This window comes from Hibiscus syriacus, unplaced genomic scaffold (assembly GCF_006381635.1).
Source record: "Hibiscus syriacus cultivar Baekdansim isolate YM2019G1 unplaced genomic scaffold, ASM638163v2 tig00116944_pilon, whole genome shotgun sequence".
Lineage (NCBI taxonomy): Eukaryota > Viridiplantae > Streptophyta > Magnoliopsida > Malvales > Malvaceae > Hibiscus > Hibiscus syriacus.
This window is the reverse complement of record NW_024063479.1, coordinates 1,222,699-1,294,787: the sequence shown is the minus strand read 5'-3', so window position 1 is coordinate 1,294,787 and position 72,089 is coordinate 1,222,699. Positions and strand designations below refer to the sequence as shown.

The window sequence follows — 72,089 nt, the reverse complement described above, 5'->3', positions numbered from 1 at the left end:
TAACGAAAAAATATTGGTTTGGAATAAATGAATAGTCAGGTGATCATTTTCTAGCTTATGATAGTAGAAGACTCAACAAAATACCGCCCTATTGTCAGAAGATTATTTTATAACTTTTAATAGTAAGGAGATTTAATAAAGTAGTACCTTATAGTCGATGTACCACTTGTGTATTTTACCCAATGTTATTAAAATCGGACCGGACCGGCCGGTTCGACCAGTTGAACCGTGAACCGGTGGCCTGTCCGGTCCGGTTAACTCCCAAAACCGGATTAGCACAGAACCGGTAAAGAACCGGAAGAACCGATTGAAAACTGTGAAAACCGGGGTGAATCGGCTAAAAACTGGCAAAACTGGTTTGAACCGTCGGTTCACTTTTTTTCTTTAAAAAAAAATTAAACCAAACGACGTCGTTTGTTCAACGAGCCGAGTCAAATTCGAGTATTGCTGAGCTCGACTCGAACTCGAAAACTTTAAAAGTAAGCTCAACTCGACTCAAAAACTCACGAGCTAAAAATTATCAACTCGAAATATAATATTAAAACTTGAAGTCGAAAAGGCTCGAACTCAAAAAAAAATTTAGAAGTTCGATTGAAGCCTAAAATTTGAGCTCAATTGAAGCCTAAAATTTGAGCTCAATTGAAGCGAAAGAATAGTTCGCTTTGTGCTCACCAAAAGGCTCCATGATTTTGAATGTCAAATTACCTCTATTATTTATAGAAGTAAGTTTGGATGCTCTTCTATATTTCTTAGCCATGTGGGATTGTTTTGTTCTCATATTTTTACTATTTAAACTTTTGGGATACTCTTCTATGTTTCTTAGACATGTATGATTGTTTTTTTTTAAACAATTAAACCAAATGACATCATTTGTTATGATTTTTTAAACCCCAATTTTTTTTTTTAATTATAGTTAGATAATTATATTTATTATTTAATATGGTTTACCTTAAATATTATGTTGTAGTTGATTTGAATCATTTTGTTTCACTTAATTTTATGAATTTTCATTTATACATGTTATGACTTGTGATATTTTTATACCTTTTAATATTGTAAACTTTAAAAAAGTGTTACATATATATTAATATTGCTTTGAATATTATGTAAAATTTAAAAAATATATTATTTTATATAAAATTCAGTTCAATCACGGTTGAACTCGATTGAACCAGTGAACCAATATATTCACCGGTTCAATGTCCGGTCCGATTTTAAAAACATTATTTTTACCCAAAAATTAAATAAATTAGTTTAATTATTTTAATTACAGAGCTTCTTCTTCAAATATGGTTGGTTGTCCCTTTTTTCCCATATGTATGGGGTAAGGGGAGGTAAGATAGTAGGCTGCCCCCAACACCAGGTTGAGAGCAGCTTCCGTAGGAGACCTCCAAATTATGAAATGCCCTCCGTGGGACTTGATCCCACGACCTCAAGGTTTAGAACCTTCTTCTTCAAATATGCAAAACAAAAAAAAAATGCATTTTGCAAGAGTTTGACCAAAATAGCCTTAAGCTGAGACAAGCCGTTTATCCAGTAAACTCGTAATCCGCGTGAGCATCACGTGGACATGCACTAGTGTCAGTACAAACTTCCGTCGTGGTCGTTTCCCCCAACAGAGAAAAGTCAACCCTATTGTACTCGCGTATATATGTTTTCTTATAGGCGATTTTCCAAAAAAAAAAAAAAAAACATCGATGATCGGTATATTTATCGATCTAACATCGGTCAGATTATATTTTTTGATCTAACACTCGTAGCAGTAAAGTGCGCCCCCTGAACCGCGTTATACGTTGATTTGGCGCCACGTGGGTATAACGTGCGCCCTGCCCCGCGATATACGATGATCTGACACCACGTGGGTATAGCGCGCCCCCTGATCTGCGCTATACGCCACATAGGGGTATAGCGCAGATCAGGGGCCGCGCTATACGCCGTACCAAAATTATATTTAACGCGGTCTCTGATCTGCGCTATATAATAATTACATATAACGCGGTGCAGGTACCGCGCCTTATATGTTTATAAATACCCCGCATCTCTCCTTACATCTCCTCGCATCTCTCATCTCTTATAAATTAATACAACAATTCCGTCAACGAGTAATAATTCTGGTAATCTTCTTATATTTGATTTAGAAGTTCGTGCGGTTTTTCGTTATAAGGTAATTATACTTTTTTAATTATACTTATGGTTTATTATCATTATTTGAAAAAATATTATATTTATTATTTTTAATTAATTTTTATGTTTGTAAAATTGAAAAGCGGGAGCATACGTCGAAATAGTTTTGCGATGCAGGTAATAATATAAAATTATATTATTTAAATTATTTACGTTGATGTGTAAAAAAAAAATTTTGTTATATTTTCGTTCTTATATAATTTATTTAATCAGGTTTGTTTAAGTTATTTTTTTGCAGATATAATATTGCCGTACTTTAAACTCAAAGAATGGCGCGACTTTCAGCTATTGTTTATTATGATGGTGAAATTCGAGAAGATGAAACCGGCGTTGTTTTCGTATCAAATGAGCGTGTTAAAATATCATTCAAGAGAAACATAACTCTTGAGGAGCTGATAACGAAGATTTCGAGGAAGATTCATGTTGGAAGTAACAGAAGAATGTCGTCGTTGCAGTACAGATTTCCAACATCATTGTTGCCATTAACTTATACAGCGTTCGAACTTTCGAACAATGATGATGTTCAAATGATGGTTGAAGCTCAAAGTAATTATTCAAACGCCGCTATTGAGATGTATGCACATTTTGTTCAAGTGTGTGCTGTTCGGGGTCAATCTTTAAGCTCACACTATGGGCTGGCTGAACAAGTTGATCAAGTTGACAGTCCGACTACAGTAATGCGTAATGATTTTAATGCCATAATGGGGAGACATTCATCCGCAACTCCTTACGATATGTACCGAGGTGGGTCTACGAACAATCCGTATGGCAACACCAAGTCCAATTCAAGGGGAAGGCATTCATCTGCAAATTTCTTTGACCATATGGAGATGCCATCGATACAACTATCTGTGCAGTTTCCATTTGACACGATGACTTCAAGCTCCAGGGGGAGGCATTCGACTGCGAGTTTTTTCTATCTCAATGTCGATATGCCTTACAGTTCAAGGGGAAGGTGTGCAAGTAGTAGGTTATTCGACCTAAATGTGGAGAGCATGGAGGAACCATCATCTCCACCAGAAAAACCGCTTCGTGAGCCTGGTGCGGATGGTGCTGAGACTGGACTATTCATTCACCCAGAATCACCGCAATTCAACTCCGATGATGATAAAGTTCCAGGAAATGTGGCACAAATTGACCTTCCTGCACACATGTATGAAGCTGATTATGGTGCAATGTACGGGCCATAATTTGCGGATATGCCTCATCTCGGTGACTATGGATATTACTCATCAATAAATAATGGTGAGTTATCTTTAGGCATGGAGTTTTCAAGCAAAGAAGAAGCGATGATGGCTATCAAAAATTACAATATCCGTAATTCTGTTCAGTTCAGAGTCAACCGATCGACGACCGAAAAATATGTATGCTACTATGCCCGACGCGAAAACGGATGCAATTGGATGGTTCGCGTATCGAAAATGAAGAGGAAAAACAACATATGGGAACTAACAGTATACAACGGTCCTCACACATGTTGTGCTGGAGGGGTCAACCAAGATCATCCCAACTTGGACTCTGAAGTGATATGCCAAGCCATCATGCCCATGGTAAAAGCAAGCTCTCATATAGCTGTTGCAGTGTTGATTTCAGCTATACAATCGCAGTATGGTACACCGTCTCCTATAAAAAAGCTTGGTTGGCAAAACAAAATGCCATTGTCAAACTTCATGGCGAATGTGATGCATCTTACAACGAACTTCCAGGTTGGTTTAGGCTGGTGCAGACGTTGAATCCTGGGATAATTGTGGACTTCGAAACCTCCTATGCATACCATATTGATCGAGTTATTCGCGATCGATGCCAATTCTACTGGGTTTTTTGGAGTTACACACAGTGCGTTAATGCTGCCAAATACTGTAAGCTTGTGGTCCAGATCGACGAGACTTTCTTGTATGGAAAATACAAGCAAGTTTTATTATTGGCAGTTGTCCAAGATGACAATCATAACATTCTTCCAGTTGCTTTTTCTCTCGTCGAAGGAGAAGATACAGATTCTTGGGCTTTTTTCCTTCGAAATTTACGTGCACATGGTATCACGAGGGAAAAAATCTGTGTCATTTCAGATCGCGGAGCTGGGATCAAAATAGCAATGGAGTCTTTGGGTCCAATGTGGCAACCACCCTTTGTCCAACATAGGTATTGTCTCCGACACATTGCTGCGAACTATTATGGAAGGTACAAGAAGAATGATGAGCGTCAATTAATTGTGCGCATGGGTAAGTGAAAGCAAGTTAGTAAGTTATACATTTTTTGATCATTTTAATTTTGCAAAGAAAGCAAGTTAGTAAGTTATACATTTTTTGATCAGGTTACGAACTACTTCCTCGAACGTTTGAATCAATGCTTCAAGATTTGCGGGCGAAAAACGAGGAAGGATACGATTACATCAGCCTCATCGATAAAGAAATGTGGACGAACGCATATGATGGTGGATATCGATATGGACACATGACGACCAACTTGGCTGAGGCAATCAATTTAACCTTAAAGGGTGCACGTCACTTACCCGTAGCGACTTTGGTAAAAACTACATATTTTCGTTTGGGGGCGCTTTTTGCGAATCTCGGGGGACAAGCTCAAACCTGGATGCAAGGCGGTCATGTTTATCACCATAGATTAGTTGCAGATCTACAGAAAAAAATAGTTGCATCAAATGGAATGTCTGTAACAAGCTTCTCAAGAAGGCATGAAATGTTTCGTGTCACAGAGTTGCCGTGACCTCTTCAAGGGATTGAAGCTGTGTCGTTAAGAGTAAATCTAAGGGACAGAATGTGCGACTGCGGGTTTTTTTCAAGCTCTGAAGTATCCATGCTCTCATGTGATAGCAGCTTGCTCACATACACGTCAAGACTATAACCAGTTTGTGGATCTCGTATACCTATTATCTGAAGTTTTTAAGGTATACGAATTTGAGTTTCCCCCCATAGGTAATGACAAAGACCCTGATGAGGTTCAAGATTGGCTTCCGATTGTACCAAATCCGAGTTTATTGAGGGAGCGTGGTCATCCAAAATCCAATCGAATTCATTGCGATATGGATATTCGAGAAAGATCTAGACAAGACAGAAGATGTGGCCATTGTAGAAACCCAAGACACACTAGAAAAACATGTCCACTTCAAGTTAATGTCATTCGATAATCGCTGATGAAGATTAAAAAAACGAACACAATCATTAAATTTTATCAAACTAATAACAATTTGGTATTTAAATACAACAAACTTACAATAAGAATTAAATGGTAAATGATAACCAAATTACAATAACTAATGTTAAATGGTAATAAACAAAATTAACTTAAATATATTAAAAAAAGTCCAACAAATTTAACAAAATAAAGTAAGTATTAAATGAGAAATAATAAAAAATTACAATTAAACAAAATAAAGTAAATACAAATATAATAAAAAAAATCTATCGATGCCTGCGTCGCGAATGTGTTCCGCAGGGCGGTGGCTGTCGGTCTCGAGGAGGATTTCTTCGTATCACTGGTTCTGACTTCTCACTGTCATCATTATCGTCGTCATCGTCGTCACCATCGTCATCGTCGTCCTGAGCAGGTACATTAGGTTGATGAGGAGCTGATGACGATGAAGCACCTCCATAGAATAAGGACCCTGGAGGTGTATGACTGACTATCCCACCGACCTGCGAAAATTGGGAAAACCCAGACATCGCTGAGTGTGAAAACTGTACAGGAGGTGTCTGTGCTGTGGCCATGGGTGATGAGGCTGAACCCGCCAAATATCCAGCATATAAACCCCAAGTCAGATCTACAAACATAGACCCATAATAGCCTCCAGGATGGGTCATCTGTGACGGTGGAGGTGGCGGGGGTCATAAAACCAGGTGAAGGCGGCGGCATCTGGTAATGGAAAAGTGATGGCGACATCATATATGGCTGCGACATCATATATGGTTACGGTGGCTACTGAGAAGGTCCTACTGGTGCAGCTGAGGATGAACCGGAAGCACCTGTTCTCCGTCTACGAGTCGGGGGACGATGGTGCTGTGTCGGTGAACGTCTCTGTCGACGTCGTAGAAAGGTCTGCCCTAGTACATCCTCGGGAAGTAGAAACGGTTTCCCGTTACTGTTGAACCATTCATAATAATCCTCAGCATACATCAAGAAGTCAGTAAAAATGGGCTTTCTACGTGGAAGGCGCCGATGTCGATCCTCCCTCAACACGACCCACTCATGATGCCTCACCAACCAATCTGTATCTGTCTTGCCGCGTCTATCTAAGCTATGCAACTCGTCCATATTGCGAGGTGTTCCGGAATTGGTTAAAAACAACCAAACTGCCGGAGCACTCGATTAGTGGAGTGCCACTCGACGGTCGCATAACAGATCAGAGGGACCATCGCCATCCAAACATCTAATGGACCCCTCAACTCAGGTGGGATCACCGCCCTCACATCATCAGTAGAATATGTCACCCATTCAAACTAAAACAAATAATATATAATTTTTATCAAAATAATAATCTAATTATATAACTATAATCTAAAATCGATTTTTATACATTAAAATTCATACCTGTGTGCCAACTTTCTGATCGATTAGCACCCTAATTTTTTCTAAATCATCATGTAGCTCCTGATGATTTTTCTTATCAGTAGACCACCTATTCAAGAAAACAAATTTGTTATACGCTGTATAAAATTATTAATATATAAAATCAGTTTTATAATTACCTCAGAAGTAGTGGAAATACGAATGGGTTCTTCACAACAGGACATAAAAAGTGCAATCGATACAATGCCCAAGACTGCAGCAGCAGGAGACATCCACCGATAGCATTACGTCTGTAGTCAGTGACTCCATACATCTCCCTGTACAGCAAAGCCAAAACTGCCGAGCCCCAACTGAATGATCCGGCGAGACGAAAGTCGCTAAGATGTCGCAACCACATGCAGTGAACTAGGTTGCACGATTTGTCCAGCATCAGCAACCCTCCTATCAACTGCAGTATGCATGCCCGTGCATACATCTTAACCTTATCCTCAGAGGCGTCTGCGCTCAACTCCCGAAAATTGGCATCTAACCAATTTAACGGTATCCTACCTCCGATAAAATTTTCCGGGACACGTCCTAGACTATCCCAACACAAAGTAGTCCAAGAACCGGAAACTATCCCTGATATCACATCTCCATCCACCGGAAGCCCCAGGTGCATAGAAACATCCTCAAGAGTGATCGTGCACTCTCTGCACGGAATATGGAATGTGTGGGTCTTCGGCCTCCACCGCTCTACTAAGGCAGTGCCCCTAATATCTACCTATGTAACCGAATCCAACCTCTACTAAATACGATAAGACACGGCTGGGTATCACTAACTTAAGATTCCTAATAAAAGGATCTAATACACGGTCATTCTCCTAAAAATAAATAATTACAAAAATTAATTCTTACTCTAATAATCATGCATTAAATAAACCAACTAATTATTACTAATAATTTAAATTAAATTAAAACGTTAAAATATTACCGTATCAGCAAAGTGTCGAGATATTTAATTCTTAATCTAATAATCATGCATTAAATAAATCAACTAATTATTACTAATAATTTAAATTAAATTAAAACGTTAAAATGTTACCGTATCAGCAAAGTGTCGAGATATTTAATTCTTAATCTAATAATCATGCATTAAATAAATCAACTAAATATTACTAATAATTTAAATTAAATTAAAACGTTAAAATGTTACCGTATCAGCAAAGTGTAGAGATATATGATTTTTATCCGAGCGAAGTAGACTGTCTTCCATTATATATCTGCAAAAGAATTATATTAGTAAAATATTAAATAAAGTAAATACATAATAGTAAACATATTATAAAGCGTACCTTAAAAAGATAGAGTATTTGAGAGAAATTTAGAGAATTTGAGAGAATTTGGTGTGACAAAAGTGATTGAGGATGGGGGTATTTATAGGGAGGGTGAGGACGTGTATTTAGGGGTATAGCGCTCTTCCTGCACCGCGCTATAACCCACGTGTCAGATATCCAGGTATAGCGTGGATCAGGGGAAGGCTATACCAATGTGGCGCCAAATCACCATATATCGTGGATCAGGGGGGCGCTATACCCACGTGGCGCTAGATCAGCGTATAGCGCGGTTTAGGGGCACGCTTTACTGCTACAGGTGTTAGATCGAAAAATATAATCTGACCGGTGTTAGATCGATAAATATACCGATCACCGATGATTTATTGAGAAAATTGTCTTTCTTATATCTGCTTAATTCAATTTAATATATTTTTAAATTAATACGAATTAAATGATTGAGAGATTTTATTGTTATTTTTTTAAATTTTTAGGTTAATTTGTTATTATTTTTTGAATTCTTGAATTCAAATATTTATATGCAAAATTATAAATATTTATTATCAAATAATTAAAATAATTTATCAACTTTAGTAATATCAATTAAGATTGCATTTGAATCTATTATATTTATTTTTGTAACTTTTTAAAAATAGTTTATATATTTATTTTATGTTAAATTAACGTGTAACAATAAAAAAATATACATCCATCCAGTTTAACCGATGATTCCTAAAACAGCAACCCAAAAATAAACAAACAAGAAAAGAAAAGAAAAAAGAATAAAAATTCAAACATTAAACAATCCACCCTCCTCCATAGCCATTTCCTCCTTTGTATTTCTTTCTATCATCTCCTTTTTCCACTCCAAACTGGTAATTCTCCCATCTCTTATCTTAATTATTGTGTAAGTTTCCATGTTTGTAACTTGATCTCTGTTTTCATTTCTTTTTTGGATTTCTGAGCTGAAGATTTGTTCTTTTCGATTCATTTTAGCTGAGATTTCTCGTTAGTTTGACGTTTGATCTTGTTTCATGGTAGATGCTGTGTTAGAAATATGGTTATTTTGCTTATTTTCCTTTTCCTTTTTGGTTTCTGGGAAATTGTTAAAAATGAACCATTTTCTCGTTTTCCTCTTGCATATTCATTGTTTGAAACTATGACCTGATATGGGATTCTTTCAATATGCTTAGATTTGAGGTTCATTTCTGTTTAAAATTTGAAGTTTCCAATGATGGGAATCATCCAAAATTTACATATTTGAATTCCACTTTTTGTTTTGTTTGTTTTCAGTGTAAATTGATGATTTATCATTGGATGAAGGAAGCAAACTTTAATTGTTTCATGGGCAATTCATGCCGTGGATATAACAGGGAAGATCTTTATAACGGCGATGATATATCTTCAAAGCTTAGTAGTAGTACTACTTCTCGGCGTTCTTGTTCGAATAATCCCCCTAAGCCGTTAGTTCCCAAAAAATAGACCGAAGAAACCGATAACCATTTGACTGATTTTAGCTCCGACAAGCAAGGAAACATCATGAAACACGGTAATGATGACCAGAACTGTTATGTTATGGGTCATAAGACTCCCAACATCCGTGACCTTTACACTTTAGGCCCTAAGTTAGGACAAGGACAGTTCAGGACTACAAATTTGTGTACCGAGCTTTCTACGAGGATCGAGTATGCCTGCAAGTCGATATCGAAAAGGAAGTTGGTTGCCAAGGAGGATGTGGATGATGCTAGGAGGGAGATTCAGATAATGTATCATTTGGCTGGTCATAACAACATCGTGACGATTCAAGGCGCGTATGAGGATGCTTTGTATGTGCATATTGTGATGGACCTTTGCTCTGGAGGCGAGTTGTTCGATCGCATTATCCAGAGGGGACATTATACCGAGAGGAAGGCAGCTGAAATGACGAGGATTATTGTTGGGGTTGTTGAGGCTTGTCATTCCCTTTGGGTTATGCATAGAGATTTGAAGCCTGAGAATTTCTTGTTAGTTAACAAGGACGACGATTTCTCTCTCAAGGCGATCGATTTCGGACTCTCTGTGTTCTTTTAGCCAGGTAAGAAATTAAATGTTCCTTAGTTTTGAAATATATTTTTCTACCGAATTTGAAGCACCTTAAGTAGCTGGAACATAGACCAAGACAAAGTAATTAATGGACATTCTTAATCTTTTAACACTTACTGCATACAATGGTAAAAAACCCTATTTAGTTTATGCAATTCAATGCCGTCTAGAATCAGGTTGATTGACATAACCTATGGTTTACTACTTTAGGACAAGTTTTTACCGACGTGGTCGGAAGCCCTTATTACGTTGCTCCCGAAGTACTCAAGAAAAAATATGGACCGGAGGCGGACATATGGACTGCAGGAGTTATACTCTGTATATTACTAAGTGGCGTGCCACCATTTTGGGCAGGTATTTATGATGTTTTGTGATTCTGTATCAATACAAGCTTTAAAGTGACTCTGTCTGTTCTTCAGAAACGCAGCAAGGAATATTCGATGCCGTGTTGAAAGGGTTTATCGACTTCAGTTCAGATCCATGACCCCTAATATCTGATAGTGCAAAGGACCTAATCCGGAAGATGTTATGCTCTCAACCTTCAGAGCGTCTCACTGCTCATGAAGTATTATGTACGTAATATCATTTTGTATTCGTTTTAAGTAGTATGATTATGTAAAGATGCATGAAGTTGTTTGAGTCACTGCAACGTATGGTGTTCAATGTGCTGTTTCGAACTCGGTTCCTAGTCGATCTATATATTTAAGCACGTTTTTGATCTCAGCTATATTGTTTCCTGAAAATGTATCTTTGAACCAATAGTCCACCTTGATACAAAGTAATAAGTAGTTGTTTGCTGCCTTTGATTTTTGTTTAGGTCATCCTTGGATTTGTAAAAATGGTGTTGCCACAGATAAGGCGCTCGATTCAGCTGTACTTTCTCGTATTAAACAATTCTCGGCGATGAATAAACTAAAGAAGATGGCTTTACGGGTAAGATTCTCCAGATATGTGTGTCTGTGAATCCACATCTGTGTACAATGGAGATGAATGTACTACTTGATCTCATTGTGATGGAAAAAAAGTTATGCCTTTCTTTTGTACAATCAGGTAATAGCCGAAAGTCTCTCTGAGGAGGAGATTGCAGGTTTGAGGGAAATGTTTACTGCTATGGATACCGATAACAGCGGTGCAATCGCATTCGATGAACTCAAAGCTGGCTTGCGAAGATATGGTTCAACCATGAAGGATACAGAGATAAAGGCCCTTATGGATTCTGTAAGTTTGTTGTGAAACAAATATCGGAACATCAGTTTCATGTTCTTTTGTATATGTTTTTTTTCTCGTTCCTGCCCTTCTTTCAACCGTGAGGGATACAGAGATAACAATCTGAGCTCCTTTTTCTGTTCCGAGGCTGATATTGACAATAGTGGCACCATCGATTACGGAGAATTTATAGCTGCAACAGTTCACCTTAATAAACTAGAGCGCGAGGAACATCTTGTTGCAGCGTTCCGATACTTCGACAAGGACGGAAGTGGCTATATTACAGTGGACGAGCTTCAACAAGCTTGTGCAGAACATAATGTAGACATCAATTTTTTTCATTTAAAGTTATTATTATTAAAATTATTATTATTATTATTAGTATTATTATTATTATTATAATAATAATAATTATTATTATTATTTATTATTATTAATATTATTATATATTATTATTTAATAAATAATTACAAAACTGGAAGCCCATTTTACAAGCCCAAATCCCAGGCCCAACCAGAACCGACCCATACCCCAAATGGAAACCCTAAATTGATTTAGGGTTTCATCTAGGGTTTTCAAACCCTAGCCCCCAGCTGTTTCCAAGATCCCAGAAGGCCAGCCGCCGTCAGCATCATCAGCCGTTGGATCTGGCAAGATCCAACGGCCCAAAAGGGTTCCAGATTGCAAACCCTAGGGTTTTCAAACCCTAGCTGCCGCCTTCAGGTGTTCCACCCCGCTGTAGCCACGACACCATCGCCTCTTCGAAGACTCCAGAAACACCACGCCGGCCGTCCACGTCGCAGCTATGGGGTGAGTCACCACATAGTTTGGTGACTCACCAGAACTCATCTCTGGAACCGGTCCAACGAGAGCCTCGGTGGTGGCTATAAAAGCCACCCCCACCTGCAAGAAAGAGAGGGGACAACCACACACAGCAGAGAACAACATAAAACCAAAACAGAAAACAAAGAAAGAAGAAAGAAACTTACCCTTGGAGCCTTGACCACCGTCGGAAGCACTAAACATCGCCGGAGAACAGAAAATACCGAAGGTATTTTTGTAGATTTACTCCGATTAGGAGTCTTTTAGGGAAAACAAAGACCGGAATCGGTCTTAGGGCGTTTAGATCTACGTTTTGAGGGTGTTTTTGGTGAATTTCGACCACCGTTACGGTGGCCGGCGGCGGTGGCCGGCGGCGGAGTACGGTGGCCTATGACTGCCGGTTTCCCTCCGGCGAGGGAAACTAGAGAGAAACCAGAGAGAACTCTGGTTCTCTCGTTTTGAGAGAGAAAGAAATGAGGCAAATGAGAAGCTTGGCCCTTCGGGCCAGGCATTTAGGGTTTATAAACCCTCATCCATGCGACGTCGTTTAAGGGGGAGGAGTATCTGTGTAATTTAAGAAAGGATAAACCCTTTCCGCAACCCTTATAGTTTTGTAACTTTTCAATTTAGTCACTGAAATTGACTTTTAATCATTTTAATTTAGTGTTTAAATTTTATTTTATTATATTTTAACCATTAACTGTATTTATATATATTTAGGAAAATATCAAATTTAGTCCCTCATAGTTTATTAATTATTATTTTAATCACGTATTAATTAATTAGGTTAAATTACACTATTAATCATTATCTTTCATAATATTTAGAATTATTACCTTTATTTTTAATACTTTATATTTAGTTTTATAATTTTTGAATTTCTTTTATTTTGATCATTATTTAAATACAATATTATTTTGTTATTACTTTTATATTTTAATTATTGCTTTAATTATTATTATTATCTTAGTCATATAAATATATATATATTTTTTAAATAATAATTTTTATTTATTTTCGATATCAAAGAAAAGGGCAGTCCTAATATAACTGGATGTCCTATTCTGGTATTTTAAATAATTAAATATTATAAAAATTATAATTTAGTTTTATTTAAAATATTAAAATTTTAATATATTTTTAAAGAAGAGAGATGTCTTAAGATACCTAGAAGCCATTTTCTGATATTTTTGAATAAATAAATATCTTACTATATTAAAATAAATTTTTGTCATAAAAAAATGTTTGTCATTTATTTATTTTTTAATATTGAAGAAAAGAGCTGTCTTAAGGCACCTAGAAGTTCTTTTCCGATATTTTTAAATATATTTTAATTTTAAAATAATATAAATTTAAATTAAATATATTTTGAATTTTTAATAATAGAGACAATTTATAATTAAAAAGTACCAATTTTGGGCGTTGTAGGGGTGCTAATCCTTCCCTAAACGTAACCGACCACGAATCCTTTTTTTTAAAAAAGAACGAATTTTTGGTTATAAACGCAGATCAGTTCATTTTTTTTATTAGTGTTTTCTTAAAACTCTTTTAAAAAAAAAATAATTTTTAGGTATTCGACCTACCTGACCCAAAAGGCCGATGGCGACTCCCAAATTATTTTCAAAACTATTTATTTACATCAATTTCACCGCCAAATAAATTTTTCGTGCCCGGACGAAAACCGGTTACGACAGCTTGGCGACTCCACTGGGGACTAGTCAAACTTTAAAATCAATTATAAATTGTCTCTATTAATTAGAATTTAAAAATTCATTTATTTAATTTTTAATTCTTTTCTTTTAAATTTTTATTATTTATTATTTTTATATTAATATTGTTTTTTTTATTCAGGTATTAATTATTTTATTTATTTATTAGAGGTTTGGATATTTCTCCTCACACACAACACTTGCATCGCATAACATAAAGCTCTATAATTGAGTTTGTCCCTTTTAAGTGGGAGTGAAAGCGACGTCTTCGTGAGAATTTATTCTCCGTGTCAGACCTAGCAAGTAACTTTCGGGGTTCATATGCTCTATGTCTTCGAGAGAATTTATTCTCCGTGTCAGATATAGAGAAATGTGTCCCCTCGAATTGAACTCGATCCGTTTAAGTCTGTAATGGACTAGGATTGAGGGTTGACAGCCCAAGGGGGCATCAACAAGGACAATTCGAGTACCTTTACTCTTAGAACTGAAACTCTGCATATAATAAACCCTAGAAATTCACCTAATCTAAGACAGTACTGAACCTCTATTCATAGGTGTACACCAAGGAGAAATAAGCTCTAGCTTTTAATTTATTTAATTTATTATTATTTTTTCTCCCTGAATAAATGCATGCGAACTAGAAATCATGCGATTAGGTTAATTTTTCCAAACAAAGCATGGAACTAAAAAGCATGAGATTAGGATTTATTATATACCATGATAAATAAATTTTTCTTTCAATTAGTTGGTATTAACCATTTTATTTTTTCTTATTTTCACATGTATGTTATTTTTGCTCTAATTTGTTTAAATTATTTTCTTTTGTTTGCATTGCATGATCATGACCAAAAGGTGTTAACTGAAAAGACTGTTCATCAAATTAGAAAGAAGTCATAAATGGACAAAAAGTTCTATGATCAAACAAAATATGATGCGGCCAAAGAAAGACATTCTGAGGAAACTCCGAGGATAGAAGCAAGCTATGCACCCAAAGATCGTATGACCATTAAGGAGCAAGAGGAGATACGAGAAATAAGAGAGCAGATGTCCAAGATGATGGATAGAATATCTGTGTTGGCCAAAGGAAAAGAGATTCCAGCACAGAAAGAGAGAGAGCTCAATGAACCTAACTCTGCAGTTTCAGATACGCAAGGGATTTCGATTCCTAACCAATTAGAGAAATTACAGACAGTCATCATTCGTATTCACAAATCGTATGGAGATACCAAAGAAATGGTGACAACCGTACAAGCTCCCAGAGAAGAGAAGAAATCATGTAATCAGAAATCATCAAAGTTTGGTCTGCTCCCGATGTCTAAAACTCAGGTTCAATCCAAGACAAAAGGTGGTTCTCATCTTGATACTATCCCCATATCATATAAAGAGTTGTATGAAAAGCTACTTGAAGCACGAGAAGTGGATCCATATTATATAAAACCATTCCAACCTCCGTATCCGAATTGGTATGACATCAACGTTCATTGTGAATATCATACCGGAGCTCAAGGACATACCATCGAGAATTGTCTTGCATTCAAACGCCGAGTCCAAAGTCTTTTGGATCATGGAATCTTACAATTTATGATAAATGATCGACCTAGTTTGGTAACCAAGGGTCTTGATAGATTAATACCAAAAGTCTTCAAATGTAAGAATATCAGTAGGGGCGCCCAAAGAGAAGAAGATTTGCTGTGGTTTGAAGCTCAAATACGTCATTTGAAGATTGAAAACGATAAATTGAGCACCAAAATGGAAACCATACATGAAGACTTCCAGAAGGTCAGTCAAGCTTTTCAAAATGCTGGTATAGGAAACACCCCAGAAGAGTGGATAGCAGGGGTCACCAAACTGAAAAAGAGTTGCAACATACATGAAGATCTTGTCCAAAAACTTTTTGAACACAAATGTTCTCTCACAAAGGAAAATGATCAACTCCAAGAATTGACATAGGAGATGAAATAACACCAAAATATCATGGAAGAAGCTGCAGTCCAGACAAGCAATATGACACATAAGCTGATAAACTAACTTGGTTTTAGAGAAGAAAATGGGAAAGTTATTCCCTATATGTAAAGTTTTGTTGAAGTTAGGATTAAAAGTTGTCCCCTACATGTAAAAGTTTTGTTTGATGTACCGAAACTTTTGTGTTCAATGAAATCTGTTCTAAGATGATCACTCTTAAGTAACACCTTTTCATACATGCATTTACATTTTGTATCTGTGCATTTTCATTTTGTATTTTTACTTTTTATATCTTTGAATTGCACATTTTGCATTCTTATTTTTCCATTTATGCATTTTTTCACATTTTTATTTAAGTACTTTCATGTACTTTAATTATAAAAACATGTTAATAATTAATGAAAGGTTTTGTAACAGTAAAACCAAGGTCATTCATTCATATTACTTTACTGTCATCATGAAAATAATGGAGCAATCTTATAAGGGACTACAAGACCAGTGGCCAGAACAATTGAAAGGGTTACCTCCGGATATAAGGAAAGAAACATCAGATTCAGTACCAGATGGATCAAATCAAATTATTCAGTATGTGACATCTGATAAAGAAGAGATAATTGATAAAGAGCAATCATGCTGTCAGATTGAAGAGTCGAAAATGGTAAAACCCTTTGGGGCATCCCAATTGAACCCAAAGAATAGCCTCATTAATTATTCACAATATGAGGAGAAAGTCAAGAGGACAGAGAAAGCAATCAGAAACATGAAAGATGTTAGTGCCTACCACAAAGAATTAGAAGCAAGAGAGCTTAGCTTGGTTCCAGATTTGATTATTCCTCATGAATTCAAAATGCCTGATTTTGAGAAATATGATGGCACCAGTTGTCCCTTAATCCATTTGAGAATGTTTTGCAGAAAAATGGAAGGATATTTAAATTCTGATGACCTGTTAATTCACTCTTTCCATGATAGCCTTGTTAACCCAGCAGTAGTCTGGTACAATCAGTTGACCCAAGAACAGATCAAGAAATGGGTAGATTTAGTTGATGCATTTTTAGGACAATATCGGTATGTTAAAGGCTTAGCTCCAACACGTATGGATCTTCGAAGAGTAAAGAAGAAAACCAATGAAAGATTTCAAGAATATGCCCTAAGATGGAGAGGAATGGCAGCACAAGTTCAACCTCCCATGTTAGAAGAAGAAATATCACGTATGTTTCGTGATTCCCTTCCATTACCTTTCTTCGAATTGATGCAGGCAAATCCGACAACTGAATTCGAGAATCTAGTGACAAGTGGAGATTTAATTGAGAATGTAATCAATGAAGAAAACTCAAAAGTCACATCCAAGAGCCCAACGGATCAAAAAGCGAAAGCTGATGATGTGAATGTATGTCGCATCCAGAATCCCCGCAACTGCAAAAGAAAAAGAGCAAGTAACTGTTCGGATCGACCAAAGAAAGTCATGCGATCAAGACAAACTTTGAAAGTATTCCAAACTTCCATTTCAGACTTGTATCCTCATTTGGTTAAAGGTCAATACATCACACCAAGACCAACTAAAGTGACATCAAACCCTTCTGCTCATAGCTATGATCAAGATAGTGTTTGTAATTTCCACTTGGGGGTAAAAGGGCATTATACAGGCAATTGTAGGCCACTGTTGAAAGAAATAGAGATGCTTGTTGACAAAAGAGTCCTGACACAAGAAATGATAAAAAATTGGGGGGCAAATAAAGACAATGACCCTGGTCCAAGTATACACCCGACATTAAAGGAGTGATGATGCATGAACAAGTGGAAGTGTTATCTACCACTGTAGTACCTTTCTATTTTCAGCATCTTGTTTGAACTTGTTTTTTGTTCCTTTCTCCGCTTTTTGTGCAATAAATAAATGTGTGTTGCTTAGTAAAGTTATGAGCAAGGAGTCAAATTTTAATCTTGAGATTATTGAGTATCAAGTAGATTAAATATTCTTTTAATTTTTCAAGAGTTATAGATCTATTGGCAAGTGGTAAAATTATATCTTCAATATCCCATCCAATGTCAATTACTCGACCCTTACCAAAACCAAATCCTGACACTACATTTATCTGAGATTCTGAAGAAATGTCTCTACTTGTTTTTGAGACATCAACTCTAGATGATTACCTTCTCGGATAGAGTTGGTTGGTTTATGATATTACCCCTTCCACCATATACATGACTTTAAGAGTCACACATTTATCCTTCCAAACACAAAACCATCATAAACCAAAAGACCTCAAAAGAACTAAACTTTCAACTATTCATGAATTTTACTGCAAGAAGAGACGAGATGAGGCATCATGGACCAACTCATTGATGATAATTTCGAGTGATTAGGGCATACTCAAAGAAGAAGGGGAAAGTGATTGATTGAAATAAATATATCATGCATTAATTACATTTTTTTCATGTAAATAAAGTTAATCTTGAATATTCATCCCCCTGCGGATACCTCTTTTTACAAACTGTGTATGAGATGATGAATGGCATTGTTTCATTTATCCTTTAATATATATATATATATATCCTTTGTTGTCCCCATTTGAGCCTGAATAATTTTTCTTCTAATTCAACCCTAACCAAGGATCACCCTCTACATTGGGGGGCAAGGTAAAGGATATTGGCTCACAAGAATAAAGATTGTCAATACAGTTTTATTACGAAGACAAGTTTCCATGAAGTCATGAAAGTTTTGAACTACAAAGTATGTCAAATACAGAGTGCTTGAAGATCAATCCAATCAAGAATAATGGAAAACCTCCAAAGGTGCTCAAAGCAATTGAAGTATTATACTCATCCAGCAAAGAAAGAAAAAAAAACAAAAAAAAAAGGAAAATTGAATCAAGATGGGTGATTTATTGAGCCTCAAGTTACAAGGTTGATCAAATACAAACAAGAAGAGCAAGAAATGTTGGAGATATGAGAAAATGGAAATGAATCCAAAATTTGGCAGTCTAGAGGGATCCAATTGATGGAAAATTCCCCAGCAAGGCAGATCCAAGTCAAACAAAACAAGATTGATGGCATCAGAATGAATTGATCCTTGGTTTGATGACCCTTAAACACTTATTTGGGCCTTTTTATCATTTTCTTTCGTAACCATAAGCCATGGCCTACATTACGTACCTGAAAAGTCCATTCTAATCATACATGGATTTCTAAGTAAAAGATGATATCTTTAGAATTCATTCCGCCTTCCAAGATTGATTTTTATTTGCAAAAATTAGTTTTTAAAATCTTTAATGCATGATATGAAAAATGATAAAGGTGGGTTCAAGATATAAATTTTTAAATAACATCTTGAAACCAAAGGAGGATTCGAGTTGAAAACCTGAAAAGGCGGCTCGAATATTGAATGGTGCAACAACGACATAAGAGACGATCTTAAGCTCTTAATGAAGCACCACACATCTAAAAAACGTTCCTGAGATTCTGGAAACGAGAAGCATCTCTACAAGATGAGCATAACAACCATTTCTTCAAGTTAGTGGAAGCCCGAAGCAACATACTGAACCAACTTGAAAGAACCTACTTTACCAAAATCAACCTACACCTCAAATCAGTCAATAATTTTGACACTTGCCATAGGACTATGATTTTTGAATGATTTAAAAGTATAGTTGATTTATTTGATATTCATTAAACTCATTGTTTATGATTCGATTATATTGTGAACCTGAAAGGGGTAATACTTTGCAAAATTCTTTCATTCTTCAATAAAGAAAGGAGAAAAAAACATTTTCAAACAATACAGTCTCAAATGAGAAAGGTCTTTGAAGCAATTGTTGCTTATTCTACCTTTGTTGTAGAAGAAGAATGAACGAGGCTAGAATAATGAAGCACTTCACATTTTTAAAAGACAAGTGGTCCAAGAAGCCAGAAAGTCTGGAGAATTGAACTTGTGACACTCCCCTATGACATTATTAACAGCTCATCAAGAAAGATTATCGTTTATCTCATGTTGAGGTCGATAAGCATCACCAGACAAATTACTTTCCCCAGCCATTAATCCATGTTCTCTAGAAGATTACATCATAAAGCCATGAACAAGTCACTACCTGCACTCTGGTGTTGGCTCAAGTCTTGATCTATCATTGATACTTCTTCTATGCCAATCAATTTCTTTGTCAAGATGATACCCATTATGTCCTTCAGAAGATTGCTGAATTTGAATTTGAGGACTTATGGCACAGAATAAGACATTGGAACAAATTCTACATTTGTATGCCGTACTGGATTCCAAAAGTTGAAATAACCAGTTTTACCATCAACTAAACCTTTCCATGGTTAGGGAAGAGTGGGATATGACAATGTGTATTTTGGAGTAGCCAAAGAGTCAGTCACTGTGGCAGTCATTGCAAAAAAATGCACCAGCAAAAATCTTCTATTTCATCCTGATGATGTTTATTTCTTCCAGTAAGGTTGTTACACTGGATGTCACCGACAACAAGGTCGAATCGACAAATCTACTCATCAATTGCTCCAACCGATCATCATTCAGTTCTTGCACATCTGTTTTCAAAGGTATACTAAGACAGTAAAAGACGGCCTCTGCATCACTGATTCCAGAGAAAAGAGATAGGATATTGATACCACCGGGAAGCATGTCTCTAGCAGATCTTCCTCATTGTGTATGGTTTTTAAGGAAACCTAGAAGCATTTCCGCCTCATCAGGTTCAAGTGGAGCAACTTTATTCCTTCCAACCCATACTAGATTCCATTTTCAGCACTCATCAAGAACATACTTCTGGACACTCAAATGTGGCTCATTGTCATAAGGTTCAAGAGCTTTACAGATCATTTCTGTCAATTTGGCACTTCCTGTACATGTTTATAAACAGTTCAACTTTGTTCTTGGATCCTAGGAAGACCATCATTTCTTTGTCAATGGAAAAGCATCAGCACATGGAGGAAGCAGGATAAGAGAAAATCTGTTCTCAATTGGCAGAATTATGAATATAGCCTATTTTCAGTGTAATAGCATGAAAATGCTTTGAATCTACAAATTCTGGCTATACATCGAATAAGTACTGTGATATTCCAGTCCAAACATTAACTGGAGCAAGTGCCACGTTCTCATAGTAGAAATAAGGAGACATAATAGCATCTTCTGGAAGTGTTCTTTGAGTTATCTGATTTGATTTGGTATGAACCCCAAAACCAATCATTGGATTTGAAAGATGAATTTGCTCATAGTAGAAATAAGGAGACCCAATAGCATCTTCTAGAAATGTTCTTTGAGTTATCTGATCTTGTTCGGTAAGAACCCCAGAACCAATCATTGGAATTGAAAGATGAACTGCATGATCGTCTTCATTAAGAAGCTTCTTTTCAAGCTTCCTCTGCTTCTTCCTTTTCAAAAAAAATCATAGCCAGAGTTTCGTCTTTGCTTGTTATTAGGGTCATTGTATAATGAATTCTTACCTTCTACTGGAAGAAGTACGTCAGCAGTCTTAGCCATTTGATCAGCACATATAAAGTCTGTCAATTCTGCAATTGATGAATCTGAACCACATTTCTTCATGGCTATTGAAGCCTCAGCCTCTGAGAATCTCATTTTTGTCAAATATAACAGTTTACTCTCCTCATCAGAATCAGAATACAGGATTTCCTCGGTATCATAAGAACTATCAATATCTGTGAAATCATCCTGAAAAATCACTTCATAATCAGATGAGTTGTTATCAGAATCAACATGTTGCATGGGTGCAGATTTTTGATGAGCCTGTACCATTGAATATGTAGTTTTGCCATTGCATCAGATTATTGTTTGCATAAATTGGTTTCTCTCCCACAGAAAAGTATATTTCAGAGATGTTTTTCACTGAAAGATGATAAGCCACTGTGTCAGCCTGGAACGGATTACCAAGCTATTTTTACTTCACTGGCTGACTAGACTCCTCCAGATACAGAAAATGGTCACCTCATTTCAGACATTTATGTCAGAATGATTGAGTATTTCTTAAATTTGTGACAACATGAAGAGAATTCCAGTTACCTGATAACACTACTGTTTAGTGACACCAGAATGAGAGTATTCAAGATAAATAGATTTGGGGCACAAATAAAGCTACAAGTACCTACAACAATTCATTGTCAAAATTGGACCTCATGGGGATCATCATTGCTAGCCAAGATGAACTGATTTTTCATCTATTTTGGTTTTATCATTTGTATTTCATCCCCAGATGCAAAAAATTCCACGTATATCTTTCTGTACATTGATCCTACAGTTGATGTGTTTCTACTTCCTACAAAGATCATTATAGAAGAAAATGTGATCAGTATCACATTTGTCTTTACCCAAGATGATATCAAGATTTGTTGTATCTCCTATTCAATTCAGCACTAGCATATCTTGTGAATTTGACCAACTTTTTGGTCATACCAACATTACACTTGAATCCCCACTGAGTTTTTTTCCTCAAATGGTCTATGACATCATTCAAAAGCTTTGAATACTAGGCAAAGACCTTCAATGATTGAGAACAGCTGAGCAGAAGCCACAAAAAAGGATGAATGTGTTGTCAAATGTTTTACGAACATCTGAGCAGAAGCCACAGGAAAGGATGAATGCACTGTTAAATGTTTTACGAACTTGCTATTCGGATACTGAACCAATGTTACGATCATATGGTTTCCATTTATTGACCCAAGATGAAATCTGTCTTCTTCAACCCCAAGATTAGAAGCAAGATATAATGAAGATTTCTTTCCACAGAAGGGAAGCAGAAATTTTAACAATAAGAAACTAGTGGAGCCAACTATGGTTGAACTACAAGTTGTTGTTAAGCATCTCGACATTATATGGTCCAAGTTGCCTTATTCGAGATCTGATTATATGTGGAGACATGAAATGAATTGGAATAAATCTTCCTTGTGATATGTTTCAAGAGTCAAATCAGATCAGACTCTACTCTCCTAATTAATCCCTGTTGAGTCACATATCTACATCTACACTCTTCAAAGATGATAGGTTCTCTTTTTAAAGATGATAGATTCTCTTTTCAAAGATGAAAGCTTTATGGGATTTCTACACAAGTCCAAGCAAATAAAGTTGGTTTTATCTAAGACAAAATGGGGCATCAGGGTCATAATTTTGACTACGACAAGAGTTCCACAAGAAAAACATTTCTTCTAAGACTTAAAAGAAGCAAAGAAGGCACCACGATACAAGTTCTGCAGAAATACAAGCTTGATAGCATAAGTTCTTACACTAATATCTAGAGGTAACCCTGGCAATAAATGATGAAGTAAAGGAAGACCAAGTTCACCACTTTGAAGTCAAATGAAGATTGCATCAATATTCATGCATTCATAAGAACATCATTTGCACAATAGACAATGCATTACATAGATACATCTGAGTGCATTCAAACATGAAGTTTTACAGATCTTCGGAAGAACAAGAAGATTCATGGTAAGAAATACCTTACAAGAAGAAGGTATTCAAAACCGCAAATACAGGAATTATACAAACATCTGAAGAAGTGATAGATGCAATCCACAAGAATGAAAATTATCTTGAGATTAGAGCATGTTACCCAATCAATATGTTATTTTGAAACATAATGAGAAAACGATTTTCATAGTTTCTCATTTTATCTTTTCTGAAATGAAATTGTTGAAAAGTAAGAAAACGATTTTCTTAGTTTTTTACTTAGTAAACTATTTCTCACATCTGTAAGCCCTTCAGTGCATGATGTTTCCAAAAAGCCTTCGGGAGCTTTTTGATGTTTTCAAAGCCTTCGGGTCATCTGTAAGCCCTTCAGTGCAGGATGTTTCCAAAAAGCCTTCGGGAGCTTTTTGATGTTTTCAAAGCCTTCGGGTCATCTGTAAGTCCTTCAGTGCATGATGTTTCCAAAAAGCCTTCGGGAGCTTTTTGATGTTTTCAAATCCTCCGGGTCATCTGTAAGTCCTTCAGTGCATGATGTTTCCAAAAAGCCTTCGGGAGCTTTTTGATGTTTTCAAAGCCTTCGGGTCATCTGTAAGTCCTTCAGTGCATGATGTTTCCAAAAAGCCTTCGGGAGCTTTTTGATGTTTTCAAAGCCTTCGGGTCATCTGTAAGCCCTTCAGTGCATGATGTTTCCAAAAAGCCTTCGGGAGCTTTTTGATGTTTTCAAAGCCTTCGGGTCATCTGTAAGCCCTTCAGTGCATGATGTTTCCAAAAAGCCTTCGGGAGCTTTTTGATGTTTTCAAAGCCTTCGGGTCATCTGTAAGCCCTTCAGTGCATGATGTTTCCAAAAAGCCTTCGGGAGCTTTTTGATGTTTTCAAAGCCTTCGGGTCATCTGTAAGCCCTTCAGTGCATGATGTTTCCAAAAAGCCTTCGGGAGCTTTTTGATGTTTTCAAAGCCTTCGGGTCATCTGTAAGCCCTTCAGTGCATGATGTTTCCAAAAAGCCTTCGGAAGCTTTTTGATGTTTTCAAAAACCTTCGGGTCATCTGTAAGCCCTTCAGTGCATGATGTTTTCAAACATTTCCATCCTGCTCAAACAAAAGCCAAATGAAAAAATTATTGTCTTTTTCGTCTTTGCTCTATTCTTGTTAACACAAGGATGAGCAAAGAGGGGCAGCTGTAGACATCAATTTTTTTCATTTAAAGTTATTATTATTAAAATTATTATTATTATTATTAGTATTATTATTATTATTATTATTATTTATTATTATTAATATTATATATTATTATTTAATAAATAATTACAAAACTGGAAGCCCATTTTACAAGCCCAAATCCCAGGCCCAACCAGAACCGACCCATACCCCAAATGGAAACCCTAAACTGATTTAGGGTTTCATCTAGGGTTTTCAAACCCTAGCCCCCAGCTGTTTCCAAGATCCCAGAAGGCCAGCCGCCGTCAGCATCATCAGCCGTTGGATCTGGCAAGATCCAACGGCCCAAAAGGGTTCCAGATTGCAAACCCTAGGGTTTTCAAACCCTAGCTGCCGCCTTCAGGTGTTCCACCCCGCTGTAGCCACGACACCATCGCCTCTTCGAAGACTCCAGAAACACCACGCCGGCCGTCCACGTCGCAGCTATGGGGTGAGTCACCACATAGTTTGGTGACTCACCAGAACTCATCTCTGGAACCGGTCCAACGAGAGCCTCGGTGGTGGCTATAAAAGCCACCCCCACCTGCAAGAAAGAGAGGGGACAGCCACACACAGCAGAGAACAACATAAAACCAAAACAGAAAACAAAGAAAGAAGAAAGAAACTTACCCTTGGAGCCTTGACCACTGTCGGAAGCACTAAACATCGCCGGAGAACAGAAAATACCGAAGGTATTTTCGTAGATTTACTCCGATTAGGAGTCTTTTAGGGAAAACAAAGACCGGAATCGGTCTTAGGACGTTTAGATCTACGTTTTGGGGGTGTTTTTGGTGAATTCCGACCACCGTTACGGTGGCCGGCGGCGGAGTACGGTGGCCTATGACTATCGGTTTCCCTCCGGCGAGGGAAACTAGAGAGAAACCAGAGAGAACTCTGGTTCTCTCGTTTTGAGAGAGAAAGAAATGAGGCAAATGAGAAGCTTGGCCCTTCGGGCCAGGCATTTAGGGTTTATAAACCCTCATCCATGCGACGTCGTTTAAGGGGGAGGAGTATCTATGTAATTTAAGAAAGGATAAACCCTTTCCGCAACCCTTATAGTTTTGTAACTTTTCAATTTAGTCACTGAAATTGACTTTTAATCATTTTAATTTAGTGTTTAAATTTTATTTTATTATATTTTAACCATTAACTGTATTTATATATATTTAGGAAAATATCAAATTTAGTCCCTCATAGTTTATTAATTATTATTTTAATCACGTATTAATTAATTAGGTTAAATTACACTATTAATCATTATCTTTCATAATATTTAGAATTATTACCTTTATTTTTAATACTTTATATTTAGTTTTATAATTTTTGAATTTCTTTTATTTTGATCATTATTTAAATACAATATTATTTTGTTATTACTTTTATATTTTAATTATTGCTTTAATTATTATTATTATCTTAGTCATATAAATATATATATTTTTTAAATAATAATTTTTATTTATTTTCGATATCAAAGAAAAGGGCAGTCCTAATATAACTGGATGTCCTATTCTGGTATTTTAAATAATTAAATATTATAAAAATTATAATTTAGTTTTATTTAAAATATTAAAATTTTAATATATTTTTAAAGAAGAGAGCTGTCTTAAGATACCTAGAAGCCATTTTCTGATATTTTTGAATAAATAAATATCTTACTATATTAAAATAAATTTTTGTCATAAAAAAATGTTTGTCATTTATTTATTTTTTAATATTGAAGAAAAGAGCTGTCTTAAGGCACCTAGAAGTTCTTTTCCGATATTTTTAAATATATTTTAATTTTAAAATAATATAAATTTAAATTAAATATATTTTGAATTTTTAATAATAGAGACAATTTATAATTAAAAAGTACCAATTTTGGGCGTTGTAGGGGTGCTAATCCTTCCCTAAACGTAACCGACCACGAATCCTTTTTTTTTTTTTAAAAAAGAACGAATTTTTGGTTATAAACGCAGATCAGTTCATTTTTTTTATTAGTGTTTTCTTAAAACTCTTTTAAAAAAAAATAATTTTTAGGTATTCGACCTACCTGACCTAAAAGGCCGATGGCGACTCCCAAATTATTTTCAAAACTATTTATTTACATCAATTTCACCGCCAAATAAATTTTTCGTGCCCGGACGAAAACCGGTTACGACACATAACATGACGGATGTCTTGCTCGAGGATATTATCAGAGAGGTTTATCAAGACAACGTACGCCATTTTGCCTGCACAACCGAATGGCAACAATATTCTCAAGCTAACTAGTTTATTTCATTCATAATTGTTTCCAGTTTTGTAACTTGTGCTTCATTTCAGGACGGAAGAATCGATTACGGTGAATTTGTTGACATGATGAAGAAAGGAAATGGTTGGATCGGTAGACGAACCATCCGAAACAGAACGAATGTGAGCATGAAGGATGCAGCCGGTTCCCATTAGTTTCCTTCCGCAAACATCTTGTACAGGTATCTTTGAACTGTCTCTTTAATCCACTTTTCGGTTTCGAGAAGTTGTGTTTAGATTATAAATCCGATTCGTAGACATTCCGTCTCACTACTACTAGCCTGATAATTCTAATGACCTGCAATGGTGTTTCCATAGCTATGCTTTTAGATACCACCATGACAGCAAATACAAGTACATAGAGTTTCTTTGTGCAAGTGGAAGAGGCATTGCAAACCAATGAAATGAAAATTGTCGATTCCGATGAAAAAAACCTCCGGTTTTCGTCGTTGTTTGCCGGAGTTTTTAGACCATTTGCTAATTTTTATGATAGTTGGCAGCTTCTCCTTTATTTTGCAGTCCTGAAAACTGAGATTTTGCATTGTTGTTGGCAGATTGTACAGCAAAGCAACAAGAAGATGGTCAGTGTGACAAAGCTTTTAAGCGATGGGTTCTTCAAGAGCCGTCTCAAATATTTTCAGAGCTCCGAACGAAATTAAAAATAAACCCCTGTAGAACAAAAATATATTATATTACTTTAAACAATTAATTTAATATTATATTAATAAATTATATAAAAATAATTAAATTTTGTCAAACATTATTTACATTGTTTTGTTAAAAACTCACTTTCAAATTTAAATAAAACTAAAAGAATAAATAAAAAATTAAATTTAGGTATAATATGGATATTGATTTTGAACAATAAATAAAAAAAATAAAGAATAGTGTATTATTTTAACGTTATATTGAGGTTAGAGAAGATTAAGAGTTAAATAATATTTGATAAACTGAAGAATGTAATTTAAAAAAAGAAAAGAAGAATATGATTAGATTTAATTCGGAATTAAATGAATTAATGAGAGGGATGGAGAAATGATGAGAAATTAAGAATTTTATGATATTGAAAAAAATTAGGGACATCAATTATAAATGTAAAAAGTGAGATTAAAAAATTAAGGATCTCAATTATAAATGTAAAAAATAAGATTAAAAAAATATGAGATTACAAAAATTAGAGATCTCAATTATAAAAATAAAAGATAAGGTTGGAAAAATTAGAGGCCCTATAAAATATGAAGGCCGAACAATCGTTCAGTGCTCCCCTGTTAACCGGCTCTGGATTGCTCCCGTGGGACTTTGTCACCCTAAGAATCATTGGTTATTCAAAGTTCTTTGTGTCGAACATTTTGACTGAAATTGTATTGATTTATAATCTAGTGACCAAATCATAAACTCTGTAAATTACTACCAAGTCCTTAGCAATTTCTTAATATTAAATTGATTCTTTCTCTGCATTTTTGAAGTAAAGTTTTGCAGCTATTATGGGAATCATGATGAAATATTGGGCTTGGGTTAAATTATATAACTTAAAAAATACAATGGCCTATCAAGTATTTAAAAAAAAATTATGGGGGCAAGAATTAATTTATCTAATATTTCACTTACAAGGACTTAAATTGTTATTAGAAACAATGGGCAAGAAAATTTTGTTTTGATTTTTCAGAATGGTCCCTCAAATTTTCTTTATTTTCAAAACAACGGGCTGAATTTCAGCCGTAGTCCTTCAGATTACAAACAACTTAGAAGCCCAATTAATAAAGCCAGTTGAACTGAACTCGAAAGTACTGTTCAAATTGGGCCATTGTTCCTTCTTTATTTAAAATAACGAAGAAAAGAAGAAAAGAAAAAGGAACAGATTCTGTAGCAAAAACAGTGAGATCTGCTACGAGCTGATTCGACAATGGAGTATCGCAAAATCAAAGACGAGGTATTCAATTCTTGTTTTCTTTATCTATTCTCCTCAATCAAACTTAGCTACGTTCTTCGTTATCATTTTCGGATGCCAAATTGGATCTATTGTCAACGATATTTTTGCTTTCGTTGAGTTTGGCTACAGTTTGTAGCTTGTTTATTTAACTGCACTGGCCTCTTTTTTCTCTTTAGGTTATTCTGTGAATCTGGTGGTCGATTTTCTTAAATTCGTTGAACAATTGATGTAGTTTTTTTAATGTAGAAAATAAATTTAGTTTAGCGATCTGATTCATTGTTTATCTCGTAAAATTGAAGAAAAACTGTTTACTTGCTGAACTTGTGGATTTTTTTCAAGATTTGATTGAAATTGTCCTTGTAAGATGTTTAGATCCAGTATTTTGTTATTGTTTGAATGAATTTTGATTGTAGGATGATGATGGAGGAACAGTAAGTGATGACATTGAGAGTCTAAAAGGCAAAGGTTTTCCAGGGGTTGGTATGTTTTGGTTAAAAGTTCTATTTGATTTCTATGCAATTTCAATTGTACAAAAAGTTATCCTTTGTTTTCTCATTTTTGTTATGATTTTCATTGATATGCAGTTTCTATAAGTAATGTTCCTCCAAAAGAACAGGCCAAGTGGAAACGCAAGTAAGATCGACTTATATAATATGTTTTCTTTTTACTAATATTAGCTTCAAAAAAAAATTAAATAAAGTTTTGGTGGTTTTGTGTTCTTTTTTTCTTGATTAGGACAATCGTTACACTTGCTTTGACATTTCTTACAAGTTCACAAGCAATACTTATTGTCTGGTCGAAGAGAGCTGGGAAGTACGAATACAGTGTTACCACAGCAAACTTTTTGGTGAGTGGAATGGTCATCCTGTTTTTTCTTTACTTGACACAACGCCAATGAGATTACCTTTCTACTTTTATTTCGGGAAACAGGTGGAGACTTTGAAATGTGCCTTGTCGCTTGCAGCCTTGGCAAGAATATGGAAAAGTGAAGGTGTTACAGACGATAACAGGTAAATCTTACTTGCGGTTGCTTATGGCTAATTTTCTTATTACTGTAGAGATGATTAACATACTTTTTTCCTTTATTTGTCATTGAACTAGGTTGAGTACAACCCTTGATGAAGTTATTGTTTATCCAATTCCTGCTTTACTTTATCTTGTCAAGAATTTGCTTCAGGTGGATTTCAATTGTTGTTTTCCTTGTGAGTAATGACCTCTTGGTCTTATTTTCCAAAATGTAATTCCATGTGCTTTTCAATTTTATGTTGCAGTATTACATCTTTGCCTATGTTGATGCACCGGGTTATCAAATACTGAAGAATCTGAATATTATCAGTACTGGTGTTCTGTATCGTATCATCCTTAAGAAAAAGTGAGCTCCTTAAAATCATGCATGTCTATGTTGATGGATAACATCTTATTATTCAGTATAGCGTAGCATGGCAGTTGAAATTCTCAGAATCTCAGTTATGCCAAGTTCTATGAAATAAACCTAATATACATTAAAGTGAAAGATACACCTAAATAAACATATATTGTCAACTTTTTGGGTTCCATTAATTTTTCTCTTATTGATACTTCAATTCAGATTAAGCGAGATTCAATGGGCAGCTTTTATTCTCTTATGTGCTGGCTGCACAACAGCACAACTAAATTCTCGGTAAGAATCATGTTGGAATTCCTAAAATTAAGGATAAATTACTTACCTTATTCCTAGGAGTTTCCTTGTACAGTAGGATCTAATCTTAGTCTCTAATTCTTATGGAGTTGCTGATTTTTAGGGATTGTTCCCTTATTTACACTTTTAGACTACTCTATAAAGGCTGTAAACTACTTAGTAAATGATAACAACCTTCTTTTTAAATTTGTTGGCATCAGAGCTTTAAGGATTTTTGATCCTTTCATCTCTAATCTCTCGTCCCAAACGTCCCTCCTCTTTTTTATGTTGATAAAAGATAGGCATCATTAAAACCCCCCTTCATATCCTACATGTTATATTAGTAACATAAAGGACATAGGAAGGAGGAAAAGAGCACCTCTGAATTTTATTACTCTGAATCATAATGTACAACCAATTCCTTGTCATAGACTGCTTGACATAAGACTTAAGAACATAAAGCATACTGCAGCAGTAAAACCAGAACCTAAAAAACTGACTAAACACACCAACTTAAGAACCTCAACACAATACCACTCGATTAACCAATACCAGCCTTTGCTAACTCATCCGCTTCCCAATTGGCAGCTCTCATAATATGTCTTGAAATGATGCCCCTATCCTTCCACATTATTAGCTACACCTCTAACCAATGTCTGAAATAAAGTGGTACATAGATAAGGATTTTTAATCCACCTCAGAGCTGTGTTGGAGTCCGTTTCCAATATAACCCTATGTTTTGGAGAATAACCTACTTCGATGAGAGTCAAACCTCTTTTGATCGCCATTAGCTCCGCAAGAATAGGAGGACCACCTCCAATTTTTTCTGAGAATGAACCAAGTAACAAACCCCTATCATCCCTAATCAAACCACCTATACCACCTTTGTCCCATCCCTTAGCAATTCCCCCATCAACATTAAGTTTAAGGACAACTTCTGGAGGAGGTACCCACCTAGAAGGAGGAGAACACACTTTTTTCTGTCTACCATACGAATATGTCAATTTTAGATCCCCAATTAGGGAATTGAAAGGGACTTTAACATCCTTAAATCTCACCCCGAACCAAGTAGCAGTTCTGTACCTAGAAAGAAAGAACAACCTCTTGCCTCCTGTTTTATTCCTTCCCATGGGTGACAAAGTTGAAACTTTATCCGAGACTGAAACCTCACAAATGATTCCAAATATCAATCAAGGAACCCCTCAAGGGGACCTTAATTCCTCTCTTATGATCACTAACCATCGACTAGATGGGAAAAATTTCCTGTAGTGGTCCAATCGGTTATTAAGGTGATTCGTGGTCGTGAAAAACTAGGATATATCAATGGAGACATCCCACGACCAGCCACAACAGACCCAACTTATGGCACTTGAGAACTCAACAACTCAATTGTAATGGCTTGGTTAATTAATTCAATGAAAGGCCATATTAGTCGCACCTACCTCTTCTTTAAAACTACAAAAGATATGTGGGATGCAATCAAAGAAAACTACTCGGATCTTGGAAATGCCTCCCAAGTATTTGAGATCAAACTGAAGTTGAAGGACATCCGACAAAGAGCACTTGAAGTAACTCACTACTACAATAATCTTAAATTTTTTGGCAGGAACTAGACATGTACTATGAGGCAGACTGGGGAGAAGGTGTGGAACACACCAAGTTTATGACTCACCTCAACAATGAACGTCTCTACGAGTTTCCAGCAGGACTAAACTGAGAGCTAGATGAGGTCCGTGGTCGAATTATGGGTAGAACCCCCTGCCAACCATTGCTGAAGCATTTGCAAAAGTTAGAAAAGAAGAGAAGCGTCGACTTGTCATGATGGGTGATTCAAAGGAACCTAAACCTGTGACAACTGCTGGTTACCGTCCCACTGAAAATTCAGCCCTTATCTTCAGAGTCCCACAGCCACAAAGGTCCCATGCTGGAAATGATTCAAGCTCAACCAGGCCATGGTGTAGCCACTGCAACCGTGTAGGACATACCAAGTAAAAGTACTTCAAACTCCATGGCTATCCTGGAAAAAAACCAGAAAGAGAATAGGACTGCAATGCTGTCCACTAATACCTCTACGACTGCAGATGATGCTCTCGACGTTCGCCTAACCAAAACCCAACTTGAGACACTCCATAAGTTGCTTGGTACTTCTACCACTAATGGTTCTCTAGCCACCCAAAGTACTGCCCTCAACATTGTCCTTGAACCTAACAAATCTTCCTGGAAACTCTATTCGGGTGCTTCCGATCACATGACAAGTAACCCCACTTTATTTTACACTTATACACCTTGTTATGACCAGTCCTAAATCTGTATAGTTGATGGATCCTACTCACTGGTGGCTGGAATTGGAAAAATAAAATTAGCAGAAAATTTCTCCCTTGATAAAGTCCTACATGTCCCAAAATTGTCCTATAATTTACTTTCAATCAGTAAACTTACCAAGGATGAACATGTTCTTGCTGATTTTTTTTGCAATTGGTTGTGTGATACAAGAACAAAAATTGGGGTAAAGATGATTGACACTGTTAAAGTTGATGATGGACTCTATGTTTGGAATAAAGACATTACACAAGAAGGATCGACTCTATCTACTTCAAAAGAGGGCACAATTATGTTATGACATCGTAGACTAGGACATCCAAACTTCTTGTATTTGAAGAAACATCTTCCTTTGTTATTTCGCAATAAAAGTGTGAGCTCTTTGAAATGTGAAATTTGCCAATTATCCAAACACACCCGTGTACCATACCCATTAAAGCCTTATGTCCGGTCTCAACCTTTCTCGTTAATACACAATGATCTATGGGGAGTCAGCCGTGTAAAGAATGTTACGGGGGCTAGATGGTTTATAACTTTCATTGATGACCACACTAGGGTTTGTTGGGTATACCTCCTTAAAGAAAAATCCGAAACACCCAAAATCTTCCAAAACTTTCACTCAATGGTTCGAACGCAATTTAATTCTACCATACATACACTCCAAACTGATAATGGTAGAGAATATTTCAACTTTGTCCTAAGCCCTTACCTTTCTGACCAAGGCATCATACATCAAAGTTCTTGCCTCGACACATCTCAACAAAACGGGATATCTGAAAGAAAAAACCGACATCTCCTTGTTGTGGCTCGGGCCCTAATATTCACCATGGGTGTCCCAAAATACTTGTGGGGAGAGGTTGTCCTCACTTCTTGCTACCTCATAAACCGTTTACCATCAAAGGTATTAAATTTTCGAACACCTCTACATACACTTCAAAAGGCTTTTCCCTTATTTTGTGTTCCTAACCTACCAACAAAAATATTCGGTTGCAAAACTTTTGTCCACAATCATCAACCCAATCAATCCAAACTTGATCCTCGAGCCCACACATGTGTCTTCATTGGCTATTACCTACACAAAAGGGCTATAAGTGTTACTCACAAACCTTATACCGAATGCTTGTCTCTCGGGATGTCACATTTTTTGAGAATGAACCATACTTTGCAGCATCTCATCTTCAGGGGGAGACTCTCAATGAAGATGAGACCCTTAATACCCTTTTCATTATACCTCATGATCCTACCTCTACTATCACAAACAAACCTAACAACCCCACAACTATTGTAATTCCAGATTTAGGGACTGTTTCTCCTGTGCAGTAGCAAGAAATTAGCAGAATCAATCACACCACCGAACAACAACAACAACATGATCCAGGAAGGCAACAAGAACATGCTCCAGAACTTCGAGTATACTCTCGATGACTTCATCCTCATGAAACTGAAACAATAGTGTCAATTTCATCCCCAGCCGAGGACTGTTCTGAAACAGAAGTCTCACCTCCATCACCATCCATTTATCTTCTAATTGTTGTTCGAAAGGGAACAAAGAGCTACACTCAACACCCTATTTCTCGGTTTGTGTCCTATGGAAACTTATCTAAGTCTTATAAAGCCTTTGTATCTAATGTTGATACTGTAGAAGTTCCGAAAAACGTAAAAGAAGCTCTTAAATCAACTAAGTGGAGGCAAGCTATGATGGAAGAAATAAAGGCTCTAAAAGACAACGAAACGTGGGAAGTCTTGGATTTACCAAGCGGTAAGAAGACCGTAGGATGCAAGTGGGTATTTACTACAAAATTTAAATTCGATGGCAGTATCGACCGATACAAGGTTCGACTTGTGGCTAAGGGCTTTACTCAAACCTATGGCATTGACTACGACGAGACGTTTGCACCAATTGCCAAGCTAAACACCATTCGAGTTCTCCTATCCCTTGCTGTCAATTTGGATTGGCCCTTGACCCAATTAGACGTAAAAAACACTTTCATCAATGGGGAATTAAATGAGGAAGTGTACATGGACTTCCCACCTGGGTTTGAAGAGAGCAAGGACCAAGTGTGTAAGCTAAAGAAGTCCTTATATGGACTAAAGCAATCTCTAAGGGCGCGGTTCTACCGATATGCCAAAGCTATGACTAGTAGAAGTTATATTCAAGGACAGGCTGACCACACCATATTGTACAAACACTCGAAAAATGGAAAATGTTGCATTCTCATTGTCTATGTGGACGATATAATAATAGCAGGGGATGATTCAAGCAAAATTAAAAGTCTAAAAGAGTTTCTTAGTGCTGAATTTGAACTTAAGGACTTGGGGAATCTTAGATACTTTCTTGGAATGGAGGTAGCAAGGTCTAAGGCAGATATTTCCATCTCCCAAAGAAAGTATGTTCTCGACCTACTTTTAGAAGTTGGTTTGTTGGGCTGCAAACTAGCCGAAACTCCTATGGAATTCAATCTTAAATTAGGAACTGATCAGGATAGAGAAGATATCGACAGGGGGAGATATCAACAACTAGTATGGAGACTTATCTACCTATCTTACACTCGTCCAGACATAGCTTTCGGTGTGAGTGTTATCAACCAGTTCATGTATGCTCCAAGGGAAAAACGTCTGGAAGCTGCGTACATGATATTAAGATATCTCAAGGGGACTTCAGGTAAAGGCCAACACTTCAAGAAAACTGCCAACCGAAGTGTAGAAGTATACACTGATGCAGACTGGGCAGGTGCTGTTAACGACAGACGTTATACAAGTGGTTGCAGTAGTTACGTTTGGGGTAATCTCGTAACATGGAGAAGTAAAAAACAATCCGTTGTAGCACGCAGTAGTGCAGAGTACCGAGCACTATCCCATGGTACATGTGAAGGAATCTGGATACGACGACTACTGGGAGAACTAAAAGTGTCCTATACAAGACCTATAAAAATGCATTGTGACAACCAGGCAGCTGTCAGCATAGCATATAATCATGTTCTCCATGATCACACCAAACATGTGGAAATTGATCGCCCCTTCATCGGAGAAAAAATTAACTCGGGAGAGGTTTGTGTTACCTACTTACCTACGAGACAAGAAGTTGCAGACTTGTTGACCAAAAGCTTAAGCAGAAACATGTTTGAAGAAATTATTGGCAAGCTGGGTTTGATAAATATCTACACTGGTTAAGAGTCGAGGTATTCATGTGGCAGGTAGTTCTTCAAAAACTGCCAGTGAGGTCTGAACTGGTTAAGAGAGGGGTTACGGGTATAACAGATCTTTCTTGTCCTCTATGTAATTTGGAGGTTGAATCTTCTTCTCATTTATTTTTCTCGTGTTCAGTTGTGTGGTCTCTTTGGAACAAATTTGTGCAGTATTGGAGTCTTTCTGTGGTTTTTCATACAAATGCGCAGAAGTTTCTTCAAGCTTGGGAAGATCTAAATCCTAGGTCTGCTATTTGGAAGTTTATTCCTGCCGTTGTTATTTGGACTGTTTGGAAAGTAAGAAATAATATTGTTTTTGATAGAGGGAAGTTTGACTATCTTAATCTATTTTTCCTAGCAAGAGTACGACTTGCATCTTGGTTCTTAGCTAAGTTTGCAGATTCTGTTATTTCAATGGATTCTCTAATCGGGGACCCTTCTCTTGGGGATTCATGCTTTCCTCTCAACAAATCGATTGTTACTACAATTCCTTGGTCCCCCCCTCCTAAGGGCTTTGTAAAATTGAATGTGGATGCAGCTACAAATTCTGATTGGAAAAGCAATGGAGTTGCGGGTATTCTAAGAGATGAGGAAGGTCTTATTCTAGGATCTTTTAAGGAGGCCACGGGTCCAGGTCCACCTATTATGATGGAGCTAAGGGCTATCCAGAAGGGCTTAATTTTCTTTGATTCAGTGAAAGGAGGTATTAATGGTCGTTTGTTGTTAGAATCAGACTGCAAATTGGCAGTGGATTGGGTCAAGAATGGAACTTTCTGCCCTCAGATTTTTGTCATTCTTGTCAGGAACATAACAATTAAGCTAAAAGAAGTTGAGGGTGTTATTAGATGGGTTGCTCGGACAGCCAATATTGAGGCTGATGGGTTGGCTAAATCCGCCATTGGCTAATTCCAGTGTGTCTTAGGGGTATTTTATGTTGGGATTTTCAAATTGTTGTAAGGGGCTTATCTTCTTGTTGTAATCTTATGTATTTTCATTAATGAAGTTTAAGGCACTCTTTTCCTCCTTCCTCTGAAGAAGGAACTCATTATAAGTTCCTTATTCAAGAAGGGGGTTTTTAACGAGGCCTACAATTCCTATCAAAAAATAAATAAATATCTACACTCCAGCTTGAGGGGGAGTGTTGGAATTCCTAAAATTAAGGATAAATTACTTACTTTATTCTTAGGAGTTTCTCTGTACAGTAGGATTTAATCTTAGTCTCTAATTCTTAGGGAGTTACCGATTTTTAGGGATTGTTCCTTTATTTACACTTAGACTACTCTATAAAGGCTGTAAACTATTTAGTAAATGATAACAACCTTCTTTTTAAGTTTGTTCAAATCATAAAACCTTTACTAATTGTTCCTTGATTGGATGGATCCACAGTTTGTTTCTGCGCACATGTTTGTTACTTTGATGCAAGTTTATTGACTTTGGAGATCGTCTTAGTGCTTTTGTATGATGGTTAATGTGATGGTCCTGTCGATTGCATCTTGATGGACGGCTAAAATTGCCAAATAATGATTGAACAATTTGTACTTGTATGCTTTGTTTGGTTATGAGTAGAGTATTTGAAATGGAAATCGATATCTCAATTCTCAATCTCTTGAGGATGGCACATGATTTTTTATAAGGTTTATCATTTGGCCTATGTAATTATTTGATGTTAATGAAATCCTAGGGCACTCTTTTCCTCCTTCTCTGATTAAGGAACTGACTTCAAGTTCCATTAATCATGAAGGGGTTTTTTAATGAGGCCTACTATTCTTATCAAAAAAATCATTTGGCTATGCCTTAATAAATTTGAATTATGTTTTGTAGTTCTGATCAAGTACTTCAAACACCTCTTCCTGGTTGGATAATGGCCATTGTAAGTTGCTAAAATATTTGTCTTTTAGTCCAATAAAGAAGAATAGTGAAATTGATTTGTTGCTTCAAAATCAAAAATTTTTAATCATTTGTGTTTTTATTTGCTTTCCAGGTGATGGCTCTTTTGAGTGGATTTGCAGGAGTGTACACTGAGGTAAATTTTTGTAGATACTTGTTCCATTTCTTCTTTTTGAAGCTGCAACATTTTTTGGGATGATTATTTACTGTTAAGGTGTTTCGCTGATGTTGCCTGATATGATTCTGGTTGAATTCATCGATCTATTGTTCTCAACCAATTAAAGTATTCATTCAGTTAAAAACATACAGAGCTTCTGCTGAGTTCAACTAGCAAAATTCTTGATTGTCATAGAAATCTATGTTGATTATTTACTTCTGCTGGCAGGCTATAATTAAGAAGCGCCCATCAAGGAACATAAATGTGCAGAATTTCTGGTTGTATATCTTCGGAATGGCCTTCAATGCTGTAGCAATACTAGTACAAGATTTTGATGCTGTCATGAACAAGTAATCTAAGCCTTTAAATTTGGTTGTTGTCACCTATCTTTGAAATATTATTAACTCAGCATCTCGTGCATTTATGCGACTCATTACTTGTAGATACATAAATGATATACGCCTTACAAAATGAAAAATCATCTGCTTAGCCGTTAAAAGTAGAGTTCTGTTTTAATAACTTCATAATCCTTGATAGTTCTTTCATTTATATTTTGAAATTCGTTTCACTTGCTCAGGGGCTTCTTCCATGGATACTCACTCATTACCACTCTCATGATCCTTAATCATGCACTCAGGTATTACATCCTCCTTTCTGGCTTGAGTAAGTTTGCTAGCACCTGGTAGCTGATTCCATTTATAGTTTTGCGATAGACATTGTTTTTAGGAATTTATTGCAATCTGTTCTGATAAATTTTATTCTTGGAAAACACCGTGAACCTAAAAAAATAGGCAATGAGATACACAAGTACCATTCAAGGGGTGCCTAGCACTTTGCTACTGACCTGCCCTTTCAATACTTAAAGAAGTGGAAATTCTGAAGTTCGACAAGCCAACTATAGCCAATCCTTATAAGAATCTGTGGCATCTGCCTAAATATACCTTCTTTTTGCAATGAGAGCTTAGACTTGTGATTATTATTTCCTTTTCCTAGTGAAGTACTATTTAATTAAGGACCTTTTAATTTCCCTGCTTTGCTTTAATGAAGTACTATTTAAGTACTACAAATTCTTTTGCCTTGCGAAGCATTATTTAAGGACCTTTTAGTTTCCCCATTTTGCTTTCATGAAACATGCCTATGTATTTGATCCATTTGCAGTGGAATTGCTGTATCAATGGTAATGAAATATGCAGACAATATTGTGAAGGTAAGACATTATATGAAATTTCATATTTATTTAATCATTTATTTGTCCGAATTTACATCCATCTCTCTGATTTGTTAGAATATTTTTAGGCTTGCCATGGTTCTTAGTACAGAGTAATAATGTTCATGCATTTGTAGTTCAATTTCAAATGAAGTTGTTTCTCGTTAGGCTTGGGATACAGTTTATTCCTCTGCTTCCATTGTAAGTAACTTCTGGTTTTCTTGATGCCTAAACCTGTAAATAAGGTTCTTTTCTTCTTTCTCGATAATAGTTTTTACAACTTTGCTGCGATTCCAACAAAGTGGTGTGAGGTTTGATAATAAGTTAAGAATATTCTATAGCTGCGTATTAAGGAATGAGTTTGCGGCTTCCTGGTGAGATACCCTAAGTGTCCCGTGAATCCACGCTCGAAACTAAAATTATTTTGAAAATTTTCATATGAAGTAATTATCAGCCTTTTTGGGAATGTGTCTTTGCATTTAGTAACCATTTTGAATCCTTAAATTGAAGTGACAATGTTTATTTAATGTTGTGCAGGTCTATTCCACTTCAGTGGCAATGCTTCTCACTGCTGTCGTTTCCGTGTTTCTCTTTGGCTTCAATCTTACCCTTGCATTTTTCCTCGGCGCCACGTAAGTTATCTCCAGCCACATTTTACTATCCATGCAATTAATAGTCTCCTATATGCACAAGTTCAATTCTGGCATCTATTGTAATTCAGAATGCCGTCGCTCGGTAAATGGTACTGCACCAAAGTCATGTGTCTCATGCATATAGGGAGTATAGTGTTTCGTCCAGATCAAAACATGTAATGGTTATGTTTAATCACTATATTTCTCTGGTTTTTGCAGTGTTGTATCAGTATCGGTTTACTTGCAGTCTGCCGGGAAGATGCAAAGATAGTGACTTACTGCATTGGGTTGGCCAGGCATTGTGAAATCTTGTGTACTGAGGTTATTCTATTCATTTTGTTATGTTCCCACGTCCACCTTCAATTACCATGTTTACTTGGACTTGGTTATGAACGTCGGATATAGATTTATGCTCGATTTAGGTATCTTCAACTTTTTCAAGTTTTTTTTTTCCGTATGTTTAGAGTATCCTTAGTCATATGCCGCACTCGTAGGGGTCGGACGCAGTTACTTCGAGCAAAATGAAGAATCGTAGCAACATAGTTTTGTTACCTTATAATCTTATAGTTGTCAAAGGGGTAACAAGTCATACATAAGTTTTGTTGAAATTTAGAGCAGCAGCAACACCGGTGCACACCACACCCCTTTCCCTTCCATGATGCATAGTCCAATGAAGAGCCTCTTGGAGCTTGAGAGCTTTAGCAACTCTTGGCGAGACAAAAACCAGCTGCGGTTGTAACAACAGCTTGCAAAAAACTGTAATCACGTTCACAGACGATATAGCCGACGCCCCTTTTCCTCTCTTGTTCGACAATTGCAGCGTCCATCGAACACTGCCAGGCTCCGACATGAACAGCCGAGCTGGACGCAACGATACCCCTCTCCTACACCATAATAGCTGCAGCGCTCTATGCATCTTGCTAATCACCTAATAAACATAAGGCAGCCGGTACAATCAATGAAGTACTATACGATTATTCTAAACAGTTTCATTTAGAATTTTTTTCTATTTTTTAAAAAATAACATTATTTTTTGTTTAATTTTTAATAACACTTAACATTTTTATAAAGTGAATGGGTATTTTTTTTCTATTGAGAGTTATTTTATTTTATTTTTGTTGAATAGGGCGAAAATGAACTTTCAAAGTTAATTTAGAAATAAATTATTTTTTACTAACTGTTACGTCATTAAGTTATTAGAATTAACGTCTTATGATCAAAATATAACAAATCGATAATATAAATGATTAAAAAATATATACTTTTCAAAAGTTGGTGATAAAAAAAGAACAAAACTGAAATGAAAGTGATTATCCTTGTAGTTTATTCTAACTTTGATTGATACTCAATTTTATCACAATCATAATGTAGTTGAAAGAAAAAAATCTTTTATTGAGCGATAAAAAATTTATAATAATCTTGTTAGACACAATTGATTATTAGATGTTGATTTTTTTATTATTTTATTTGTAGATGATAAAATAAGAAAAGACAAAAAGTTTTATTATAATACTATTAATTACTATTTAAAAAAAGTGTTTTTACAATTTTGTAATTAAATTGATATTTGATTAAACATAACTATAACTCTCATAAAATGATGATTAATTAAAAATGATTTTTTTTTTATTTTTATGTATTTAATTATATTCAGTGATTTTATATATTTTATTTTTTTTATCAATTAATAATATATGTGAAAATAATTTTTGATATATATTCTCTTTTTGAGAAAATTTCAAAAGATATGATTAATTAAATTAATTTAATGTGATATATATGATCACTTTAATATTATCACGAAATAAAATATTTTTCTAGTAATGTCAATTTAAAAATATTTAAGCATAAAATTCTCCCATTGATTCCTTCAAAAACGACATGGGCAAGCCTAAGATCAACTCCAACGTATCGTTAGAGTGGCTGCAATCTCCACTTTAGAGATGAATTTCAATTCCAGTCTATCGCCACTTTAAAGTTGAATTGTGGTGACAGCTACAGTTGCACTGTAGCTGCGCTACATATTATTTTTTTTGTTTTTTTTCTAATTTTTAGTTTTTTTATTTTCTTTTGTTATTTTCCTTTTCTTTTTCTTTTCTTTATTACATTATTTTCTCTTATTCTATCTTTTATATTTTTTTATTGTAATTTCTACACAATAAAATAAAAATTAAACATAATATAATAAATTCAAATAGATTAAATTGCAAGATATATAAAAATGCATTGTGTTATTTATGTAACTTATGTTTTTTCACATTATTATTATGAATTGTAAATGTTGATAATGCTCAATCCCACATAGTATTGGAAATACTATTGGGAATTGGTATTTATGGTTTAGATTTCCCACTTCCTTGTTTAGTGAAAGAGAACAAGGGGGACTCTCGTGCACCGCCGCCGCCGCCGTCCGTCTCGTCTCGGCACGGCACGACTCGGCTCGGCTCGTGGTCGTGGTCGTGGTAATACGTGTCTTCGACATGTCCGCGCGGATTCTATCTTTTTAGATAAAATTCTTGAGGAATTTCTCTTTGAAAGAAACAAATGGAAAAATGTGAAAGATTTCAACTGATATTTATAGGCTGCTGAGGACTGTTTAAATTCAAATGATAACAGCTCGTTTATGAGAGTTATCAGAAATTAAACAACTTTTCCTAAATTAAATCAAAAACGTTAAGGTGTATCTGGACTGATTTCCAGCTTTGTACAGAAGAGACAAGCTGTTAATATCAGGAGTTACACGAGTTATTTGATTTAATTCCAAGGGTTACATGATATAATTTTGGGAGTTATAACAGCTGAATAATGATGCAATGAACCTGGACTATTTTTGAGTCAGGTTCATCTAGACGTTTCAGCTGTTACAAAAGAAGAGATTTAATCCTGAAATTTTATAGACGATTTTAACCCTATTTCTAACCTATAAATAGAGGGCTATATTCAGCTTCTCAACTCACTCTCAATATTCAGAATTCACTCTCCAAGTGTTTTCTAAATATTCTCTCTATGGGTTTTCTGATAAGAATAGCAATACCACCGGCAGTCTACCCCGATTTCGGGTGTACATAATTCGGAGCGACCGTGTTAACCTCGGGGGACGGTCCGCCTACTGCAGCGATTACACACATCGGGGCAAATTAGTTTCTAAGGTAGTGGTTATACCACGACACGGTTTACGAATCTGTTCCTTTTAATTACTGTTTATATTTCCAGTCAGTGTTGACGTTTAGTTTTGCAGTCTATTTTACCAACAATTTAGAAATGAATTCTATATACTGCAATCATGTCAACACCTTTGAGCAAACTGATACCCGATCTTTCCAAGCTTGATGCACTTGATGGAAAGAATTATAGAAGGTGGTCCCAAAGAATCTTGATATTCTTCGAGCAACTTGATCTTGACTATGTGTTGCTCAAGCCACCACCTACCATGCCGCCAACCCCAGCTACCAGTAATGATGCTGATACGGTCTTCAATGATGATGCCCTAGCAACTGTCGCTGCTGCACTCGCTACCTACGAGAAGTACGAGAAAGACAACAAAACGGTGCGAGGACATCTGCTTAGTCACATGTCAAATAAATTATTTGATATGTTCCTTAGAGAAAGGAGTGACAAGGCAATATGAGATACTCTCGATAAAAAGTATGGTGCGGACGATGCTGGCATCAAGATGTACGTTGTCTGTGAATGGCTCAAATTCCAAATGACTGATGACAAGTCGATAATGGATCAAGTCCATGACTATGAGAACCTAGTTGCTGACATCATCGCTGAAGGGATGCAGATGTGTGAGGTGCTGCAAGCCAATGTTCTCATTGAGAAGCTGCCCAAGCCCTGGTCTGACTACCGCATCTCTCTTAAGCATAAGAAGAGAGAAATTTTGCTTGAAGAGCTCGTGGGTCATATGAAGATTGAAGAAGCCAACCGTTTAAAAGATAAGCTTACTAATTCAATGAGTAATTTAAGAAGATCAAGAAACGTGGGAATCAAGACAAGAAGACGAAACCTCAGAAGGCTACCAACTTCAAGAAGTCAGGAAAGGCCAAACCTGAAGGAAAGACGCTCAAGTGTTATGTCTGTGGTTTACCCGACCACAAAGCTTACCAATACCAACACCGCTCAGACCGCCAGATTGAAAACAAGCCACAGATGCACGTTGTAGAAGAAGATGATGAGATTATTGCTGCGGTGGTCTCAGAAGTCAATCTGGTGGAAAACAGTTCGGAATGGGTTGTTGACACTGGCGCTTCAAAGCATTTCTGCTCAAGGAAGGAGTTTTTCACCGAATTCGAGGATGGGAACGTAGGTGAACGTGTGTACATGGGGAACTCTAGCAACTCTGAAGTGCTAGGCAAAGGCAAGGTTTTACTCAAGCTGACATCTGGTAAAACTCTGGCTTTAAATAATGTTCTGTACATACCTGCCTTGCGTAGAAATTTGATAAGTGGTGGGCTTCTGAATAAGACAGGCATTAAGTTAGTTTTTGAGGCAGATAAACTTGTACTTTCCTGAAATGGTGATTATGTTGGGAAAGGGTTTTTAAGCAATGGTTTATTTGTCATAGAAACTCAATTTAATGAAAATAAAGCTACCACTTCTGCTTATATTGTTGAATCCATTAATATGTGGCATGCTAGATTAGGACACGTGAATATTCATTCTTTAAAGAAATTAATAAATATGAATGTTCTGCCTAAACTAGACACAACTAGTCTAACAAATGTGAGATTTGTGTAGAAGCTAAGCATACTAGACCTCACTTTAAGACTGTTTCTAATAGAAAGACTGAGTTGTTAGAACTTATTCATACTGATCTAGTAGATTTTAGAAACACTGAAAGTAAAGAATGAAAACACTACTACATAACTTTTGTAGATGATTATTCAAGATATACAAAAGTTTATCTCCTAAGGACTAAAGATGAAGCTAAAAACTTCTTTCTTATTTATAAGGCAGAAGTTGAAAATCAGTTAGATAGAAGAATCAAACGGGTTAGATCTGATAGAGGTGGTGAATATGGATCTAATTTCTTAAAAGATATTTGTGAAAAGAATGGCATAATTCATGAAACTTCAGCCACATATTCTCCTCAATAGAATGGTATAGCCGAAAGGAAAAATAGAACTTTAAAAGAGATGATGAATTCTTTACTAATAAGTTCAGGGTTATCTGATAACATGTGGGGGGAAGCCATTCTATCGTCAACTCATATCTTGAATCGAGTTCCTCATAAGAAATTAGATTCTACCCCATATGAATTGTGGAAATGATACGCTCCTAATTTACAATACCTGAAAGTGTGGGGTTGTCTGGCTAAAGTGGGTTTGCCAGACTTTAAAAAGTCTACCATCGGACCTAAAACTGTTGATGCAGTGTTTATAGGGTATGCTACGAATAGTGCTGCATATAGATTCATGCTTTTACAAGATTATTCTATTTGTGAGTCAAGGGATGATGTTTTCTTTGAAAATACTTTTCCTTTAAATGAACCGAGAATAAATATTGAAATACAAATAGAATATATTCCATCAACTTCTTCTAGTAATCCTGCTAAGTCTTCTGAACAAATTGATTTTGAGCCTAGAAGAAGTAAAAGGAAAAGAGTTGAAACCTCTTTTGGACCAGACTTTATTACTTCCTTTATTTCTGAGATAAATGATTTAGACTCAATTTCAGATCCTATAGCTCAAATTTTTCTGTTAGATGAGGATCCTAAAACTTTTAAAGAAGCTATAAGATCTATCGATGCTAGTTTTTGGAAAAGTGCTATTAATGATGAACTAGAATCGATAATGTCTAATCATACTTGGGAATTAGTTGACTTGCCTAAGGGATTCAAACCAATCTCCAACAAATAGATCTTCCGGAAGAAACTAAGGCTAGATGGTTCGATTCAACGGTACAAGGCAAGGTTAGTTATTAAAGGGTTCACTCAATGGTTTGGTTTAGACTACTTTGATACATACTCTCCCGTTACAAAAATCTCAACGATTCGTGCATTATTTGCACTAGCCTCTATTCATAAGTTGCAGGTATATCAAATGGATGTTAAGACTGTTTTCTTGAATGGAGATCTAGATGAGGAGATTTACATGGAGCAACCACTAGGTTTTGAAGCACCTGGTATGAAAGGCAAAGTCCGTAGACTCAAAAAGTCACTCTATGGACTTAAGCATGCTCCTAAACAATGGTATGAGAAATTTCATAAAATTATTCTTAGTTTTGGTTTTGTTATGAATGGTTCGGATGTTTGTGCGTATTCGAAGATGTTTGATACTGAATATGTTATCATAAGTATTTATGTTGATGTCATGTTGATTTTCAGTTCTAACATTGAGTCTATTAACAAAGATAATTTCTTGTCCACTAAGTTTGAGATGACAGATTTGGGAGAAGTGGATGTAATCTTAGGAGTCAAAGTTACCAAAACTGAGAAGGGATTTTCTTTATGTTAAGCACATTATATAGAGAAAGTGCTAAAGAAATTTGACAGTTTTGATATCGTCCCTGTTCGAACTCCTTATGACCCTAGCATACATCTAGTTAAGAATAAAGGAAGTAGCGTTTCCCAAATTGAATATGCTAAATTAATTGGGAGCTTAATGTTCTTAATGAACTATACTCGGCCTGATATTGCTTATGCTGTGAGTAGACTGAGTAGATATACTCATAATCCGAGTGGTGAGCACTAGATTGCTCTTAAACGCTTACTGAAGTATCTTAAGGGTACTTTGGATTGGAAACTTGAGTTTGTTGGCTTTCCTGCGGTACTAGAAGGATATTGTGATACCAACTGGGTTTCTGATAATGATGAGGTAAGCTCTACGAGCGGGTATGTTTTTACTTTAGGTGGAGCAACAATATCGTGTAAATCATCAAAGCAGACTTGTATTGCTCATTCTACCATGGAGTCAGAGTTTATATCTCTTGACCTAGCTGGGCAAGAAGCCGAGTGGATCAGAAGCTTGTTAGCAGATATTCTGTTGTGGGGAAGACCGACTCCTCCAGTTTCATTGTTGTGTGATTCACAAGCTGCGATATGTGTGGCTAAAAATCAAGCTTACAATGGTAAGAAAAGACACATTCGCATAAGACATGAATAAGTTAGACACGTAATAAAGAATGAAGTGCTCTCTTTAGAGTATGCGAAGTCAGAAATGAACCTAGCAGATCCACTTACCAAAGGGTTAAGTCGGAAGCTGGTCCTAGATTCGTCGAGGGGGATGGGTCTCAAGCCCATTGGTTGAGGAATTCATGGTGGATACCCAACTTAGTTATCTAAGTTCCATGTGGTTAAACGAAACCATGGAAAGACTCATAGTGCACATTCCTACTTTCTATCCCTATGACGAATAATGTGCATGCCCAGGATGAGCTTAAGTGCTCTTATTAAATTCATAGCCCAGGCTTTGGGTGGTCTTAGTGAGAAAGACTTGATGAATTTATCGATTTTGGCTGAATATCTATTCTTAATAAGTTCATAACCCAATTTGAGTGGGTATTCCTAAGTGAGAAGAAAATAATGAACTTACCAACAGAAATATTGAGTTTGTTAAACTCTTAATAAATTCAAATCCAAGTATTTGGATGGTTCTAGTGAGAATGACTTATTGAATTTATCGATAAATGAGGTTGAATATTTATTCTTAATTACTTCTTAGCCCAGAGTTTAGGTGGTTCATTTATAATGAACTTGAAGAAAGTCATCATACTCTTTGTGAGGTTGAGCTTTTATAAAAGCTCTTAATTATTTCATATCCCTGTTAAGGGTGGTTTATATCGAGATAAACTTGATGAAATAACCTATGTAATTGAGAAGGGTTAGCCGCCTTCTATGAAAAATGTTGGGCCACTTTTCTAGCACACTTACTAGAATCCTGAGGTAAGATGGCCAAATATATACTTTTGTATATATATATATATATCTTACACATCGAGGACTCAGGTGGATGAAGGGGTTAGTTGTGTGTTATGAGTTTACCCCCATTTTAGAAAGTTCCAGACTAGTTTCACTTATCTAAGAGAATGATTGCTCATTATCACTATGTACTAGTTCCAGATACGTTCACTAGTGCTTAAGCAACTAATCTCGCTATTGTTCTTCTGGAAAGTTTGTTTTCGAGTTTCAGAAGAATTCTTTCACATTAGTGGGGGAATGTTGATAATGCACAATCCCACATAGTATTGAAAATACTATTGGGAATGGGTATTTATGGTTTGGATTTCTCCCTTCCTTGTTGAGTGAAAGAGAACAAAGGGGACTCTCGCGCACCGCCGCCCCCCGTCCATCTTGTCTCGTCTCGGCTCGACACGGCACGGATCGGCTCGGCTCGTGGTCGTGGTCATGGTCGTGGTAATACGTGTCTTCGACATGTCCGCGCGGATACTATATTTTTAGAGAAAATTCTTGAGAAATTTTTCTTTGAAAGAAACAAATGGAAAAATGTGAAAGATTTCAACTGATATTTATAGGCTGCTGAGGACTATTTAAATTCAAATGATAACAGCTCGTTTATGAGAGTTATCAGAAATTAAACAACTTTTCCTAAATTAAATAAAAAATGTTAAGATGTATCTGGACTGATTTCCAGCTTTGTACAGAGGATACAAACTGTTAATATCAGGAGTTACAGGAGTTATTTGATTTAATTCCAGGGGTTACATTATATAATTTCGGGAGTTATAACAGCTGAATAATGATGCAATGAACCTGGACTATTTTTGAGTTAGGTTCATCTAGACGTTTCAGCTGTTACAAAAGAAGAGATTTAATCCTGAAATTTTATAGACAATTTTAACTCTATTTCTAGCCTATAAATAGAGGGCTATATTCAGCTTCTCAACTCACTCTCAACATTCAGAATTCACTCTCCAAGTGTTTTCTAAATAGAGAAAATCGCCTCAGTGACCAAAAATCCCATATAATATACGATTTTAACCAACTTTTTCCGGATTTGCCAAAATGACCAACAAAATCGCAATGCGATCGCTAATTCGCAACGCGATCTCCATTATCGCAAATTCGCGTTGCATTTCGCGTTGCGATGGTCTACAGTGTCGTTGCGATTTTCCCAATTCGCAATGCGAATAAGTAAATCGCAACGCGAATTGGGAAAATCGCAATGCGATACTGACTATCGCAATGCGATACTGACTATCACAATGCGATACTTACTATCGCAATGCGATAATACAAAATCGCAACGAGATACTGACTTTTGCAACGCGATTCTGACTTTCGCAACACGATAATACATAATCGCAATGCGATTTTCAAAGCGCCATTAGTATCCTGGCCAAGTATTTTATTTTTAAATTCCAAACACGAATATTAATATATTAGAACACTGAACCGTCCACAGTATATCCCGTAATCACAACTCATAACCTAAAACCTAAAATCACAACTCAGTCCCATCTCCATCTCTCACTCTCTCGCCCATCTCCGACGAAATCCATCCCCATCTCCGGCAAAATCCATCTATCTCCATCTCTCAAAGCCACCCTCATAATCAGAAATGGAAAATCAACCAAATCAACCAACGAGGGTTAGTTTTTTTAATTATTTTCTTTTTGAAATTTTTGCATTATTATTAGGTTTTTCATATTGAAATTGATGATAAGTTTACTGGTAATTTCAATAATAGATTAACCATTTCACTTAGATTGCTTATTAAATCAACCGAGAATCGTAACGCGAAATGCAAATCGCAACGCGATTTTAGTTTCGCGTTGCGATAGTCAAATTCGCGTTGCGATAGTCATTTTCGTGTTGCGATTTTCATTTTCAGAAACTATTCTTCTTCTGCAAATTGAAACTTGAATGAATTGCATTACTTCAACCAAAAAACAAAGACAAATAGGAAATTCACAGTGTTGCAAATTTAAGTTTGAAGAATAAACTACTACTCTTTATGTTTATTATTGTTTTTGGTATATCTTCACAGTGTAGTTTTTGGTATATCTAACTTAGTATGTTTATTGTTTTTGTAGAACTTTTATTCGGCTCAATTGACCTTAAGAAATAAAGTCAGCCTGGCCAAAACAATTGCGTCGAAGCTTTCACCTGCACAAAGAAAAATGTTTGAGGATACATGCTTCGGGCCATGGCTGAAAGTACAACATCCCGCTGGAGATGCGATGTTGACACACCTGTTTCTTCAAACCATGACTAGCGATCTACCAAAGACTATATAACGTCGTGATGAAGAGATATGGTTTGATTTTCCACCGACGTATAAGTGTTTTGGGCGGGAGGAGTTTTACTTAATCACCGGTCTACGCTTCGGACACGATGATGTAGGTCGGTACACTAGACACATTGCCCGCCCATCATGGCTATCCTGGGTTTTTATTGAGATGGAGAGGCCGAATCTACACGTAGAAGACTTGACAAGATTGTTGAATAAGAAAGATGGTTTTACTCGGATGGATGACGTCGACGTTGTCCGAGTATGCCTTCTAATTCTTTTGCATGTCGGCGTTTTAGGCAGAGAGGCCAGACAACCTATTCCAAATGATCTAATCAAATTGGTAGAAGACCTAAATGCGTGGAACCTGTTTCCGTGGGGCTCGTATTTATGGAAAGTTACATGGAATAAGTTATCGTCTGCCTTGGATGATCAAAAAAGTTTGCATGGCGATGGTTCCAAGTACACTTTGACAGGCTTTATTTGAGCCTTTAAGGTAAGAATTTTTATATAATGTTTCCAAAATTATAAGTAATTATTTAACAATTACTAATGTTTGTTATTATATTGTTTGTAGATTTGGATATTTGAGGCCTTTCCCGCCATGAAGACATATGCAATAAAAACTTCAAATGATATTCCCAGGGCTATTTCCTGGAAGAGGAAACAGACCTTGCAATGGGAAGATTTACTACGGTATACGACAATAAATAATGTAAGTTAACATAAATACTACCATATGTTTATAAACAAGTTATTACTAGTACACGTTTAACTTTGTTTGAGCTTTTATATTGTTAGGAGGCCAACACTCCTCTACAGAGGCTGACACCCACGGAAGCTGAGCTTGCCACTGATTGGTGGCAAGCTAGTAAGCGTTTTTTTAATGGAACGGTTGATGAGTAGCCTCCACTTAGGGAGCCATCACCTCGCCCAGAGCTATCACCTCACCCAGAGCCATCATCTGATCGAACCGACTATACACCTCCACAACGACAGCCATCACCTATTCTGTCACATCATCGAGCCTCTTCTCCACCATCACCGCAAGATAGGTGACTGGCAAAGATGCCACGACGTTTATCTCCCTGTTCTCCACCTCCACCTCAACGAGATGAGTTAGGGGAGTTACGTGATGAGGTCAATGCCTTGCGTGAGGAGGTCGGTACTTTACGCAAAGACGATGGTGCATGGCGTGTTGAGGTGTCTACATTACGCGGTGAGGTAGCCGCTCTACGTGAGATGGTAGCATCGTTGCAGAATGAGGTTCATACTCTACGCAACGAGGTAAGTTTAAGATTTTTCATACTCGTAATTCATTCGGTTGCTGCCAATACTGCTAAACTGTTTTTGTTAGTATTTGTTTTTGATTTTGTTTTTGTCTTTTGGTTGAAGTAATGCAATCCATTCAAGTTTCAATTTGCAGAAGAATAATAGTTTACTTTCGCAACACGAAAATGACTATCGCAACGCGGAAATGGCTATCGCAATGCGAAATGAAATCGCAACGACAAAATCGCAACGCGAAATGAAAATCGCAATGCGATTTGTGTTTCGCGTTGCGATTTTGTCGTTGCGATTTCATTTCGTATTGCGATTTTGTCGTTGCGATTTTCATTTCGCATTGCGATAGCCATTTTCGCGTTGCGATAGTCATTTTCGCGTTGCGATTTTAAGTTTCGTGTTGTGAAAGTAAACTATTCTTCTTCTGGAATGTTTATATATGTTGTCCATTTAAATGTTTATATAAGTGCTTACTTCTGGAATGTTATCTGAGCATTTTGTGAACTATGATAGAATAATGACTTGGGTGAATACAATGCTAGTTTGAAACATATTTGTCTTTGTTTAATATCATGTCTGTTTATTTACTAATTTATGTATTAATTTTTTTTAGCGGCCCGATAAGGTGGATGCTTTACGTCGGGTTTTCCTTGCACGACGGAGTTCACGCATCAGACGGCGTGGACGTGCTATTACGTCTCCGTTCACCCCAATGGTGCGAAGACTCCGCAAGAAGAAGCCCGACTCACCTGTCATCCCTCAAGAGTCCCCTCCAATCGTTCAAGAGGCCCCTATCCTCCCTCAAGAGTCCCCCCCACCGTTCAAGAGGCCACTGTCATCGTTGAAGAGGTCCCTCCCACCATTCTAGAGTACGATTCACATGGGGTAATATATCGAAGTATTGAGAAACCCCCACCGGTTCCGGACATGATGGATGAGAGTTGGCTCTCGTATGAGTTACCGGCTAGTACCCTTCCGGTATCTGAAGTGGAGAGGAGACAACTACCGAAAACAATTGTGGATAATACCCTTTGGGCTAAGACCGCAGTTGATTTTTATCTACATGAGCGGAGCCAAGGGTGTTACACTGACATAAGCAAACTCAACGATGAAATGTTTTTGTTGCTTGATCGGTCTTGGTGGGGTGTACTATTAGGGGTTGAAGACAATGGCTATTTCGATGGGGAGGTAAGTCTTATATTTGTCTTATATATGATTTTGATTAATTTTTTAAAAAATTAATGTAATTCACTAATATATGTATTTTTTTGTAAAACAACATATCGATGTGTGGGTGTCACGTCTACTAATAATAAGGAAGCTTAGGAAAAATAAAAAAAATTCGCGATATACAATAATGTCGGCGACTTTTCACGCAGTTCACTTGAAGAATCAACGAGATGAATCATTTTCGTTGGGCAATGGACAAGCTAAACTTTATCCTGCATGGTGGGAGGTCGATAAGGTTAGTGTTTATTTTTTAAATTTTTTAAAGGTGTTCATAAATAACTGCGCAAATAAATGAATTATTACTTATGATTGCAGGTGTTTATCCCTGTTTTGGAACGTCGTCATTGGCTTCTCGTCCAACTTCAGCTCCCATCCCTGAAGATAATAGTGTATGACAACATGATAAATTACATATCACTGTCTGATTTGAGAGATATGATCAAGGGATGGAGCTCTCATTTGGCTAAATTCTTGGATGGGATTAATTATTGGACTCATTCTGGACACAAGAAGCCAAAGAAGTTCAATGTCACAGTTGTCAGAGACGAGACCGCGCCACAACAATCGCCGGGAGCCAGAGGGGATTGTGGTCCTCTCGTATGCTTGTGCTTGGCGCGTTTGACGACGGGAAGCACAGAGTTTCTACCTCCCACCGATAGAGATAGAGCTGCAGTAGGCTTGTGGTTTCGGCATTATATGGCTAGAGCAATATATTCGAGATGCTGCCTACCTGCATCCGCCTTATGAAAGTGTTCATTGTTAATTGGTAAGTCAAATGCAAGTTTTGTTAACATATATACTCCTTTTGGTTTGAAAAATGTTTGGTTAAGTACCTAGAATTCAATAATTTGCTGTTTGTAGGTTTTAGATGTGTAGGAAGTCTTGTTTGAGCAAATGTTTGGTTTCTGCAGGTTAATCCTTAAGTGAGCTGCGTGAAATGGATGTACGGGGTCACAAAGTTGTTGATTCATTGATTCAATTATTTATGAAGAAATAAGAATTATTATTATTTTTTGATTGTTTAATTGATTTGTAAATGTTGATTTGTTTAATTGATGTGTACATAATTCTTATTTGTGCTTGTTTAATTGATTGAAATGTAATAGTTGATTTGTTGATTTTCAATCTGAATTATGTTGAAGGCAAAACAGACTATCGCAACACGAAACTGACTATCGCAACGAGAAAATCGCAATGCGAAATGAAAATCGCAATGCGAAATGAAAATCGCAACGAGAAAATCGCAATGCGATTTTCATTTCGCATTGCGATTTTCTAGTTGCGATAGCCATTTTCGCGTTGTGATTTTTCATTTCGAATTGCGATAGCCATTTTCGCGTTGCGATAGCCATTTTCGCGTTGCGATTTCCCCGTTGCGATAGTCAAAATGAATGTGTAATAAGTGATAACAACTGAACAGATCATAGCAATGTTCAAACTCAAGTTACTAATACATGCCTAACTGAAAATGTTAAAAGTGCACACATAAAATACACATAATACAACGTTTGCATTTAAAAATCACCTAAGTTAACAGTCCCAAAAGGTGAAGCCGGTTGTGATTGGGATTTTGAAGATGATTGCGATTTTCAGAATCTCGTTGCGATTTTGTATTATCTCATTGCGATAGTAAGTATCACATTACGATTTTCCAAATTCGCATTGCGATTTACTTATTCGCATTGCGAATTAGGAAAATCGTAACGCGATACTTACTTTCGCAACGAGATAATACATAATCGCAATGCGATTTTTAAAGTTCGCAATAGGTTTTAGTTTCGCAACACAAATTTTTTGTGTATATATCTACGCAGAAGCAACAACTCATAACCTAAATCCCTAAATCGCAACTCATTCCATCTCCATCTATCACTCTCTCCGGCGACATCCGTTCCTATATCCGTTCTTACATCCTTCCCCATCCGGCAACAGGTCTTAGTTTCGCAGCTCATTTGTTTAGTAAATTAATTTACAACCATGAAATCATCTAATGTTGATCATGTTTGGATAGATTTGTGTTTTGGAGGGTCATGTGAGAATGTTCATGGTGTTTTACAATATATGCCTTTACCCATGAATCTTCAACTAAAACTGTCATTAAAAAAGTTAACTTATGAAACTCTAATGTTACGTGTTTCAAAGAAATTGAATTTAGAGCCCCTAAGTGGATTTAGGCTATCTTATCATAGGAATGGTAAAGTTTATTTGTTAACCGACAATGAAGATGTTGAACGATTCATTGCTTACATTAGTGTTTCAAGTGATGATGTTACATTGTATGTTGTTGAACCTAGAAGTAGTATTGTTGGGTCAGTAGCGGGTAGTAATCAACTAAGTTTTTCTCAAAACCCACAACCTTTCTCTAATCCAAATCCCAATCAACTTTCAGCACCAAATTCCGGTTTTCGTATTGACCAATTAGACGATGATGAGCCAAGAGAAAAAAATTGTGAGTACTAGTCAGTATTCGAAATTTGATCTTGGTCAATACTCGGGACTTTGATATTGGTCAATACTCGGATTTTGATGATGTTTCAGAAGAAGAAATAGACCCTGCGTGTAATGATTTTGATATTGGTCAATACCCGAATTTTGATGATGAAACAACCGTTGCCGAGGAAGATGTTGTTGATGATAATGAGGAGGAAGTGGAGGCTGTGAATGAACATGTTGAACATCCATTCTGTAATTCATATAATCCTGAAGAAGAAAAAGAAGAAGAAAAAGAAGAAGAAAAAGTCCCCGAAGAAAAGAAAATGCCACGGGAGTATAACTGGAATATGCCAGAATTACTTCAGATACCGAAAGAAGAGTTGGTAAAGAAAGCAGTTGATTGTTACACAAAAAGTTATTCGTATCAAGAAAGATGATTGTTTTGATACAAAGGAAGACTTGAAGATAGCTTTGTATACGAAATGTGTGGAAGATGGCTATCAACTAAAAGTTAACAAATCAAGCAAAGATCGTTTCGAAACAAGGTGTATGATTGACAAAAACTGTACGTGGCGTATGATTGCAAAGAGGATAAAAGATTGCGAAATGTTTCAAGTTAGGACTTTTATTGATAAACATACATGTTCAAGAACCCAAGTTTTTCCTAACCATAGACAGGCAAACAAAAAGGTGTTGGGTGGTTTTCTGGCTGAGTTAATGTTTTTGAATGGCAGGGTATATCGGGGACATGAAATTATGACTGACATGAATGCTCGGTTCAAGATTAGTATATCATATTCTCAAGCTTGGAGAGCCAAATGTTATGCCTTGGAATTGTTGAGGGGGTCGCCAGAAGCATCGTTTGCCAAACTGCCGGCTTATTGTCACAATTTAAAGCTGAAAAATCCTGGGTCGGTAACTCATATCAAAACATATAGAGATGGACGCTTTGAGTTGCTGTTTATCGCCATTGGTGCTGCGGTTAGTAAATCAATATAATTCTGTTGACTCATTTCTGTTAGTTACATGCATTTCACATTTAAATGATTATATTTCTTGTGTATATTATTTTGTAGATTCGTTCGTTTATTACTTGCATGCGCCCAGTTATTATAGTTGACGGAGCACATTTGAAAGGTCGATACCTTGGAATAAACTTATTAGCAGTAGTCATGGATGCTAACAATGGGATATTGCCAATAGCTTACGGGGTTGGCAAATCTGAAACCTCTGATTTATGGACATGGTTTATGGGGCATCTTAGGGATTGCATAGGTCCTATTAGCAATCTGACAATCATATCCGATAGGGCAAACTCAATTGACAACGCTGTTAGAAGGTGTTTCCCAGATGTTTTTCATGGACTTTGTGGTGTTCATTTGTATAGAAATCTAAAATCAAGGTCTGTTGGTATAAAAAAGCACAAATGGACATACTGGAAGGCTGTAAAAGCTTATCGGGAAGTGGATTTCAATAAGCATATAAACTGTTTAAGACGTGTTTTGCCTCAGTATGCTCAAACACTAGAAGATGTCGGGTTTGAAAGATGGTCAAGAGTACATCAACTTGGAGCAAGATATGGTTTCATGACGTCTAATAGTGCATAATCAATCAACGCTCTAAGTCGTCATTCCCGGAAATTACCCATTACTATGTTAATGGAGTTTTTTCGAGCCTCTATTCAACAGTGGTACTACAAGAAAAGAAACCATGCAGGTATTATTTCTTTGAATTCGTAACTTATCATATATTTTACTAAGTATTATTTATTTAAATTTACATGAACATTGGAACATCGTGTTACACCATGGACTGAAAAAAAGATAACGAAACGTGTTGTGAAGTCAACGTCATGGAGAGTTGAACCATGTTCAAACACTTTGTTTGAAGTACTGGATAATAACTTAAATGGGCTTGTCGATCTAAATGCAAGGACGTGTAGTTGTATGAAATGGCAAACATCTGGTTATCCGTGTGGCCATGTTATAAAAGTTGCTCTTCATCTAAACCAAGATGATTCAAGCACATACGCTATGGATTGCTACACTACAGAAGTATATCGATAGACTTATGCCGAGATTGTCTACCCTATTCCACATCCTTCTGAGTGGGACATACCAGATGACTTACAAACAGTTTTTCCACCAGCCATGGACAGAAGGCTACCTGGCCGACCAAAAAGTCATGATCGTATACCGTCTAAGGGTGAAGAGAAGAAGAGATCGACATGTAGTCGGTGCAAGGAAAGTGGTCATACAAGGTTGACATGTGGGTCACCAGTGCCATCACAATCATCTTTTCCTCTACCAAAATATGGATCATTATCAAAATCCAAAGCTCATATGGTGTCAAGAAAAAGGTAATCAAAATCGCAATCATCTTTAAAATCCCAATCACAACTGGCTTCACCTTTTGGGATTGTTAACTTAGGTGATTTTTAAATGCAAACGTTGTATTATGTAGATTTTATTTGTGAACTTTTAACATTTTCAGTTAGGCATGTATTAGTAACTTGAGTTTGAAAATTGCTATGATCTGTTCAGTTGTTATCACTTAATAGACAATCATCTTAATGTCTATCGCAACGCGGAAATTACTATCGCAATGCGAAATGAAAATCGCAACGAGAGAATCGCAATGCGAAATGAAAATCGCAACGCTAATTTCGCAATACGAAATGAAAATCGCAATGAGGGAATCGCAATGCGAAATGAAAATCGCAACGCAAATTTAATTTCGCGTTGCGATTCTCTCGTTGCGATTTTCATTTCGCGTTGCGATTCTCATTTCGCATTGCGATAGTACTTTTTGCCTTCAACATAATGCAGATTGAAATCAACAAAATCAATCATTACATTTCAATCAATTAAACAAGCACAAATAAGAATTATGTTAACATCAATTAAACAAATCAACTTTTACAAATCACCTTTTACAAATCAATTAAACAATCAAAAAATAAGCAATAATTATTAGAGAAAATAATACTTCTACTATTGAATCAACTTTTGCTCAAACAACACTTTCTACACATCTAAAACCTACAAACAGCAAATTATTGAATTCTAGGTACTTAACCAAACATTTTCAAACCACAAGCCTATAAACATACCAATTGTTTATGGACATTTTTATAACGCGGATGCAGGTAGGCAGCGTCTCATATATATCGATCTAGCCATATAATGTCGAAACCACAAGCCTACTGCAGCTCTATCTATATCGGTGGGAGGTAGATACTTTATACTTCCTGTGATCAAACGGTCCAACGCCAAGCATACGAGAGGACCACAATCCCCTCTGGGTCCTTTCGTTTGTTGTGGTGCGGTCTCGTCTCTGCTAACTGTAATATTGAGCTTCTTTGGCTTCTTGTTTCCAGAACGAGTCCAATAATTTATCGCATCCAAGAATTTAGCCAAATAAGAGCTCCATCCCTTAATAATATCTCTTAAATCAGCCAATGATATGTAATTTATCATGCTGTCATATACTATTACCTTAAGGGATGGGATCTGAAGCTCGACGAGAAGCCAATGGTTACGTTCCAAAACAGGGATAAACACCTGCAATCATAAGTAATAATTCATTCATTTGCGCACTTATTTATGAATACCTTTAAACTCAATCTAAAATAAACACTAACCTTATCGACCTCCCACCATGCAGGATAAAGCTTAGCTTGTCCATTGCCCAACGCAAATGATTCATCTCGTTGATTCTTCAAGTGAATGGCGTTAAAAGACGTCGGCATAATTGTATATCGTGTATTTCTTTTATTTTCCTTTAAGTTTCCTAATTATTAGAAGACGTGACACCCACGCATCGATATGCTGTTTTACAAAAAAAGACATATATTAGTAACTTACATAAATTTACAAAAAAATAATCAAATTAAAATATAAGAAAAATATAAGACTTACCCCTCCATCGAAATAGCCATTGTCTTCGACCCCTAATAATACGCCCCACCAAGACCGATCAAGCAACAAATAGATATCATCGTTGAGCTTGCATATGTCAGTGAAACACCCCTGGCTTCGCTCATGTAGATAAAAATCAACTGCGGTCTTAGCCCAAAGGGTGTTATCCAGAATTGTGTCCGGTAGTTGTTTCCTCTCCACTTCAGATACCGGTACGGTACTGGCCGGTAACTCATACGAGAGCCAACTTGAATCCATCATGTCCAGCACGTCAGAGGGTTTCTCAAGAATCCTACATATGACGCCATGTGAATCGGGCTCTTGAATGGTGGGAGAGACCTCTTCAACGATGACAATGGCTTCTTGAACGGTGGGAGGGGACTCTCGAGGAATGATATAGGCCTCTTCAACGATAGGAGTGGACTCTTGAGGGATGGCAGTGGCCTCTTGAACGGTGAGAGGGGACTCTCGAGGAATGATAGGGGCCTCTTCAACGATAGGAGTGGACTCTTGAGGGATGACAGGCGAGTCGAGCTTCTTCTTGTGGTGTCTTCGCACTATTGGGGTATACGGAGACTTAATAGCACGTGCACGCCGTCTGATGCGTGAACTCTATCATGCAAGAAAAACCCGACGTAAAGCATCCACCTTATCGGTCCGCTAAATAATTAAATACAAATATCAGTAAATAAACAGACATGATATTTAAACAGTGAAAACAAAGACAAATATATTTCAAACTTTCAACCAAAAGATAAAACAAAGACAACTACTAACTTCACAGTGTTAAAGAATACACAGTTTAGCAGAATTGGCAGCATCCGAATAAACTTACTTCAACCAAAAGACAAAACAAAAAGACAAATACTAACTTCACAGTGTTAATAAACAGTTTAGCAGTATTGGCAGTAACCAAATAAATTTACTAAGCAATCTAAGTGAAATGGTTAATTTAAGTGAAATTACGAGTAAATTTATCATCAAGTTAAATATGGAAAATCTTAAACTTACCTCGTTGCGTAGAGTATGAACCTCATTCTGCAACGATACTACCATCTCACGTAGAGCGGCAACCTCACCACGTAAAGTAGACACCTCCACACGCCATGCACCATCGTTATCACGTAGAGTACCGATCTCCTCACGCAAGGCATTGACCTCATCACATAACTCCCTTGACTCATCCCGTGGAGGTGGAGAATAGGGAGATAGAAGTCGTGGCATCTTTGCCGGTCGCCTATCATGAGGTGATGGTGGAGAAGAGGCTCGATGATGTGACGGGATAGGTGATGGCTCTCGTTGTAGAGGTGTATAGTCGGGTCGATCAGGTGATGGCTCTGGGTGAGGTGATGGCTCTCGAAGTGGAGGAAGTGAAGGCTGCTCATCATTCGTGCCATCAAGAAAACGCTGACTAGCTTGCCACCAATCAGTGGCAAGCTCAGCCTTCGTGGGTGTCAGTCTAATTAATGGAATGTTGGCCTCCTAAAAATATAAAAACTCAAACAAAGTTAAACGTCTACTATTAATAACTTGTTTATATATGATAGTATTTGTGTTAACTTACATTATTTATTGTCGCATATGGTATTAAGTCTTCCCAATCCAACAGACGTTTCCTCTTCCAGGAAATAGCCCTGGGAATATCATTTGAAGTTTTTATTGCATATGTCTTCATGGCGGGAAAGGCCTCAAATATCCAAATCTACAAACAATATAATAACAACATTAGTAATTGTTAAATAATTAATTATAATTTTGAAAACATTATATAGAAATTCTTACCTTAAAGACTCAAACAAAGCCTGACAAAGTGTATTTCGACCCATCGCCTCGCAAACTTTTGCGGTCATCAAAGGCAGACGAAAACTTAGTCCATGTAGCTTTCCATATATACGAACCCCACGGAAACAGATTCCATGCATTTAGGTCCTCTACCAATAATATTAGCTCATGAGGAATAGGTTGTCTGGCCTCTCTGCCTAAAAAGCCGACATACAAAAGTAGTAGAAGGCATACTCAGACAAAATCGACGTCATTCATCCGAGTAAAACCATCTTTCTTATTAAACAATTTCTTCATGTCGTCGACGTATAAGTTCGGCTTCTCTATTGACTCATCAGGGAAAACCCTGGGATAACCATGATGGGCGGGATATGACGAGTGTACCGCCTACATCATCGTGTCCGATCGTAGACTAGTGATAAGCAGACTCCTTCCGCCCAAAACAAGTATACGCCGGTGGAAAATAAAACCATATCTCTTCCTCACCACGTTGTATACTGTCGGGTATATCGCTAGTCATGGTCTGAAGCCACAAATGGGTCAATTAGCATCTCCACCCGGATGCTGTACTCTCAGCCATGGCCCGAAGCAGGTTTCTTCAAACAATTTTCTTTGTGCAGGTGAAAGCTTCGAAGCAATTGTAGTGGCTAGGCTAACTTTATTCCTTAATGTCAATGAAGCCGAAAAAAATTTCTACAAAAAATAAAACATACCAAGTTAGATACCAAAAACTACACTATCAGATATACCAAAAACAATAAACATAAATAGTAGTTTATTCTTGAAACTAAAATTTGCAACACTGTTTTGTCTTTTGGTTGAAATGAAAATCGCAACGAGATAATGAGAATCGCAACGCGGAAATGACTATCGCAACGCGAAATGACTATCGCGACAAGAGAATCGCAACGCGAAATGAAAATCGCAACGCGAAATGAAAATCACAATGCGATTTTGGTTTCGCGTTGCGATTTTTATTTTGCGTTGCGATTTTTATTTCACGTTGCGATTCTCTCGTTGCAATAGTTATTTCCGCGTTGCGATTTTCATTCTCGAAACTATTCTTCTTCTGCATTACTTCAACCAAAAGACAAAACAAAGAAAAATACTAACTTCACAGGCTAAACAGTTTAGCAGTATTGGCAGCAATCAAATGAATTTAATAAGAAATCTAAGTGAAATGGTTAATCTATTATTGAAATTACCAGTAAACTTATCATCAATCTCAATATGAAAAACCTAAAATAATGCAAAAATTTCAAAATAAAAATAAAAAAAACTAACCCTCGGAGGTTGATTTTCCATTTCTGAATGATTGTGAGGGATTTTTGACTGTGAATGGTTGTGAGGGATTTCGCCGGCGATGGGGACGGAAATCTTCGGAGATGGGGACGGATTTCACCGTAGAGAGTGAGAGATGGAGATGGGACTGAGTGTTGTGATTTTGGGTTTGAGGTTATGAGTTGCGATTACTGTGGACGGTTCAGTTATATTATGAATAAAATAGAATTGGTGGTAATATAGAGATAGTGCTGAAGATAAATTACAGTATTATCTTTAGAGTAAAGAGACGAGGGCTGAAGATGGATTAGGGAATTTCATCTTCTACAATCTCTATTAACCAAAACTGCAATAAAAACCGTACCAGCAAAGCTAAAGCGCATAACATCTTCACGTCTCCTCTTGCCTCCCATTCTAACTCTAGAAATTCATCTTCTTCATCCACTCTAATAAATGAATTCGTAAACTTCCGTTACCTTAAGGATCTTCCAAGGGCTTTAAAAGCCATGGCTACTATGGAAAGTCACGGCCTTTATGCTGACCCCAACACCTACTCAGAGTTAATCAAGTGCTGTGTAGCTCGCAACGCTGTAGAACAAGGCAAGCTTGTTCACAAGCATGTTTTCTTCAATGGGTGTCGACCAACAAGGTTTCTTCTCCACAATCTCATCGATATGTTTGCAAAGTTTGAATTATTCGAAGAGGCGCAGGCTGTGTTCGACCAATTGCCTGAAAGAGATGTTGGTTCTTGGACGATCATAATATCTGCTTATGCTAAAGCCGGCCTGAGTGGCAAGGCGTTCGAGTTCTTATTTAATTTTTTTATATGTGCTAATTTTAAAATTTAAAAGGTACAAATTTAATACAAGGAAGGGAATACTATTAAATAAACGTATCTTATTTTGGAGATTAAAAATCTTTTAGGTAATTTTAAACGATAAATTTAAGTATTCTTTTGGATGTTTGGTTTAAGAAATGTTGGATTTTCATGGAAATGAAATTCACATTCTTATGTTTGGTTGGTCGAGAATTTCATTCCCGATAATGTTTTATTATCAAAAATAGATTTTTTGGTATATATTACCGAGAATGTCATTACTTCCATTTCCTTAAGTATTGTTGGATTATCGGCGTTTTGGATTAAAATGTCATTAAAAAAAATTCTAAAAATTTTATATGAAGTTTAGAGGTTAAAATAAAATTTTACTATTTCATTAAACCTTTTTATATTTTCAATTTTGTAAAAATTATATATAAAAAATTTATGAATTTAAATTTTTTGAAGAAAATATTTAAATATTTTCCAACTTGTTAAAAAACAAATATATAATAAGGACAATTTGATCAATTATACATTCCAATAATATTTTATTCCTTTAACAAAACACGGTAATCTTACATTCCTGCTAAACCAATCAAACACAAAATATAACATTCTAAGTAATCATTTTCCCTGATAATCTTACATTCTCACTGGTAATCTTACATTTTCGTGAACCAAACGCACCCTTTATATTTTATAAATTGTAATTTATTATTGATAATTCGATATTATAAATCAAATTATTTTTCTATAAACTATATTTTAATTCTGACATATTATACGTGTGGAAGATAAATTACAATTACATGCTGTTTGATATGACGATCTCTTTAAATATAATATTTTTAATTATTTTTTATTAAAGTATTTGTTTTGGACAAAATGATTATGTACGTAAAATATAAACTCACCAAGGCGGACATCTTGATCTTTGGTAAGAAAAATATTGGAACACTGCCAAGATAGGGCCACATGTCAATCCATAAATCATTTACTAGAAAGACTAATCTAATTTGATACAAACCTTTAGGTCACGATGCAGAACAAAATTTGAATGCAGATATTCAACTGTTAGAAGTAGTTGCACAAACCACTTGCAGAGTTTCTGCACAATGTTTACAATCATCGGCGTTAACTGCAACTTATAATCCTATAAGAAAATAGCAAAATCAACAGCTATAGAGAAATTAGATGACCTCTTCGGGGAAATAGACCCCATTTGATTTTTTCATCAATCCAGCCCTGTGAAAAAGAACACAAAATGAACAATATTGACACATTGCAAAAATTGCAGAAATTGAAAAGCAAAGTTCTCCTCACAAGCTTGGAGACTCACATATCGCCACCTTCACAATATCCAGTAACAATGCAAACAAAGCAACCCTATATTACAATCACAAAACTCAAATTCAACATCAATGAAAGACAACCACCACGTACTCAACAAGTTACTATTTAAAAGTAGACATCGATTCCAGTATCTCAGCAAAAAAAAAAAAAGAGCAGTACCGTATCTTACTTTTTCAACCCAAGCTTCCTTAAACTGAACAATGTAAGGATGTTGAACTCGCGCAAAAAGTGCCATCTACATTCCACAATATTCGAACGAAATTACAACTTGTAAATTGAAACTCTCTATTACATGATAAATTATGTAAACAAAATAAATTGACTAACTTCTTGATGAGCAGATCTTCTGCAACGCTCCGTTTGCCGCGCCAGTCTGATCTTCTTCAATACATACCTGAAATTTTTGAAAAGATCACCAAAAAATATTTTAAAAGAAAAGAAAACACACACGTTTATATAATTAGAAATTTAGAGTTTGAGAAATAAGAATAATACTTTTTCGTCTCGGATTTGTGGTGAACGAGAATGGCAGCACCGAAAGCACCCTGGCCGATTTGTTCCATAATTTCGTACTGATCCATTCGAGACTCCATTGATTTTAACTCTTTGCTCGATTCCCCCTCCCCCTTCCAATTAGAAGTTTCTAACAAGAGAGATTAAGTAGAGAAAAATAAAACTAAAGAAAAAGAACGTCAATTCGTTTTCGTCCTAAAACATTTTTTCTCCGGATCTCGACCACATTGCCGGATTCTTCGCTTCAATTTCAGTGTAGCCAATGCGTTTCAACAAAATTTAAAGACAACCGATCATCATTTCTCAAAGCCATGGAAACCTTCTTATACGATTATCTCCTTTCTTTCCATTGCTGTAATCCCAGACCGATGCGGATAGCCCGATCCGATCCGGGAAGTCACATTAGGGCTACCGGAGCGACCCACTGTAAAAATAGCAGAAAATTTAAAATTTTTTATCAGAACATGTAAACTTATAAAATAAATTTTCACTATTTAAAAATAAAACAGATTTCCAAACTCGTATATAAATCAAAATACAATTACATGCCCCCTAATCACATGTATCATACTCTGCAACAACGCCGGATGAACTCCCTTACTGAAGTCGATAGATACACTGGTACAATTCTTTTAACCTGAATAGGTGAGTAATAGAATGAGCTTTGGAAAACTCAGTAATACAGAACTACCAGATGATGCTGATGAACGTACAGATACAGATAAATATATATTTCCTTATTGTTTCCGATTATTTACAGATTTTTATGCTGAGCAGAGATCCTACTGATATTTCAGGTGGTAACAGACAATGAGCTTTCAGTTCAGACAAATATTTCGGATGACTGAGTTCATGAGATCATAATAGGTTATCTAGTGTGTTCCCGCAAAACCTGTGAAAAGATACATATCTTTTCTTTTAAAATAGTGGCAATTTAAAACATATTTTTATTCAAAAACCATATTAATCCATCCACCACACCATAATGTGTAGGTTCCCCAGAACCATACACCACCAACACACCAAGTAAGGCTCTGAGCACAAAGCAGAGGAGCCTGCAGTAACGGTAACGATAACTTCCTCCAACAACACCCTCCCATAAAACATTTATCAAAAACCATAGTAATCCCTCCAACCGAACACACCATAATGTGTAGGTTTCCCAGAACCATACACCACCAACACACCATAATGTGTAGGTTCCCCATAACCATACACCCACCAACACACCAAGTAAGGCCTCGAGCATAAAGCCGAGGAACCTGTATATATAGTAACCTCAAACAATACCCCCAAATAAAACATATTCCGTCTGTAAACGGATATATTAAAAATCAAAACATAATTCATGTCAAGTATCATATCAGAATCCAAGTCAAGTATCAGATCATAATCCATGTCAGATATCATATCAGAATCCATGTCAAGTATCAGATCAGAATCCATGTCAAGTATCAGATCAGAATTCAAATCAAAAATCAGATAAAATATTCATGTGGGTAGGGAACACACCAGAGTTTACAGATATTATTCATAAGTACATAATAATCTTATCAGGCAGAGAAACACGGATCTTCAATATACCGATAGAATGTTGGGATTTATAATCACTATTGGAAGAGTTCAATAACTGATGGAATCATAAGTTATTCAGAATGTGAATTATCAGGATATTATCTTATTCGGACAGTTTTCAGAAGCTGTACGTAATCAGAAGGGTATTCAGAATCCTTTACATCCATGTCAATTAATCTGATAATCGAACAACTTGAGAACAAAGATTCAGAACCTTAACAATCTATATTGATTGATCGCATTATTGAACAACTCTTAGATGAATAGTTCCCAGAACTAATACTTATTGACTGGTCATTTCGTGTCCTTCTAGGGTATTTACACTTTAATACCAAAAATTTTTATCCGTAAATCATCTTCGGAATCATCAGTGAATAGATCTTCCAATGTCTTTATTTCATTTTTACGCTTCCACAATATCATGAAATACTGATGTGTTTGATTTGTAGTTCATGATCCAAAAGAACAGTACATCGTGTATGTTCATTAACGTTTCCAGACTCATCCAAATCACTTATTAGAATCTTAGTCATTGAAGTTACTTATTTCACTTAGTAGTCAAATCCATTCCAATTACTTCAGAGTTTTCCAGAGTAAATTAGACATTTTCTGAATTTCAGATACATGTTGTACTTTTGTTCAGTTCAGTATTCGTGGTTGATTTGTCGAAAAAATGTCCAATTCTTAGTACTGAATATGATCTAGAGTTGAGTTGAGCTGAATACTTCCAAATTTATCATTGAGCCAAACTTGAGAAGACGAACACATGTTCCAGTAATATCTATGCCATTCAGGTATTGATATAGCTTTAGGGTTGATCTATTCACTTAAATTGTTTTCCATTACCTTTAAAGGTAGACTAATACTTATGCTTACTTGGATTCCTTAATTAATCCAATACATTTACTTAATTTAGGCCATAAGGGTATTTTGGTAATTTTGATGTTCAGTTTTATTCCATTCATTTCAGAGCTCGAGGATATTCAATCATTCCTGAGCTTGGTGATATTCTTGAGTCATTTACATTACAGGGGTATTTTGGTCATTTTACAGATTCACCGTATTTCAATCCTTTCATTCCGTCCGATCTTACTATTAAAATCAATCTTATCATTTATTTCAGTCCTTTCGAACAATTATGATAGCATAATACCCCTGATAAATTACTCTTCAAGTATTTACTCATTATTCGAATATTTTTGGGTCAAGTGTCTTCTCAGATTTTACAAAGGGAAAATCAGGACTTTTCCTGAACTAAGTCAGGATCTTAACAATCAAATCCGTACCTAATCGAGTTAAGTACGAATCCTCAAAGTATTTTCTCATTCAGCGTTAACTAGGACTATTTTACCTCTCAAGGGCATTTCTGTAATTTCTTAACCAGATAATTTCGATATTAGCTCTTAACGAAAATAATTATAATTTAAAGTTCCTATGATCAATTGCTTTCCCGAACATTCTCTTATCTTGAAATGATTCCTTAATAGAATTCTAATATCTTGCACAAACCCTCTAGGGTTAAAAATCAGTTATCCAAAATATCCAAGTAAAACTAACATTTCTTAAGCAAATCAATATTTTTTTTATCAGATCAATATGTCTGTAAAAACCTCTTATCCAACTTCCATATTCCAATCTTGTCTTTTTATAACACAAGGGTATTTTCATAATTTTACCCTACCGGAGTATTCTCATAATTTCTCATCCAAATACCTTTAACATTTAACCTTTAATGAAATAAATTATAAGTTACAGATCCAGGTTGATTTCTTTATCACTAAGCACATAACTTGTAATTTAATTCTAACAATCCCTTAATTTCTTATAAAGGTCATCTGAACCATAATCAATTACTGAACTTTTTTATCGTATTCAGATCGAGTGTAGAACTTCATTAATTACACATATGAGACCAACCATTTCCATTCATGCATTTACCAATACCAACATGTTCTATAAAGCATAAAGAGGTAGTAAAGTATTATCTCGATTTTTTGTGCAATACTGATCGACCATAAAATTCCATTCGAACGCCTTTGATCTTCAATTCAGCTTCCAACAATTCCTCAGATACATATCAACATAAATTATATCAGAAACGGAGCTTAATTGAGATAAACAGATCGAATCGGATGATAAATCAGTTAAAACCAACTTACCGGGTTCGAATTTGGCGAAACCGACTTCGGATTCGGATTCAGGACGTCGAAAGCATAAAATATGACTTTTCGAAAATTTAGAATTTTTGGTCAAAATCAAAGTCAACAGGTTTGACCGGTAATTTCGAGGCCTTCGGGTTCGAATTTCAAAAAATGGACAGCGGAATCGGATTTGGAACGTCAAAAAATGTCAAGATAGGTATACTCGGTCGAAGTCAAAGGTCGTTTAATGCCCGATCAAAGTTTTGGTCAACAATGGTCAACGTCGTTCAACGGTCAACGGGTCAATGGGTCGGGTAAACGGGTCGGGTCTGGTAAACGGGTCTGGTCGGGTCGGGTTATGACCGGTCAACTATGTATCAAAACCGGTCAAACCGGTCATTTTTCCTTCCCCACGCGCAGTGGCGGAGCGTGGGGGCGCGTGAACAGTGCCTTGATATCGGAAAATTCCCGGAAAAATTCCTAAAAATTATTTTAAGCGATTTCGAGATACTTACAAAGCTCGGTTCAATTTTTTGAACGGCGGAGATCTCGATTTCAACTAAACGGAAACTTTGACCGCTTCACCTCCATACGCGCCGCCGCCGCCTGAGAAAATGGAGGACACTGGTGGACTCGGAACGACACAAGGAACACGATGGTGCGGGAGGTGTCGTAAACAGATGACCCGATCGTCGTGAATCGATGAAAAACCAACTAAAATTGAGTTATTACCGACGATACTTCTGACTGAAATTCACGATGAACAGCGATGATTCACGACGAAAGGTTTGAGGGGTTTTGTTCCTCGGTTGACAACGAACACGATGGTGGTTTCGGCTTGTCGATCGGAGGTAGGACGGCAAGTAGATCGAAGTTGAAAGTTGGTTGATCGGAGAGGGAAAATCTGGAAAATTTTCCAAAAAACATACGTGAATGAGAGTTTTATAATTCAACTCATAATAAAAATGGGTAAACTATGAGTTTAGTCAATGAACTTCTTGTGTTTCTTAAAATGGTCTGCCAACTTTGAAATGTTACAATTTAATCCCTAATTCCTTCCAAAAATACTAATTAAATTCACCACTTTATAATTTCTTAAATTTAACTCCTAAATTGGGGTGTTACAATTGCTGTTGAATTCTCGAAAGCTTTCTCTTTCAATTCACTTATAGCAGGAAACTAAGGCGAAAATATTTTAAATTTTGTTTTCAATTAACGATTTTGTAGAGAGAGAGAGAGAGAGTGAGCAGTGGCTATATAACTAAACAAGACGGTTAGTAGTTGACCAAAGGCATAAATACAACTTAATTGACTCTTTTGTATTTCCTTTATTTATTTACGGCGAAATATTTTTTTTCCATCTAACTTTTTCAAATTAAATCATTTTAATCTTTAAATTTGTATTTTATTTCTTTTAATCTTAATTTTTATTTTTTATTAAATTAACTCAAATATGAAGAAAAAATAACTTATCGTTAGACTGAAATAAATTATGTTGTTCTTATAAAAAAAATACTAACATCAATTATTTTATTTTTATATATCATATCATAAAAACAAAAAAAAATAATAAATAAATAAATAAATAAGTTAATGTTAATACTTCAATAAAGATAAAATATCTTTTAATCTTAGTTGGGATTTTCGTTCTTCTGCTACTCCTATTGTGTTAGGGCATCTCCAACGCTACTTTACTGTAGCGTCTCCAACCCTGTGCTACATTTTGCTCTACTGTGTCCAATATTTTTCTGACATATTATGGTAGTGGTCTCACTTGATCTAACCTAGCATGTACTTCTATTTTACTGCAGTTTTAAAATTAAGGAAGTGTTATTGAAAGTATTAAGATTTTTAATAAAGTGTTATTTAAAATATTATTTTTTTTATAAAAAATGTTAATTTTATTATTTAATTTTTGATAAAAAATAATATTTTAAGTAACGCTCAATATTAACATTTCTGATAGAAAAAATAATATTTTAAATAGAATTTTATCAAAAATATTAAATATTTTAAATAGCACCTAAAATTAACATTTTTTGTAAAAAAATAATATTTTAAATAACATTTTATAAAAATATTAAAAATATATTAAAATTTCTGATAATATATTTCTTTAATTATATATTAAGATATTCCTTAATCTCGCCGCAAAGAGTTGTGTTTATCGTTGAACACTGGCTACAAGTAGTACAGTAGTCGGCCTTTCAGCTTTTGAACGCCGGCGTTGTAATTATTATTTTTTAATATTTTTCCATTGTTTAAGATATTGGTTGAATTAAAATATACCACTCAGTCTTTTTTCTCTTCTTCTTAACATTCTCACCATTAAAATTTAAAAAAAAATACTTCATCTTCGAAAAATAGAAAGGAATATTTTTATAAGAAATAATTTATAAATTTAAATTTGTAATCATTTTAATCAAGTCACATATTTGTACAATTTTAAAGTGTCGTATTATTAAAATAATGAAAAAGTCGTTAAATTCATAAATTTGTTAGGGACTACATTAAAATAATATATGAGGTTGAGAGATTAATTTAAATATAAAATAATTAACAATAAGTAGTTGAATACTTGGATTGTCAGCGTCGTTTGCTTAATATTCACGTGGTATTAAGACAAAATTAATTTCTTACAAAAAACAGAGAGAGACATAAGATCTGGATTTCATTTGTTTCTTTTTCAAGCAAATTTCAATTTCTCACGACTTCGATTTGATTTCTATCAAACGCTGAGATTTTCACAGATCTGAAAATTCCTAAGAAATCAACTCTTAATGTCAGCTTCCCAAACACTCGGCGGCCCGTCGCGGTGCGGCCGCGTGCTTGGCTCCTCACTCGATAAGATCATCAAAAACGCCGCTTGGCGTAAGCACTCTAATTATAAGCTCGAAACCCTCTCCGACGCCGGCTCACCGGATCCGACTTCTCCTTTGCTCGGCCTTTCCTCTTCCGACGCCGATTTCGTCCTCAACCCCATCCTACTCGCCCTCGACTCTAATTATGCCAAAGTCGCGGATCCCGCTCTCGAATGCGTCTCCAAATTATTTTCCGCGGGGGTCGTTCGTGGCGAGATCGACGGCAACAACTCCGATTCGATACTCTACAAAATTATTGAGAGTGTTTGTAAAGTCGGCGGCATTGGCGAGGAATCGGTTGAGCTCGCTTTGCTAAGAGCTTTGCTCGCGGCCGTTCGATGCCCCTGCGTTTTGATCCGTGGCGATTGCTTGCTCCAGGTAGTGAGAACTTGTTTCAATGTGTATTTAGGTGGTTTAAATGGAACTAATCAGATCTGTGCTAAGTCTGTTTTAGCTCAAATTATGCTCATTGTGTTCGCCCGTGCGGAAGAGGATTCCATGGATGTTACTATCAGAACGGTGCCAGTTAGTGAGCTTTTAGAGTTTACTGATAAGAACTTAAATGAAGGGAGTTCAATCTATTTTTGTCAGAATTTCGTTAGCGAGGTTATGAGTGCTAGTGAAGGAGTTCCAGATTTGAAGTTTTCGCAACCGGTTGAAGTGTTGCAAAATGGTGAGTCTAAGGTGGAGGAGGAGGAAATCAGGGACGAAAAGGCGAAGAACGGGTTGGAATTGGGTGCTGGTGGGGTTAGTAGTAAAATTAGGGAGGATGGGTTTGTTATTTTTAAGAATTTGTGCAAGTTATCAATGAAGTTTTCATCCCAGGAGAATCCTGATGATCATATCCTTTTGAGAGGGAAGATATTATCTTTGGAACTCCTCAAGGTTATTATGGATAATGGGGGTTCAATTTGGCGCTCAAATGAGAGGTAAGTTGTTCTATATTATTCCTTAAACACGGGACTTACTACTATTAATATAAATACATAATCAGTTAAGGTTATTATTTGATATGCGGTGTAAAAATTATTTTACACAAC

At 36.2% G+C, this 72,089-nt stretch overlaps 1 protein-coding gene, 2 long non-coding RNA genes and 2 pseudogenes across 3 annotated transcripts; 4 read left to right on the top strand and 1 right to left on the bottom strand.

Annotated features, from left to right (window-relative positions):
• Positions 1–9,938: 9,938 nt before the first annotated feature.
• Positions 9,939–12,120, top strand: LOC120188465 (annotated as a pseudogene).
• Positions 12,121–17,389: 5,269 nt separating this feature from the next.
• LOC120188368 lies at positions 17,390–27,353 on the top strand. The gene is made up of 3 exons (XR_005522409.1): positions 17,390–17,402; positions 26,723–26,871; positions 27,244–27,353. It is a non-coding gene; the product is annotated as an uncharacterized LOC120188368 (long non-coding RNA).
• A 1,167-nt stretch (positions 27,354–28,520) lies between these two features.
• Positions 28,521–40,214, top strand: LOC120188381 (CMP-sialic acid transporter 4-like). The gene is made up of 15 exons (XM_039191827.1): positions 28,521–28,619; positions 29,033–29,099; positions 29,204–29,252; positions 29,355–29,466; positions 29,550–29,629; positions 29,721–29,796; positions 29,891–29,991; positions 30,208–30,279; positions 37,602–37,650; positions 37,762–37,803; positions 38,053–38,174; positions 38,402–38,461; positions 38,983–39,031; positions 39,569–39,663; positions 39,883–40,214. Exons 1-15 carry the CDS (start codon positions 28,593–28,595, stop codon positions 39,932–39,934), a joined length of 1,053 nt encoding a protein of 350 aa, XP_039047758.1. The 5' UTR covers positions 28,521–28,592; the 3' UTR covers positions 39,935–40,214.
• Positions 40,215–63,683: 23,469 nt separating this feature from the next.
• LOC120188403 lies at positions 63,684–64,184 on the bottom strand. The gene is made up of 4 exons (XR_005522411.1): positions 64,129–64,184; positions 63,946–63,992; positions 63,806–63,851; positions 63,684–63,714 (listed from the first exon to the last, which is right to left on the bottom strand). It is a non-coding gene; the product is annotated as an uncharacterized LOC120188403 (long non-coding RNA).
• Positions 64,185–70,898: 6,714 nt separating this feature from the next.
• The window catches only part of LOC120188328, an 8,584-nt pseudogene continuing 7,393 nt past the window's right edge, over positions 70,899–72,089 (top strand).

What these genes read in the sequence shown, in the direction of transcription:
- LOC120188381 (XM_039191827.1), top strand. Translation starts at nt 28,593, where the DNA reads ATGGAGTATCGCAAAATCAAAGACGAG. An exon ending in TTGCAGGAGTGTACACTGAG is followed by an intron (nt 37,804 to 38,052) that starts GTAAATTTTTGT and finishes TTCTGCTGGCAG; the next exon opens with GCTATAATTAAGAAGCGCCC. An exon ending in GCATTTTTCCTCGGCGCCAC is followed by an intron (nt 39,664 to 39,882) that starts GTAAGTTATCTC and finishes TGGTTTTTGCAG; the next exon opens with TGTTGTATCAGTATCGGTTT.